Source organism: Dermacentor andersoni, chromosome 7 (assembly GCF_023375885.2).
Source record: "Dermacentor andersoni chromosome 7, qqDerAnde1_hic_scaffold, whole genome shotgun sequence".
Taxonomy (NCBI): domain Eukaryota; kingdom Metazoa; phylum Arthropoda; class Arachnida; order Ixodida; family Ixodidae; genus Dermacentor; species Dermacentor andersoni.
Genome location: NC_092820.1, coordinates 71,848,580 through 71,920,668, shown reverse-complemented (window position 1 = coordinate 71,920,668; position 72,089 = coordinate 71,848,580). Strand labels below are relative to the sequence as shown.

General features: G+C 47.6%; 1 long non-coding RNA gene across 1 annotated transcript; it reads right to left on the bottom strand.

Annotated features, from left to right (window-relative positions):
• Nucleotides 1–33,174: 33,174 nt before the first annotated feature.
• LOC126534321 (uncharacterized) lies at nucleotides 33,175–50,340 on the bottom strand. Its single transcript, XR_007600312.3, has 3 exons — nucleotides 50,208–50,340; nucleotides 47,583–47,694; nucleotides 33,175–33,444 (listed from the first exon to the last, which is right to left on the bottom strand). It is a non-coding gene; the product is annotated as an uncharacterized lncRNA (long non-coding RNA).
• Nucleotides 50,341–72,089: the final 21,749 nt, after the last annotated feature.

Here is a 72,089-nt window from a genome sequence, read left to right as displayed (position 1 = left end):
GCTTGACGTCGGCTGGTCGTCGGCCTAGCCGGACCCAGTTAGTACATGTTGCCCGTCTTAAGCGGTTTCACCCTACGCTTTCCGAGTGACTTGGACTTGCCCAGCGGGCTTCGTGTGGGAACCTGGGATTGCTAGGGCATGAGCCAGGCGAGGAGAAGAGGAAAAAAAACGTGAGCTGGTGCAGCCTCAGGACGCGATCTTGACTTTACCATCAATCTCGTCCCTTGAATAAAGCCGGTTTAACATTAACCGTAACAATATTAAAATAGGAACGTCTGTCCAGTCCCATGTGACATTATCTCCTTGATATATTTTCACGACGTGGCAGAAGACAACACAACTCCTGCGTGCTGCACAAAAAAGAAAATTTTATTTGGCCCAAAAATAATGCTGTTGCCTTCTTGTATATCTCAGAGAAGCGTCACCGTCGCTTTCCTAGCGTGGTCCACACACGTGGCGATATAAATGACAAAGTTATCGCAGTATGCTGATACAACCGAAAGCCTAGAAAAGTAAGCTTGATCAAAGTCTGTAGTAAATATCATCATCATCAGCTGCTGCCTATTTTATGTCCACTGCAGGACGAAGGCTTCTCCCAGCGATCTCCAATTACCCTTATCCTGCGCCAACCGATTCCAACTTGCGCCCGTGAATTTCCCATTTTCATTGCTCCACCTAGTCTTCTGCCGTCCTTCACTGCGTTTCCCTTCTCTTGGTACCCATTCTGTAGCCCTAATCCAACGGTTATCTAACCTGCGCGTTCCATGACCTTACATTACACGACTTTTTCTCTTATTGTCAATTCGAATATCCGCTATACCCGTTTGGTTTCCGTTTGATCCAAGCCACATTCTTCCGGAGTCAAGGTTATGCTTAGCATTCTTCGTTCCATGGCTCTTTACGCGGTCCCTAACTAGGTATCAAGCTTGTTTGTCAGTCTCCAAGTCTCTGCCCCATACGTCAGCATCGGTAAAATTTACTGATTGTACACCTGCCTTTTCAACGATAATGGTAAGCTTCCAGTGAGTAGCTGACAATGCCTTCCGTATGCGATCCAACTCGTTTTTATTCTTCTCTGAATGTCCTTCTCGTGATCAGGGTTCTGTCTGTTTAGTGGACCTAGGTAAACGTACTCCTTCGCAGACTCTAAAGGCTGACTGGCCATCCTGAACTGCTGTTCCCTTGCCAATCTATTCATCATTATTTTTGTCTTGGGCAAATTAATCTTCAACCCCACTCTTACACTCTCTCTGTTAAGGTCCTCAATCATTTGTTGTAATTTTTCTGCAGTCTTGTTGAATAGAACAACTTCACTGGCAATCCGAAGATTGCTGAGATATTCGCCATCGATCCTTACTCCTAACGCTTCCCAGTTTAGTACCTTGAATACTTCTTCCAAGCACGCAGTGAATAGCATCGGAGGGATTGTGTCTCCGCTTCTGACCCTTTTCTTTATAGGTATCTTTCTACTTTTATTGTGTTCAATTACGGTAACTGTGGAATCTCTGTAAATATTTTCCAAGGTATTTACGTAAGCGGTCTATGCTCCCTGATTATGTAACGCCTCCATGACTGCCGGTATCTGAACTGAATCAAATGCCTTTTCGTAATCTATGAAAGACATATAGAGAGGCTTGCTGTACTCTACGGATTTCTCGATTACCTGAACAATGGCGAGCATGTGGTGCATTGTAGAGTATCACTTCCTGAAGCCATCCTGTTCCCTCGGTTGTCTAAAGTCCAGTGTTGCCCTTATTCTATTGGAGGTTATTTTGGTGAATGCATTGGTGAATGTGCCTATAATTTTTCAAATCATTGCCGTCCGCCTTTTTTGTGGATTGGCATCATGTTTGGATTCTTTCAGTTTTCTTGGGCCTCGGCTGTCTATTGACTGCAGTCGATAGACACTTCATTTACAGAGCCGCCAGTTTTCCAATGTCTCCTCCATCTTTGATTAAATCGACTGTTATTCCATCTTCTCCTGCCACGCTTCCTCGTTTCATGTCTTGCAAGGCCCTTATGACATCATCGCTAGTTTTATTAGGAGTTTCTGAATCCTATTCATTACTGTTTGTAGTGGAGGTATCATGACTCCTCTGGGTACTATAGGGCACAATTGAATATAGGGGGCATTCGAAGAAAGTCCTTACGTTATATTTTTTATCAAAGCGCAAAGACCAAATCATGGTGATTGGCACATTATTGATGGCGGTTGTCGAAGAGCAACCTCTATTTACAAAGTAGGCGCTTGGTAGTTTTAGCCAAATACTTTAGGAACCATTTGTGTTCACGCAAACTGCTGGCCCTGAGTCAAGCGGCCTTGTGGAAAGAGCATAAAACTGAAGATGCCAAGATTGATTTATAAACGTATTTCTTCTGTTGTGTATCAAAGTCCTAAGCCATACACAATTTCTCTGGCATCGCGCAGTAGCATACATGTTGTATGATCGGGTAGAGCTACTATCAAACGCTTTGACCTTTCAATGTGACAAGACCACATCTCTGCTTCATCAAAACGGTCGTTTCATCTTAATTTGAATGTGTCTCGCGATTTTCACGTTGGCACGACCTCTGCTATTCACTCTTACTGTGTCACGCTATTGTCACTCTGTCATCTATGAATTAGCGATGTTAAACATCCAGCGATGTTCGAGAAGAAGTCGTGGTTCCTGTAGTAGTCCTGCTGAGTGCGCGTGTAATTAATGTGCCGATCGACGAACTGTTCTAGTCTTAGGCAGTATTCTGGCTGGTTGTCGCAGTAATCGGAAAACAGGTTCGTCCATTCATTCTGGATCCGCGGCCGAGTGATGAGGTGTGCCTCTAAAGCTCCCGCAACAGAAGCTTACATTTCGTCCAGAGCATTCTCAATGTGGAGGTTAGGCCACCTGAATGAGAACGAAAAAAAACTTTAGAATAGCAGTAAGGTCTGTTCGAACGCTTTTTGTTTTTCTGGGAGCAGATAGAGATAAGGTTTTTCTGTGTACGTTCCTCTCTGTTTATGACTGATCGAACAAGGTAGCAAGTCTTATTTGCTGCTTTCCCGATGAATGCGTCTGTATTTAAACTTGTAAAATAGGGTAAATTTCCACTGAAATGCTCGAACACTGTAATGTTCGTTATTGCTATACAAGGCAGTTTTGGGAAAATATAATCCCCTAATTATTCGTAAGGGTAATGCATTAAAGCACTAAGAATCGCTGGCCCTCATTACCATGACATACTGCACGACGTTGTGAATAACACGACAGCTATAGTCTCATATAGAATGCCAAGAGTATTGAGTGAAAAGGGCAAGCAGCTGCTACATTCAACATGAGCACGATAAAGGGTTTTGTGATCGATAAAGCCGTGTTGTCACTCAAGACAGCAATAGAAAGGGGCAATATTGACAAGTATTCCTGTTCAGAAAATTACACACGATTGCATTTTATATAACCTATGAACCGCCGCCCTGGGGCGCTATAACGTAAAGCTATTCCAAGCTTTTCTATTCCAATTCTGCAATCACTCTTCCATGATTGGTCAAACAATTTTCGTGCCACCCCCACCTCGCCTATCTTTCACGTGACGTCACGAAAACCATGAAAGCGCCTCACCTATTAGTATGTCGGCATACTCACTATGCATCGCTGGAAAAGAAAAAAGAAAACTCTTTGCCGTTGCAGACTTGTTGCACTAAGTCATTCATTGCGCCAGCTAACATCACGTCGCATATACAAAGCACACAATAGTACAGATGAGGAGTAAGACAGAATATTCTCCGCAACATCGCGTCATATTACAATCTGGATACACCCATCTGCATATAGAGACCTCATTCTATAACGGCTTGCATTGCAATGGTGAGCCTTGAGAGTTTTCGATGAATTCATACGAATGGGTTTATCGAGATTTGAACTGGGTACGTTATAGAAGAGTAAGTAGTACCAACACGAACAAGTTATTTTGGCGTTAAGATAAATTCAACATTAAATTGAAATAATTCGCAAAAACTACAATAAATCTTTCTGACATAGCACGCATGTCGCCTGTAGCTTTTCATATTACTGAAAATATACAAAAGCATAGTAGTCAGCAAAAAGCAGTTACAAAACAATGTTACTGATCAAATCTTATGAGGTTATATCATGGATATTGCCATTACGTTTTACGGCTACGCATAATAGAGTTTTGACGACATTACTGTGCTAAATATAGTACTGCGATCTCGGCATATGTGAGCACCCATCTGCCTGCACAATTTAGTACTCAGAATTATTTGTGTGTGGAAGAAAACAGCCTGTGACTTCAAATTTTTTATTGTAATTAACATTGTCAGTACATTTTTCAAACGTATCCGTCGGTGACTTATTGGATGCAGAAATTTCATCAACTAGTGGTTGGCCCCGCGAGATGTAGTCGTGCTTCAATCGCTCGACTGTAATTTATGTCGCTGCTCATTAGTTGGCAAGCGCACGTCAGCCTGGCCTTCGTGAAATAGCGGGATTTCGCAAGCAGCCTTGGGTCGCTCGCGCGGGCGGCGAGCAATTGCGCGATAGCCAAGAGAGACCTACTACCCACAGTCATGCAAACTTCGTATAGCTCAGTCAAGTTGGTTGCAAAGCAAACTTACCGTGTTTCAGGTGATTTTTGGTATTTTTAAAGGCAACGTGCTCCGGCAACGCAAGAAGACGCTAGCTGAGCTCAGGTCCCCCTTCTTTGCCCATCTTCCACCCCGCTCCCTTGGCTTAAAATGGCAGAAATAAGCCGTACAAAATAAACCATAGTCATTATTTTTATTAGAAATTATTCCAAGCCTTCCGGTAATGACAATGCAGTCCTTAATGTTTCACTTGCAAAAAGACTCTTCTTGTTCTTGTTTTTCCGCTTCTGCTCTTCTGCGTCTTCTGCTCGCACTGCCACCGGAACGGCTACTTTTCGAATCCAGGAGACAGGGGTGTAAAATAACGCACGGGAAATTATAGAGGCCCACCTGGTAACCGAAAAGCAAAAGCTACAACGAACTACAGCGGGACAGTGCGTCTAGAAGCGTCTTGTATATCTCGTTCTGAAGACCAGCGCACTGACAAAAATCCGAACACGAATACAACCCACAAACATGCACCCAGAAACATACACCCGACATTTCCATATCGGACGGCGACATGCCCGAGCAGAGACGCTCGCGAGGAAGTACGAGAACCACCCCAGTGTCCGATACGCAGACGCGGACAGCCCATCAAGAAGCACTATTGCGAGACAGCTGTTAAACCTCGACGGTTTATTTCGCTGGTCGCGTGCTGAAGACGATGACGCATGCCATGATAATGAATATATACAGATGAAGAACATGAACGGGTAATATAATGCTCACACAATTTCCCCCGCGCGTGGAAGCGGCCAACCAGGCCGCTGGTTATGGTGGAAAACACCGTATGAAAGGGTTTAAACGCGAAACACGCACAATCTATGTGGCACGGCAGCGGCCGTCCAAAGGCGGAACAACTGGAGTGACACGATAGAGAGAGAGATAATTTAATTGAAAGAAGGCAGAGAGGTTGGCCTGAGCTAAGGTGCTCTAGCCTGCTACTCTGCATAGTGGGAGGGGGAAAGGGGACATAAAGACGTGATGAGGGATGATGATGACATAGCAAGAGGGATGCGCAAAGGTAAAAGCAAGTTCAACACCCTGATGCCAAACATTCACAAATGTCATCCATGAAGCCCCAATCAGGTTTCGCATCAAGTCCATAGTCACCAATTTGAGTGAACTTAAAGATAGAGGGAGTAGAACGAAGCTGTTGTGGGCCTCCCCTGCGTAAACAGCCCAAGCGCCAAACGAAATCCTTATAGCATATAAAGAGCTGCGATAAGCGGCTCTAGCACGGCGAGCACTTGTAGGGCAATTTTAGCGGCCGGAGTCTCGAGACCACCGAGAATAACGCGCATTAATTCTACTAGGTGTTTCAGCATTTTTTGTACACTCTCCTTCTCATTGGGTTCATCTCCTTGCTTGCCCGTAGTGTCACCGGTTTCATTGGCCCTATAATTCTTGGCTTCATGGCGCAGAGGACCTCTAGTGCCCGCTGGCATGGCCGTGGGCCTAGAGGGCAGCAAAGGCCATTTTGTGTCTGTATCAGCCGGTGGAGGTGAATGTTTGCCGCGTGCTCTCGTCGACCTTGAATTATCAGTAGACGCCGTTACCGTCCTCGATGCACGCACAGGCAGAGGTTGTCGTGATACCTGTGCCACGCTAGGTAGTTCTCCTGAAATGGTTTTATGATGCTTCTGTCGCGAGCGTTGCACACTTTGGCGAACAGATTGAGCAGCCTCTTTACGTGAACATTGGTCTCTTGCCATTTTTCGAATACGAACCTCCTGTTTCATCTTCGGGCATTCCTTCGAAGTCGCTTCGTGAGAGACAGTACAGTTGGGACATTTAAATCAGGACGCCCCACAGTCGGTGGTATCATGCTCTCTGCCACAACGCGAGCAGGTAGCTTTGCTTCTACAAACAGCGCTCATGTGTCCTATCTTGTGACATTTCCGGCACTGAATAGGCCTCGGAATGAATGGTCGTACTCGGTGTATAACGTAGCCCACTTTGACGAACGCTGGTAATGTCGAAGAAGCAAACGTTAACTTGATACATAGGGAGTGCCCCAGGCGGTGAATCTCAAGAATGCGCACCAATGACCTCTTAATCCTCCGTCATCAACCATAAATAAGCTTAATTCCCCCTAATCCTCTTTATTACGCCTTAGTCATTCATGCACCTTAATCCTCCTTTATACAGCCTAATCCACCTTAATCCACCATAATTTGTCTTATTACCCCTTCGGTCATTGCGGTATCTCCGGCAACGACCTCGCTGACGAAGCTGCTAGAAAAGCTCACGAGGAGCAACCCTTGTTTCAATACCTTTATCGCGGACCGACGCAGCCCAACACTTAGGCAAACTAGCGCACTCTTTGACATTGGAGAAGTGGCGCACACCTGAATTCACTCACCATCGCTTGCATTCCCTCGATCCCTATATGCAACTGCGGCTGTTACCAGGTCTTCCGCGAAATGAAGAAACAGTGCTGTGCCGCTTACGTTTGGGCGTCGCATTCACAAATGCTTATGCATTTCAGATTGGAATGGCTGATAGCGCCGAGTGCAGTGCCTGCGGTGTCGAGGAAACCATAGAACACCTACTGTGCTACTGCCAATCTTATGAAAATGAAAGGCAAGACCTCTGCACAGCTCTCAATCAGCTAGATGGAAAGCCGTTCACCTTGAATAAGATCTTGGGATCATGGCCTCGCATATCACAGCTACAAAAGGCCACAAAAGCGCTGCTGCGATATTTGAAAGCGACCGGATTGAGTCAGCGTCTGTGATCCGGACTGAGTGACCGACTGATATCTCCAGTGGACTTTCTCTTTTCTTTTTTTTTAATCTTTCCGTCCCCCTTTCCCTTTCCCCAGTGTAGGGTAGCCAACCGGGCTCAGTCCTGGTTAACCTCCCTACCTTTCATTTATCATTTTCTCTCTCTCTCTCTCTCGTTAGCCCTAATTAACCTTAACCAATCTTACTTCACCTTATTCTTTCTTAATCGACCCTAATCCTCCTTGATACACCTTCATCCTTGTTCGTGTACCTTAATCCTCCTTATACACCCTAATCAACTTTAATCCTCCGTAATCCACCTTAATTCAATCACTAATGAAACATTAATAAAATTGGCTAATCATTTCTCTCTTATACACGGCTGGAAATACATTGGGTTGCTTCTCGCCTTGCTGGGTCGCGTGATATTTTGTGTTTACAACGCGACTTTGAAACAGACATCTAAAGACTTCCGCTTTGAAACTTAAAAAAAAAGAACAATGTGGATTAGCTAGCGCTCATCACCTGCAACACGACGGGTATAATTGCCACCAATTTTTTCAGGTCCTCCGACTGACGCACAAATCGACGTAAGCTGAAAATAATAGCTCCTCTACAAGCCAGGTATATCTATCTTCAGTAAAACAGGCAACGTATCCTACCAACAAGGAAAAGTGCGATCGAGAGGCTGTATCATCGCGCAGAATTCTTAACAGCGGAAAAAAAAGCTATAGTGCTGCATTTCTGACTGAATAACAACAGTTGGTGGCGTTCGAGGTGATGTAGTCTCAGCAGAATAATTATAATACTGAGGACAACGCCATTTTTATGAAGCGTAAAAATTGCCGCAGCGAAAGCGCTGGTGAGCTGCCCGGAATATTAAAAAAAAAATTAAGCATTCGGGGCTGCTTTGACACGATATAAGAAAGACTCCTCACCTGGCAAACACTGTTCTTTGTGGGAACAAAGTTCTCTCGGCCAATGTTATGCAGCGATTTCTTCCTGCGCAAGGCGTCACGCTTTCCTTGTACTATCATAAAAACTGTATAACTGTCTTCAGGCTTCTTGCTGCATTTATATGCGCAACACCACGGCATAGCGCTAGCACAGGGAGCAGGAAACGCGGCATACAACGTTCGCTACGCCGAGCTAAAGCGCCGAGCCAGCCGAGCTGAGGAGAAGAATGGCGCGGACGAAACAGAAAGGCACGAGCAAAACGCAAGATCCGCGCGTTTCCAAGGGTAACGTCAGGGAGAGGAATCGTCGTGCAGAAAAACTGGCGCAGGACCGTTTCCCGCGGGAGAGATGCACAAGGGATCAGGAGGAGGTGAGGAGGTCGCGCGGCGGCGGCAGATTTCAGTACTTTCAGAGTTGCGGTACTTTGAAATTATCAAGGGAATTTATATGCTGTATGTGCGAGTGAAAGCGTCCGTGGGTGAACCGGCGGCGATCGCGGCTTATATCGTGCACGAAAGGAAGGGAAGTGGGGAGGAAGCGCGCAGTCTTCCGTCACGTGCAAGGCTCCGCGGGGAGCGGAGGGAGGGGGGCGCGTTCTGCTCCGGGCGGCCGGGTAAGCCGTGGCAGCCGCGTGCATCATCCATCATATAGAAACATACCGTAGCCAGAGAGGGCATGACGGGCAGGGCCAAGCCGACAGCAATAAAGCTCCAACTGATATGCAAAATATGTTAATTCATGGTTATGATCAGAACAAAATTGCGGCAGAACTTATTTCACGATGATTGTCGACGGCAATGCGTTAGCATTGAATCGATATAGTGATTCAAGGTTCGCCACCGTCGAAACGAGTTACGTGTGAGGCATGTGCTTTCGCCCTTCTCTAAGACCACTCTCCGCCGCGTAGCTCCGCCACCGCGTAGCCTGTACGCGACTTCCGAAATGCAAGGAGCGCCGGTGTGTGCGAACGCTGTGAAACGCGTCATGCGACAGCTAGGCTCCTCTGTCGCGCGTCTTTCTGGACACGCTGCGCCATCTAATGGCGCTTCCGAGAAGTCCGCCCGTGGCTTCAGAGACAAGAAGCGTTGCAAGTCAGTGCTTGCGAGCGTTGAGCGTTGAGTAGCAAAGACTCCGTGACCCAAGTTGGCGAAACGTTCAGTGAAGAGCGACACAAATGTGTCGGATTGCTGTCCTTGAGTGACCCTTCTTACGTGGTTCACATTCTCTAGGGCGGCACATTGTAGGGCGGCGCATTCCCAGTAGCATATACCTATTTACTCAAGTTGGCGCCAAAGACGTTCATTGGAGAGCAGCACAGACCAGGTGACGCATACCCATTACTCCTACTCAGTGCAAGTGAATTTGTTCGAACAGCGATGCCTACCAAGTCCTACGTCTAGAGTGACCCATGTTGACGTGTAAGAGGTTTTTTAAAGAGCAGCAATTAAGTACACAGTGCTACATCGTGGCCCAAGCTGGTCCATTGGTTGATTTGAAACCCTGATAGTTCAACACAGCAGCCCGATATGTTACCCGTGCGACCACGAACTATCTAGTGCCGTAGGCTAGCGAGAAAACTGTGAGACAAACATAGATAGATAGAGGATAGATAGATAGATAGACAGACAGACAGACAGACAGACAGACAGACAGACAGACAGACAGACAGACAGACAGACAGACAGACAGACAGACAGACAGACAGACAGACAGACAGACAGACAGATAGATAGATAGATAGATAGATAGATAGATAGATAGATAGATAGATAGATAGATAGATAGATAGATAGATAGATAGATAGATAGATAGATAGACAGATAGATAGATAGATAGATAGACAGATAGATAGACAGATAGACAGACAGACAGACAGACAGACAGAGATCACCCTCAAATACACCCTCAAATATACTGTCAAACAATGCGAGCGCATTAAACGAATAAAGTGAAAAAAATACGAAACTGTTTCAACGTTCGCGGGAAAGCGCTGCGTAATGTAAAAATCCACATAACGCAGATGATGTTGAAATTTCAAAGCGGCGATCTCGGCGTGCTTGTTGAGAATGCATTAAGCTTCTCTAGCCATCGTGGGCAGCGGCTGAAGAAGATGAAGGAGGCCTGTAGACACTGGATTCCGCCTGCAGACTTACAAGCGATTGTCATCTATGACTTCCCTTCCTGAAATCGTCCACAGTATTATATATTTCATTGGTGGAATACGCCTCCGGAATGTGTAATTACCCAAGCAATTTAGAAGGCCTATAAATTGAACGACTGGAGAAAAAGTTAATATTTAATAGAAATATCGTTTTCTAGCTTCGCGCATACACGACTTTTCAGGTTCATATTTGACCCACGCTTCCGGCACTTAACTGCCGACATAAGACATGCTTACAGTCCGACGTTATCGGCCCGCGGGTTACCGTCGCTTGCTGCAAGTCACCTTAGTCGGCATGAGTTGCAAAGTATATGTAAACTGGTAGCCGAGCTTCCATAGAAGCCCACACGTCAAGAAAATGGGGCTCGTTGTAACCGTCGCCATCTACATATCTTTGGGGCAACTACTAGCAAGCAAAAAAAAAAGTAACGTCGCCCACAGAAACGGCAGTGACTTCAAGATTTACGCTGCTTAGCGCAAATGTTTGAATTTTTTAGTGTCCTGCATTACGGCCGCTAGGACAGCAGTTAATTTTCTTTCGAGGCTGAGGTGAACTTGCGACTCGTCTCAGCTGAAAGGCCAGCGTGTCTAACTAGTAGGAGTGGCGTATGTCTTATTGCGAACGTAATTCGGCTGTTATTGGCGGCATGTGGTCAGGTAGCCTCCTTAGGAAGGTAAGCGAATAGGATGGAAATAAATAACACTGCAAAACAGTTTTCAAAATCAACCTCACTTTTATTCGTCTTTAAATCATGATACGCACCATGACAAGCACACAGTCGTAATGCATAGCAACCTATGCGAATTCTTTTCACAGACTCATTCGTATTTACCTGCGACACCAAGTATTCATATCCAAGAATTTTCAGATAACATTGCCCTACATTATAATTTAGAACAGATTCCACCTGCTAATTTTGCTGCCCGTCTGACACTCAGAGTCTCTGTTATGGAGAGTAAACGAACATAGCGCGATGTTTCTTCGCGGAGCGTTCCGCATTTATCGTCACGACGAGACAAGCGCTGCGGATGCCACAGCGTGAACTTGCACGATTACAAAAAACCTGCACTCACACCTTTCGCCAACGAATGCAGTGCGCTCGGTCACGCAAACTTTGAAGTGAAGCGCACGGCACACTTTGAAGAAACACGCAAGAAAATAATAAAAAAAGAACACTAGGACCACGTTCAAGTGAGCAATGCCATTTCTCTCACGAAATAATCGATGCCTTGCACAGACTTGCCAAGTGTTGTGCCAGAATCACTCGCTGTTAGGAGTCGCCAAGAAAGAACTTATGAATTGTTGAATAGAACAGAAATTTGCATTTCTTCTTTTAGTGAAGGAAAAATATCTGAAACGGGAAAGTTACTCGTATGACAGTATTCTGATTAAACATTTTTGAGATTTTTTTTATTCCACATAGGTTTTGTAGTTTCAGTGTTTCGCAACCCCTCACCTAGTCGCGCTTCAATCGTGCACCGCTAACTGGTATTGATGGCGATAGGCTTTGGCAGGCTTTTCGTTTCAAGCTTGGCGACCTATTTAGATGGATTCTGTGCGTAGTGGCAGCCTAAATGCCATCACCTCTGTAATCCGACGTGCGCGCTGTCGGGTGTTCTCCTAGGAGCATGCGCGGAAGGATCTGAAACCCTAGCGCCGCATTCAGCTGTTCGAGACCGTCAGCGAAGCGGCCCGGGTCGCACGGGAGAATTTTTTCTCGGCGCAATGCATTGTGGCTCGCCGCAGTAGGCGGGACCAAAGCGCGGATGGAGCAAGAGTCCTCTCGACCATAGAGTTTCCTACAATCATTACTAGAGGGAACGCTGGCGCTGTAATCGTTGTACCACTATGGGAATGATGGGATGTGCATAGATTTGTCTGATCTTCGTGCTTGTGGATTCAGACGTTCTTCTGGCTTTGTATAATACGCTATATAAATCTTATTGTCGAAAATTTCAGCGCAATCTTACTCTTCGAAGTGCAGGAGATGCCGCGAACACGCACAATTGCATTCAATTGCAATGATTGAGCTTGTTAAATTATGGAGTTTTACGTGCCAAAACCACTTTATGATTATGAGCCACGCCGTAGTGGGGGACTCCGGAAATTTCGACCACCTGGGGTTCTTTAACGTGCACATAAATCTAAGTACACGGGTGTTTTCGCATTTCGCCCCCATCGAAATGCGGCCGCCGTGGCCCGGATTCGATCCCGCGACCTCGTGCTCAGCAGCCCAACACCATAGCCACTGAGCAACCACGGCGGGTGATTGAGCTTGTCCAGGCGGCCAAATCGAAACGCGCCATGCGTCTCAAGGCACTGGCATTCCCGCGATAAATTCATAAGGGTGTCTCATTCGCTTGTCGATACATGCGTCCGTGGCTGAATGGTCTGAGTATCAGGTTTCTGTGCTAGAGTTCTTGCGTTCGAATCCTGCCGTCGGACAATTTTAATGACGCTTATCTAATCATTGGGCGCGTTAAGTTACGGCGCTCGAGCGCGCTCTAGCCAGCCGAGTGCACTCTTTTAAACTTAACGACTAAAAAACGACTTCCGGTGCGTGATTACGGAGCGCGCTCTACGCGCCCCAACCTGGAAACGGCGCGCGAGAGCGCGCACCTGCTACGGCTGCCGGAAAAATGACGTGTCTCCTACTCTTTCCACTCATACAAGTCCGTTCTCCTTGCCTACTCGTTCTTCTCGCCGCCGCACTGCCGGGCGGCTGAAGCTGCTGTCACGCGAGATCGGAAACGTGTTGGCGAGCTTTAAACTTGCATCGCATCGTAAGCTGCTGCTGCTGCCTCCGTCGCAGCGTGTCAAGCTCCTCTAGCTCTTCATCTTCTAACAAGCACTGCAGGAGTACGGTCGGCGGGGCCATTTTCGAAAAGCGCGCGAAGTGCAATAGCGGATGCGGAAGCAACATAGCATTCGCCAGACGGCGCGTTCGTGCACCCGAAAACAGTCGGCGGAAATGGCCGTTAAGTATAAACCCCATGCAAGCGATCTTGCTCGCGACAGGTACAAGCGACGTGATGTAGATGGCTGTCGCGTTCACTCGTCGCCTACAAGTCGTGCCCCACGCGAGCGATGACTTCGAACGACGTCGCCCCAGTGTTGCCGGCATGAGGGTAGCAATATAGGCGCCGAAACTAGCGTGACGCGTGCTTTATTAACTTAAGTTTATGTGTTTTACTGTAAAAAGCAGCATAAAATATTTCTGAAAGTCTTGCAGTAGGTTCTTATCCTTGCGCGTATAAAAAATCAATCGTTTGCTCGTTCCGTGGAAGTATTTGAATTATGTACATCCAGTTCCGGCTTCGCGCTATTGGCTAGTCGCTCATAGCACTGCCGGGCGACGAGCGATGAATTCTAGATTTGCGCAACCGAGCGATCGCGCGACAAGACCGAGCGATCTGTCGACACGACGGCGCGATCCGTCGTTCGAAGCTGTCGCGCAAAAAATCGCGCTCATGGGGTTTAGCCTTTAAGCTCCGAAGGCGTCGCACTCTAGCGCACTCGAGCGTGCTCCTTTGGAATGCGGAGCGCGCTGATTTAACGCGCCCATTTATTACGCAGTGCATATTGAAAATGACGAGTTTACAAAGTCAAAAAGTCGTTTGAAGCCAAAAGGCCGAAGTTTAGGCAAATCTATGTACTCCCTATAATTTCCTTGCTGGCACAAACGCTCTCATCGGAGCTCCCGTAGACAATAGCGCCATACTTCCCTCTAGTAATTGTTGTATGAAACTCTGTGGTCTCGACGCCTGGCGCGTCAGGGCGCACTGGCCGCGCGCATAGCACATGCCTTCAACCCCTTGCATTTCGAAGACTCCATAAGGCAGTGGTGTTTATTGCAAATGTTTGGCTCCATAAATTTTAGTCTATCCTCATTCTTTCATAATGTATCTTTCACGTCCATAGTACACCTCATTAGCCATTGTCATAATTTTATTACGCATAGCTTTTACGCATTTTACAGAGACAGTTTTAGGCCCCTTTACAGCCTCGTCACACCTACCCCTTGGAATTCATCGATCCACAGCAAACTTCTGAACACTGGCCTGGCGCTCTTTGTCATAATTGGCCATTGTGCCTTAACACAACAAATTCAGCATCATCATCCACATACAGGCCGACTTGAAGGAAGGCCTTTCCGACATCTGCTGTCAAAAGCACCCTTGTATCACAGGAAACGCAAGATAAAAGTGGCTACGCCTGGGCTTAGGCTCGGAAGGGATTCTAAATTTTCGTTCTGTGACTTCGCTCAAGGTTCGCGCGAGGGTGCGGCGACAACGATGCAAATCTTTGTTGTAGTCCGGTCTTCCTTGATCACAGCTCAATGCGGCAGGTAGTAAAGTTAAAATTTTATCATAACACTTCAGCAAGAAAATCTTTCTGCTGATCCTTCTTCCAGATATACACAAATGGCTTTCTCATACCTTTCCAATAGGATGCGGTTCTTGGCGATCTTGAGCCATCAAAATGGCAAGTCCTTTATCGGCTACACAGAAATTGCCTGCTAGGCCCACCATTTTCTTCGAAGTATGTTGAACTTGGCAGCAACGGTTCTTTCAGCTATAGTTTTCTCGAACTCTTGTAGCGTCAGTTCGCTATATAGAGGCGCTATAACGTAACTCTATTCCAAGCTTTGCAGTCAGCCCTCCATGACGGGTCATCAAAGTTTCAGGCCACCCCCGCTTCGCCTGTCTGTCACGCGGCGTTACGAAAACCGTGATAGTTCTCCACCTCATACGACGTGTACACACTCATTATGCATGAATAGTCCGAACAAAAGAAATTATGTCTGATTCTGCGTCTTTTCGCCATTGTCTTTTGCTTTTGGCCAAAAGTTTTCGGGCTGCGCCCACTTCGCTTATCTGTCACGTGACGTCACAAAACCGCGGAAACTCACCGTGTCCTTAAATGTAGGCGTTAAAGATGAATTAGTAAGCCTAAAGGAAGCCTAATTTGTTTCTTAATAGCCGGGGACTGCCCAGTTCCGAAAGGAATAGAAGAGGACTATCCGCCGATAGCTCTAGCAGTGGCTGTTTGCACCTGCCGGACAGCTTGGATGTTTTTTGCGTATAATAAACTTTTTTCGTGGCACTACTACCTTATTGAACCCTTTCGGCACGTATGCGATATCACTTTTCCAACTTTTTTTCTTCGCTGAGGGTCCGTTTAAGTGGCCTTCTTAACCTTCCCGTACACTTTGCCGTGATTTTTGACCAGCCACAACAAGCTAAGTAAGGGGAAGCGGACCTATTGCAGGCTATTGGCACTATCCTCCTCATCCGGTTACCTATTTTCACTGCGCTGGCTCGCGCCATCAAAATCCTCTTCACTTGAGCGTGCACCTCAGCTCTTCTCAGACACTTAGATAAGAACAACTGCTCAATGTAGGCAATACCATTAGTTTTGAAAGCAAAAAAGAAGCGTCCGCCTCTAAAAGAGCAGAGTGTTTGATTGGGAATTTCACTTTTATGCTGCGGGTCAACGGCCGATGCTTGCGTGGGCAGTTACTTAAGTTTGACATCAGGGGCTGGAATGAAAACAAACTGGAGTAATTTTACGTTACAGGGCGCTAGCGTGCTTTTTTCATCAGCGCTAACGTCTAGACTTTCCAGGTCCTAAAACCCGATGACGATTTCCGAAACAGTGTCCTCTTCTACGCAGATTCGGAGCACAATGGTGCTGGAACAGTGAACAGTGTTGCCTAAGAAAGGAAGTGGCACTTGCATAGTTGATCCCACTTTAGAGTGTACAGCTTTTAGTCCCTTCCAGTTCTTCCACACGCCTTTCACATCGCCAATCACTTGTTGCCAGTAATGGCCATTGCCTATAAGTATCGCTACAAGATCTCCGTTGCCTCAATCTAAATGAAGGGTTCGAGTATACAGCCCACTTTGTTCAATTTTCTTCATAACTTCTTTATCTGGAATTACAATGGGCCCGCTACAGACGGCCTCAATCTAAATGAAGGGTTCGAGTATACAGCCCACTTTGTTCAATTTTCTTCATAACTTCTTTATCTGGAATTGGAATGGGCCCGCTACAGACGGCCTCAACTTCTAAATGTTCGATCACGCGGACTCTTCTGATTGTTTTCTGAGTCTTCTGTCCTTCGAAACATCCTAGTCACCGCCTCGTGTTGCAGAAACTGACAACCGAGTGTGGCTGATGCATCTATGGTAATAAATCTGCGCTGACTTCTGCCGTCGAAAAGTATCCTCCAGTACATTGAAGACGTCGCACCTGTCACTATCGCCGTCAAGGACTACAATAATATAATCGGGCTCGCTTGTTGAGAAAGAAGGTTAACTGCATGCTGTCACAATACTGCTGTCATTCTCTTTCTTCTTCAAGTCAGGGTTACAAATAGAATGACATGACGTCGAGAACATCTATCGCATCTTCGACTTCCTCTACAGCCCCTTGTCATGTGGCTTGCTTGAGACAAGGAAGCAATTCTCCGGCAGCAAAAGGAAGCACTTCTCCAAACTTTCACGCAAGATGTACACAACCTAGCTAGCCTACTCGACTTGAATATGCGCCAGTGGTCTGGAATGAAGCGCCTCAATCCAACAATGATATCCATAGAACGGGCCCAGAAACATTGTTAACTTATAACGTCCTTAGTTCGTTAGCACTCGTGCTGAAACTTGTAGCATAGTTGAATTATCAGCACTGCCATCCCTTCACTGCACATGTAACACTGCTGATCAACATTTTCGCTTCATACTCATTCATGATATATTCGCATTCCATGAACTATCTCGCTGTAGTGTGCTTATATTTCGGCTGAAGATCGCCAGGGAGCTTGCACGTTTTGACGCTTCCACGTACCATAGCCAAAACCTTACTGCGGATGGAAACTAGCCTTTATAACTCTTGTTTTGGTAATCTTGATGTTTTTCATGGGTCGTTGGCTTTATTTTGACCCAAGCTTCGTATAGCATCTTAGTAACATTGCGACATTGTACGAGAGCTTTTTTCTTTCTTTGTTTGAGAACCTAATTTGCTTTGTTCGAATCTGGAGTGTTGTTTTTATTACTATCATTTTGTATTGATCACCCGCCGTGGTTGCTCAATGGCTATGGTGTTGGGCTGCTGAGCACGAGGTTGCGGGATCGAATTCCGGCCACGGCGGCCGCATTTCGATGGCGGCAAGATGCGAAAACACCCGTGTACTTAGATTTAAGTGCACGGTAAAGAAACCCAAGTAGTCAAAATTTGCGGAGTCTTCTACTACGGCGTGCCTCATAATCAGAAACTGGTTTTGGTCCGTAAAACTCCATAATTAAATAAGAAATTATTTATTCGGCTTGTTTTCCTGTTCGATGTCGAATTATTTTCTTTTTGTTTATCTTTATCGCTTGTCATTTTTACTGGCCCTCCTATGCAGTGTTTTTTCTTGCAGCTATCTGCATACCAGTACTGTGTCCTTAGGTCTGTCCTACGAACGTTAAATATGCGGGCGAATGATTGAAGAATTGAATTTTAGTAAACATACTAAGCTTTCCAAATATAGTTAGGGTACGTGCACAGTAGTTTTTCCAGAGATTAGTTGAATAAAAATAGAATGTGATCAAATTTGAAATTCTTATCGTAGCAGAGTGGCTTACTAATAAAAACCACATATTTATGTCATATTGACGTATATATTAAAGCTGGGCTGTGCTTCGAGAAATGCGATATTTCGTTGCGTACATTCAATGTCGGTACTGAAACGCCGCTGTTTATAGATATTGCCTCTACACAGATTTTAGTAATCACATTGTCAAAGCTTCCAAGGTTGGAAGAAGCACATGGATGGTGACCTTGCTGTCGACGAAGATTTCGGCTATCGCTTCTCTACGCATGTTGGCTGAACTATTAAAAGCCATCTGTAAATACTCGTACGATTCTTCCTTCTCGTAACATATCTCGTGGAGGTGCTGGTAGTAATTTGCGCAAGACGGGGCTCCGAAGCGAACGTAACCTGGTTGCCATGTCATACGAAGGAGTCTTGAACCACTAGCCCGTCGAGGCCACCAAAATTCATCCTGTCTCATCCACGCGACCTTGGATGTTTTCTGGGATTGAAAACGATGACGTCGATGACGGGTTTCTGAATTATAAACGGGTCACTGCACACAAAGAGTGCGCTGACACGTTTATGCTGGGTAACATGATATCCTAGCTAAAGAAAACTGCACAGCTCCGGTTTGAGACAGATGAATAGATTACGAGTTGCGACTAGTGCAAGCAGAAGCTTCGAGATTGTTTCAGCAAGCCCGATGGCAGTCAACGTGCTGATAACGTCCTTGGAACCCATGCGCAGACGTCCACTCAATCTTATGTAGCGTACCTGCAGGACCTGCTGGCTCTTTTCTGCAAGGTGGATAATAACACGGCAGATGCCTACAAGGTAAGCCACGTTTTAAAAGACATCACAGACGACGCGTTTAACCTTCTTGTTTGCAAGACCATAGCGACGGTCAATGAGATAATTAACTAATGTAGCTGCTTTGAAAACAGGAATAGCCGGTGCATAGTTCAGAAGTTCATGTGTCCACCCAACATCTCTGCCTCATCGATATGCGAAGACCTTTGTCTTCCACGTGAGCCCACCTCCTCTGAGAACGTGGTACTTATAATCTTGTCTGAAATTTCATCAGCGTCTCCTGCCCTACCAGTGACGCAGTGCTTTCACAATTCCCGGCCGCTTGACTCCTCATTCAATCGGTCATGCGCCAAGAACTTGCCAATGTTAGTCTGCCGTCCACCTGCTCCCCATCTATCCTGACTTTGCTTCGTCTACTGCCTCTGCCCCTGCTCACCGGAGCCACTACAGCCCTTGCCCGAGCTATTGCAACCCGGCCGACTGCCGCACACATGATGATAGACACATCTGCTTCTTTTGTGGAGGTGTGGGCCGTGCCTCTCGCCACTGCCGAAGTACTTGGCCGGCCCACTCTCGACCAAGCTTTCCCACCTACCGCTGCTACCCGCTGAATTTTCGCCCACCTGCACCCTCCACCAAGTTCGAAGACGCACCTGACAATGCTCGTGCTACTGCGACTAGCCGCTCACCATCGCCACAGAGTCGCTGTTCCCATTCCTCCCAGCTGTGTCGCTCCCCGTACCCAGCTTAACCTCGCCGCTCTCCAACGGGAAACTAACTTGGGCAGCTCGTGGAAGTGGCGTTGCTCCAGCACTCGATCCTGAAATTCCTATGTTAACGCTGCCTACTGATTGGAACCTCCTAGACGTGGACGTTTGCCCGTTACAGCGCTCAGTGACACAAGAACGCAAATTCTCTTTTAGTGCAGAGCTTAGAGCGGGCCTGAGGAAAGTACTTACTCCTGCTCCGACTCAGCTGCTCTGGGTCACTGATGGTGAAACTCTGGCTGTGCTTGGAATGTATGCTGCACATGTCAGTGTCGCCGGCCGCCACACGTCAATTTTGTTTAGTGTGCTCGAACGCTGCCTTGACAATGGGATCATCGAATTCGAATTTTTCGCCTCCCATTCGGCCCTGATTGACGGTTCAACATGTGTTCTGCAATTTGTCCTACAATTTTCTATTTATCTTCCTGCTCAACACCCAACTCAGCTTTGTTAAGAGGATTTTATTCGTCTCCCACCTCAAGGAGCAATCCGCATCACTTTTACCTAACCGAGCCTATGTCCGTACTCCCGTGACTTCAGCCCTGTTTTCCCATAATGACGCCTTTGGACACGCCGTAGTTTCTGCAGCGGGTCGACAGACATGTCTTTCGACCCTAAATTTCGGACAGTGCCCTCAAGAACTTTCTCTAGGCATGTCTCTTGCCCCCTTGTCGCTATCGCGCGAGTGCGATATTTCCGTTCTGTCAGTTGCGCCGTCTTCGACCAGTGATCGTGCGGCGCCTTCCGCATCTTCAGCACCCAACGACTTCGCAAAGATAATTGCGCCTGACCACTCCCCCAAGAAGCTGCGTGGCTCTGTGACATCCTCGAGTCCTACTCTGACATTTTCCACCTGAGCGATCAACGTTTAGGTCAAGCTACGGTTCTGAAACTGTAGCCATATTTTCTGATCTGCCGCTCTTCCTGTGTGGTGTTTCGCACGTCTCTACAAAAACGGCGCCGCGAAGCCCGGGAGCTGTATCGTTCGACGACCGAGCAGCCACCAGGACTCACTAATTGTGAGCCCACGGATGGAGCGAAGAGTCGAGTCAACGCTATCGGCGGACCTCATCCACCAACCAACAGTTCCCTGCTACAAGCAGGCCGAGCTGGCCATGAATCGGGCACTCATCAGAACAAAAGCAAGCCTCATTTTTTATTATATCGACGTGGCGCTATGGGAGGTCACAACAGCTCAACTTTTCTTCGTGGCAGCCGTCTCGAAATGCTTGACCAGAGCATTCGTTTTCTTGACGAAAAGATCGTACTACTTATTTCTGACGATGACATATACGAACAATATACAATTCAGGTAGATAAAAGAGATAAACTGGCTACACTAAAGCCTAAAGCCAGCATGCTATTGGGATGAGACAGAGTGTAAACAGTGAAGACATGTCTCAGATCTCGGGAAGCAGAATGACCATCCCATTACTCTTGTGCCTTGAAGTGTTGCAAAAAATACAACCAATAAAAGATTGGGAGACCGAAGCTACAAACCATGACCGTATTGAAGAAGGTAAAAGAAAGAACGGTATAAAGACAGACGCCTTCACTGACACGGAAGTTACTACTGAAGACAATATTGTCGTTTATAAGAACAGTAGCAACATGAACAGGGACGTGGACGACGAAACCGAAGACAGCTATCAACCGATTTCCTGATCTTGGACTTTAGAGACGCGTCGAAAGCCCAAGTATGACCAAGAAGTAACTCTCGTAGCCACAGGGATACTGAAAGAGCCTTCGTGCCGTGCGCAGGATATGCGAACGGTTCAAATACCAAAATGCATTCGACAGCGTCTCTTATCAACTGTCCAGGAGTCCACGAATACCTTCTTTTCACGAAATAGTCATGTTGCCGTCCAGGAAAGGGAACGCATGCTCATTGTATTGATAACCACGAAAGCGCAAGCATGAACAGAAACAAAACGAATTCCAGCCAGTACAGGCGCCAAAACAGGAGGCCCATCGTCACTGCACAATCAACGTAGAAGAGCGCCTGGTCACTAGCCTGCCTCCCATGGTCAAAACTAACTGCTTAATTCCCAGACCTCTAATACGACCATACTGAGTAAAGTAAGGAAAATGATGCAACAGAGACGGGATATTATCTGCTCAGCATCAAAGCAGTGCAAAGACAGAAAGAGGTGTCCATTTCGCCGAGTCCTTTGCCGACGCTGCACATCTCTGGACGACATTCACACTTGTTCAAGAGAGGTTAAAAAACGATCACCAGCTTCTGGTGTTCCACGTTGAGCAACGTCGTCCAACACCACTACATGTGCACACCAGAATTTACACTATGAAGCAAAATATAACGGTGCATGCGGTAAGACAACAGCGACAGGCAACAGATCCTGGTGGATAACGACCACAAGTCGAATTTGCACGAACCAGTGAACAACACCATCCACTCGAGGTTTCGTTCACATTTTCTGGCCTACGGGAGCTTAACAAAGCGCAACAAAGTATAGTGTAACCATACTGTCCTTTTTTTTTCCAAGGACAAGACAACAACCCTTCATGCGCGGGTGGCGACTGTGGTAATTTCTTCCTTGCTCACCTGCTGTCAGCAAATCGTCATGTTTCATCATCGACCGCTTTACATTTGTGGTCCTTTGCGGGTTTTTACCAAAAAAGCATCGTATAAATAGCGCCGATGTGGCACCTGTTCGCCGATGCCCATATCGGATGTCGCCGACTGAGCGACAAGTTATCCAGAGCGAAGTTGACAAACTACTTGCCAAAGGGATTATTCAACAGTTTTCCAGCTTCTGCTTCCCCAGTTGTTCTCGCCGAAAAAAAAAAAAGAATAATAGCTGGCGGTTCTGCGTTGACTATCGTTATCTAAACAAGATCACCAAGAAAGATGTCTACCAATATCCACGCATTGACGACGCTCTGGATAGTCTGCACGGTGCCACTGACTTTTTTTTTATATATAAATAGAACTTCGCCCCTGATACTGACAAATTTCCATGGATGAAATGGCCCGTGAGGAGACCACATTCTTCACACCTGACGGCCTATATCAGTTCCGCGTAATGCCTTTCCGCATGTGCAACTGCCAGGCGTCCTTTGAATGGATGACGAAGGGGGTGAATTTTTATGCAATGATTCTAGCACAGAGCTACAAAGAAACCCATAAGCTCTCTTCCTGAGAAAATTGCTATGTTGCTTCGTGCTGCAGTTGGCATGGATGGCAATTTCTTCCTTCCAGTGGCTTTAAGTGCGGTAAATTTGGCTCACATGTGCTTTTCTATGTCGAAATGCTACAGTCAGTAAAACCGGTAATCATACTCAACCAGAGCTGAGAAATAATCAGCAACCATACGGGAACGTATTTTTGTGTGAAAGTGGCACTTGCCATAAGGTTCCTCGGGCGTTTTGCTGTTCAGTCGACATCTTTTAGGGAAGTCTGATATGTCCCATCCGAACATTTGCGGGGCATTTTCGGCAGATACTGGTTTATAAAGTTCATTGTAGTGCTAGTGGACCTTTCCATCAGGTATCTTCGTCTTACGAGCAGTCCTGGCTACCACAGGAGTGACCGAACATTACTGGGCATAGGGCAGTCATAACTATGCCAAGTGGCCTCTGTGCAGGTTTGGGCATATACGAATGACTTTATTTCATTTTGCTACTCGCAAAGCGGACGATTAGGGCCACATTTGTACTTAATAACGTAAGTTTAAGGGAAAACGAACATATTAGAGCTCACCAAAGAGGTTATCCCTTTCTAAATTACAAAAAAAAAAAATGAATTTCCAGTTTTCCTCAGACATATTTCTCGCGATGTCGGAAATTTACTCAAGGCTTAATAACACTAGGTGTACACGCCGTTAGCGCAAATACTTTCAGATGACTCCACTTTTATAGGTGAAGATGTCACGCCACTTGGCTCACAATATCCAACAAATTGCAGCTTGATTTGCGCGTACATACGTAGCTTTCACAAGGGCGAATTCTGACGCGACTGTTCATCTGTTGGACCAGACTCCCTGCTCTCTCTCTCTCTCTCTTGCCGTTACCCATTCGGGAAGCTGTCATGATGTAAAGCTTTTCAGGGTTTAAGCTTAATTTGCTTCAAACATATCAAAATTTAATAAAGCAATGTTTTTTGTACATGCTGGTGTGAAGCGTTAAAGACAAAGTTTACAATATGAAGGCTTAGCTGATGCTTCGATTACCGCTGCCAGCGGTTCTCTGTCGTCGTTTCGATGGAGGCGCCACCCCAAGGCTTGGGTGCCAAACATGCCACATGTCATGGGCTTTGTACCTGCGCCTAGTCACCACGCTACCCTCCGGCATCACCGATGCCTAGACGACTTGCTAGCGGGTACGCCTTCGGCCACAGCATAAGACAACCTGAAACGGGCGGTCCTGCTGCGCCTCGAGCCATCGCAACAGAGTAGGCTCCAAAAGCTGTTCTCCGAGGAACTCGACGACCAACGTCCGTCACAACTCGTGGACCACTTGCGTGAGTTACTGGGTGAGCACTCCGCAAACGAGAGCCTGATTCCAATTTCGAGCCAGCTATTCTTGCAACGCCTCCCATAGTCCGCGCGCATGGGACTGGCGGGTTCCGGAGAGGCGAGTCTCAATCGGCTAGCTGCACTCGCTGACTGCATATGCGACTGCTCGTCTGTCGGACAGTTACCTGCCGCCGCTGCGAGTGTCAGAGCCAGCAAGGAGACCGACTCACGCGCCCGGAGGAAACAGTCGACAGTGTTACCAGTGCACGGGAGAAGCTGAACCACGGGTGGCAATACTGGCGACCAACTTCGGCACAACCATTCACCTTAACAATTTCGCAGCGCACCTAGAGACTTACCACGACAGTTGTGCTTATGCCACCGCCGCTTTTGCGAACAACCAAGTCGCTGCACCCAGTCCTGTTCATGGATGGAACATGCACCGGCCAGTCGGCAATGGCGGCATGCGAAATCAGCCCTCCCGCAAGTCGCCTATTCTTCGTAGTCGGCCGTGTCAACGGCGCCAGCCTCATAGGCGACACCATAGCCAAGCTGTCTATCATTCCCGCCACTGCCCCAGATCGCCAACGCGACCAGTTCGCACCCACGCTCCACGCAGGGAACACCGCCAGATGCGCACAGATGCTTGTACAGATGTGGTATAAGATCGCCGACCTAAGCTTTGCCATAATGGGAGCGGACTTCCTCAGCCATTTCCACCAAGATATGCGTGTTGACGATCAGCGCCTAAAGGATAACGTCACACCCCACGATGTGCTTGGCCTGCAGTCGAAGCTCACCTCATCTGGCCTGAGTACCTTTCGGTCAGTCTCAACTTACGACAATATAAGCGCTGAGTACTTGCAACTCACGAAGCCCCGAAACGATGCGCTTCCCATGAAACACAAGCTGACTCATCATATCAGCACCACCGGCCCACCTGCAGCCGCGCTGCCACGGAGGCTCGCTGGACGGAGGTTGGAAGTCTCCCGCCCTGCGTTCGAACACATGCATCAGCTCGGAGTCCCCCCCCATTCGTCCTTCCTCCAGCAATTAGTCTTCACCTCTCCATCTGTTGCCAAAGTAGAACAGCGCCTACTGGCGGCTTTGTGATGAATACCGAGCTTTGAATGCCGTCACTACTACATTTCAATATCCCCTTCCCCACATGCATGAATTCTACGCTGGTCTCGCAGGAACGAAAACAGAGAAAAAGAACGATTTGGTGAGCGCATACCACCCAATCCCTGCCGAACCCAGCGACACTCCGAAAACAGCAATCGATACTTTATTTGGCTTATTAGAGTTTGTCCGTATGTCCTGCGGCTTCAAGAATGCGGCGCAAACTTCTCAACAGTTGATGGACGAGGTTACGCGCGGGCCCCTTTTCATTTACGTCTACCTTGTCGACATTATTGATGCAAGTCCCACAGACTAACAGCACAAAGAAAAGAACACTTTTGCCTTCTATTTTAGCGAATGAATGAACACGGCCAGATCCTAAAGCCCCAGACAGGCATTTTCAGCGTTGAAGACCGGGATGTTCTCGGCGATCGCATTTCACCCCAAGGCATAAAGCACAGGAATCACAGGTGCGAGCAATTGAGGACTTCCTATCTCCGACATCCTTCCTAAATTTGGGCGAGTTTCTGAGGCTAATAAATTTTCACAGGCGCTTTATACCGTCCTGTGCGCAAGTTAGGTTCCTCAGCCACTTGTCGACCAGCTTAGTCGCACCTCCAAAAAAAAAAAAAAAAAAACGGAAACCTTTCATTGGCTCTCAGAGCACAACACCCCTTCCTGGAAGCCAACACGTGGTTGGCGACAGTAGTGCTAGTGATTGATCGGGTGCCCCAGGCGGCGACTCGCCTTAAGGTAGACGTGCCGATCACGGCAGTGGATACAGTACTGCAGCAATATGATGGCACAGACTGGAGGCTGGTGGGCTTCTTCTCAAAGCGCCTCAAACATATAGAATATCAGCACAGCACCTTCGTGAGGGAGAGGTTAGCATTGTCAAGCATTATCGTTTTTTTAAGGCTGTAGCTGGTAAATTGTACCTACCACAAGCCATTAGCCTTCGTCTTCAACAACAAAAGTTCCTTGTACGGAGCTCGTGAGCTTCGGCAACATTTCTTTATCTCCAAAATTTCTACGGACATCCGCCGTATCTCTGGGAAGGAAAATCAGTGAGCTGACGCACTGTCGCGGATCGGCGTTTTGCCTTCTGGCTCTGTGGATTTCCAGGATTTCCAAAGGAGCCCGAGCTGCTCCGATTGTGGGAAAAAGAGTCGTCGCTCCATCTTGCGCAGGTGCCGTTTCCCTACACAACGACATTGGTCACGCGTGACACACCGCAGGTAGCTCCTCGCCTGTTGATGTCCCATCAATATCGGCGGCCAGTATTCGAGCCACTGCACGGGCTAAGCCATCCCTGCATCAGGGTGAGACAGAGGCTTATCACAGACCACTTCGTCTGACCAAGGATAAACAAAGATGTTCGAAGCTGGGCAAGAATTTGTGAAGTCTGTGAAGCCTCGAAAGTGCCCTGGCATATGCATTCATCGAGGCAGCCGTTTTAACCGCCAGAAAACCATTTGGTTTACGTGCATTTATACTTGGTGAGCTCCTTTTCGCCCTGCCAAGGTTTCAAGTAGCTCCTCACGTCTGTCGACCGGTACTGAAGGTGGCCTGAGGTGGTGCCTCTACAAGACATCACAGCTGGAACAGTGGCAGAAGCATTTGTTGCTACATCGGAGTCGCGGTACAATTGCCTTTTGCGCATAACTAGCGACCGAGGCTGACAATTCCAAAGCTCTATTTTTCTCCCATGGTGAGACTGCTCGGCACGCGTCTGCATTACACCACGGATTACCGCCCGCAGAGAAACGACAAGGTCGAGCGTCGCCACCGAGAACTGCAGGCGTCATTGACCGCCGTCCTCGATAAACAGCACTGGGTGGAAATATTACCCTTAGTACTACCAGGACTGTGAACAACTGTGAACGATCACCTCGGAGGGTGCGCAGCCCCGATGCTCTTCTGGTCAGCAATCCGCGTTGTAGGCCAGTTTTAGAGCACCCATCAAGTCACTCCGCCGGCTGCCACGCAGCACTTAGCAAGGCGACATCTCTGGCTCAGTGAGCTTCGACCTACACCCCCACGTATTGTTCGCAGATAGACTGTGTTTTGTTTCCCGACAATGGATGCAACCACGCACGTCTTTCTGCGGCGTGACTCTATCAAGCCATCAATCAGTCCTTCCTATGAAGACCCCTTTCGTGTGGGTTCGCGTTCAGAGAAAACCTTGACGATTGACGTTCGCGGCAAAGAAAAGACAATGTCGCGCGACCACGGGAATCCAGCCTATATTGAACACTACCTCTTCATTCATTCCGCCATTAGCCCTTAAGCCTCCATCATTCTAAGGGAGGGGGCTGTTGTAGCGAGAACCCATCATTTTGCCATGCGTGGCCGTGGGTTCATTGCCCTCTACGTTTTCTTGGAACCGAGGTGGCTGCACGACTGGCGCGACACCAGAGCCACTCGCTGTGGTGCGCCACACAGCCACAGCCAATGCTGTTATTTAGTGGTTTTGGATTGACATCTTTCGGGGAAAGCGAAGAAGCTGCGATTAGGCGCCTAGCTGGCAGTGTTCTGTCTGTTACAATGGGTAATTGTTTAGTAAAGCAGTGTGCCAAATGCCGGGTTTTCTGTATTATTATTAAATTCACGACAGCTTGTGCTTATTTTGACCGTTTTATCAAACGTGAGTATTGCAGGTGACTGCGAAAGTTGGAAGAAAAACTGGAAGAATCACTCTGCCGGAGATAGAATAATCAATTTCTCTTTCGTTCATTTACTTATTGCAATAAAACTGTGTAAAGGATGACCAAAGATGCATTAGTGACGAGCAAATACTTTGTATGAGGATTCTATTCTGACAAAACGTGACTCGCGCAAAAATTATTCCGCTTTAAGGGGATTTATGTTGAGAAAAGTCCGCACACACATATACTGACATTTCGAGGCTGGCCCAGCTACCGTTAGGAATCGCTTGGATGGTACGCTAGATTTTCTTTTGAATAATATAGGAAAAACTACGACAGCACCGAAGCGATCGTGAGACCAGCCTGTCGAAACGCGCTGCTTCTTGATACTCGTGATATGTTGCTATTAAAAATTCATAAGACAGTTTTAAGAGAACCGTTAAAAAAGAAAAAGAAAAGAAACCATAGGAGAAGGTAGGCACGGCAGCTTGTGAACACTTTCCTAATACCTCTACCCGGTTCTGTTTGTAAATGTGTCTGAGTATGTTTTCTTGCGTTTGGGCAAACTTTTTATTTCCCCCATTTCGTTATATTTCAGATTTTCTTAGTTTCCGCATTTGTGTGTGAATATGTGCCTGCTTGCACGCGTGTTTGTGCTTACTCTTATTTCTGTCCTTTTATATTCGCATTTGTTTTTGCTAGCTTTCGTTCAGCAAAATCTGTTCACACATTTTAATTAACCCTTTCAAAAAATGAAGCGCCGACGGTAACGGCACACAAAGAAGGAACAAATTGCAAGTAGCGCCTTGTCCTGTCTTTTGTTACTTCTTTGTGTGCCGTTACCGTTGGCGCTTCATTTTTTGAAAGCTATGCACCAACTAGCCCCACAACGTGTTTTACTGCAATCAATTCACCCATCTCGTTCAAACCACCAACTCCTGTAAACAGCAGGGCGGGCCTCTTCCATCACATCAAAGCCATTCTCACTGGTTTATCTCGTCTTCTCAATCTGCCTACTCGCTGCGTTTTCTGTCCTTGCTTCTTGTGTTGTTGCCGCAATGTGATTAAATAACTTGCACAGAATAAAATTTGATCACATATTAAAACAGAAATGTTTAGAGATATATTTTCTTAAAAGCGTCACGTGGGTTTCAGAGTAACTTTGCTTCGTACTTTTGTCCATGTTAATGCATCATTGCATGCGGCAGCTCGCTAGAAGTGCACATAAAAGGTGCCATATTGTGGAAGAGCACCTCCTTGTTATGTTGTTGCATTTTTCACGCTTCCAGTTTTGGTAAACAGACGGTGTCGCGGCCCATCACATATGCTGGTACAAATTTTCAAAACGAATAACATTGTGCAGTGGGTGTTGTTTCCTCTCTGACGCTTTCATCGTTACAAAAATATTTATCAGTGAATGGAGCCCAGCAAAGCAGTGCACTGAGAGATTTTGCAACTTTCATCATTTATTACTTCACCAATGTCATTGCACGAATCTGGCCGTCGCTATGCGGACGGCTTGTAAATTAAAAAAAGAACTCCCTTAATAAAACACATTCAACTTTACTCAGCATTTTTAGTACAGAGAATGCTAGCAGAGTTATTCAGGGTGAATAATTGTGGTTGCATTCATGTTACTTGCTCAATCAGACAAACAAATTAAAAAATGGCTACGGAATAACTGCGACTGCCTTTCAAGTGTACCCTCGACTACTGCTATTAATAGCTGGCTACCCGAATAAGCATTTTGGACATCACTAAGGTAATGATGTTTGAGAATGGTTATCTTATTCGCATTACTTGCCTGAGCCAGAAAACCAAAATAAAGAATGCGACCACATGAATAGGCTTTTTGCATGCAAGCCATTAAATTTGCATGCAAGCTGCGGTCAAGTTCGCGTTGACTACTGCTGTTTCACCGACAATGGCTAGGCGTGACTGCGCTTTGAAATACAGACTGCTAAAGGTGTCTTTCAAGAGTGCCCCGACAATTGTTATTTCATCACAGGGCCTGTCATGCTCGATGGTGGCTGCCCAACAGAGTATTTTGAGAATGCTCACATTGGCATTATTCATCTCAACAGGCTCTAAAGAACAGTAAGGGCAGCACAACTACCTGAAAGCAGGCTGCCTATCAGGGGCATGTCCCTCTGTTTACATTATTCTAATTTGTTCAAGTGGCCTAATGAATTAATGAAACATTAACTGTTCGGTGCAGTAAATCGAGCCGACGGTGTGTTTTTGTTATTGCTTGGCTGCATGTGTTGGCCTTTAGGGGCATGTACGGCTTGACGATGGTTCCAACATGACTGTTATTGTTTTCCTTTCGACGAGCAGGCTGCCAACATTGGCGGTCAATTTTATGTCGGATGCTGTGACGTCGCCATAGGGCCCATCAACTCAAGAATGGCTGCCCTAGTGAGCATTTCGGGCCTCACTAAGCTAATGATGTTTTATAACTGTTCTCTTGTTCGCCTTATTTGCCTGAGACAGATAACCAAAATAAACAATGCAACCACATCAATGCGGTTTGGGGCGCAGGCTCCTTGACTACTGCTTTTTCGTGTCAAGCTGGATAGTGGCTGCCCGAATGAGCACTTTGGGCCCCCGTAGTTATTCAGGTTTAATAACTATAGCTACATTCGTATTTTCCAGCATTTAAGCGTGTTTCCATACGAGTACCTAAATTGAGTACGATCTGTGCAAGGTGTTGCTTTTTTTCAGAATTGAGGTTCCATTAAAAGGAATATGCCACCAAATGAAATGCTTATTTATCTGAGTGGTCACGGGAGGATGGTTGACTGCTGCGAACCCACCGGCAAGATTTTGGTGGCCCTAATGAGGGCTGTTCTTTCGTTAATAAGAAGCTGATAAGCTTCGTTGAGTGGCTGAATGCCGGGCAGCTCGTTGTCGGAGTCGCTTTCTTCAATGTCTTTTTCACCCGGTTGGGTGATAATGGGTTGGATAGGGTCACTCCCAGATGTGTCAAACCTGAACTTTGCCTCCAGGTCCAGCACGAGGTGAACGTTCTTCCTCATGTCTTCCGCCATTTTGTGCTTGATTTTTTCTCTCAAGACGTCTTCGATCGTGGACAGCTCGAAGTCTGTGTAGTCCGCGGCGATGCGATTTTTAACATTTGCCCACGCGAGCTCGATAGGATTAAATCCGCAGGGGTACATTGGGAGCCTGATTACAATGCAATCGGCCCTTTCAGGTGCATTGTCTACGATCTAGCTCAGAAAGCGTGACTTTGCACATGCTACCAACTCAAACAGCGACTTTTTCACCATCATTCCGCTGTAGGCGATGTTATTGCTTTTTAGCAATTCCTGTCTTTCTCCTTCTTCCAAGCTGTCGTCGGTAATTTCACTTCTCGCCGGGTATGGTAAGGTCAATTGTCCAAATCAATGACGCTACCAGCTAGCAACTTCTGCAGAACGTCAGTAAGCCATCCCTCGAAGCGATTGCCAGCCGTTCCTTCATCGTAGTCGCCTTCTTTTTTTTTTTTTTTGGGGGGGGGGGGAGCTAAAACACATCCAAGCAGGCGTGGACGAAGCCATCGTTGCTGCCGGTGTGCGTCACAATCAGGCGTTGCCCTTTTCCAGAAGGTTCGTTCAGACCCGTTCACATGCCATTTTCTCGGGCGTACAGGCGTCCGCGCTTCTGCACCCCGGTGTTTGTCCACACGATCGACCGAGTGTGTCACGCCGTCACCGATGTCTCGTCCAGGAAAAAAATCTTTCGGCCTTCCGCCCGTAGCGCTCCACGTCACGAAGGTAACGATTCCACCATTCAGTGATGCCATCCCGGTCGAAAAGCAGTGAATTGCGGCTCTTCTCGTGCTTGAATCTGACCTCACGCAAAATACACCGCTTCATTGATGGGAAATCCATACAATTCGAGAAATTGTTGTCTTCTCGACCATCGGTATTCTGTTGCGGCGAAAGAAATCGTAGAGCCATAACCTCTGCGCTCACAGCATGAAGCTGTTATACTTTGTGCTGCGTCTTGTTTCCCCCGCATTTCATGGGCGCTTTCGTGAGGGCGTCGACAATTCGCCAACCGAAATATGCGACGGTTTAACCTCCCTCCTCACCTTGAACACTGCTTTCGCTGACACCGAGCATCTCGGCGAAAAACTTGGTGATGTTCTCCATGCTGCGTTGTGGCTCCTTGCTCCGCCAATACTTGTAGCAGGGGAGGTTCATGTTGCGCGAATCGCTATTCAAGATGTGCCCACTCTTGTTCTTCTTGTCGAGGCTCCCTGGTGGTGTGGACACAGAGGCGTCACAAGGCTCGTTTGGCAACAAAGGATCGCATTCCGATGTCACCCTGCTGGGCTTCATGGCGGAAGCCTCGCATTGAATGCCTTGCGTAAACAGGCGAAATTGCATGCTTGCAAAAAAAAAAACGTGAAAGGAAAACAAAAGTCTATCAGATTCTTGAAAATAAACTTGCGAAAAAACAAAACCAAGAAAATGTAACTTTTGTGCCATTTGAAACCAAGAGCTTTTAATTAAAACGATGAATGAAGCATTTTTCTGCCTCTCCGGCGTCGACCGTATCTCGCCTCAGTTTTATAATGGTTCCGGTAAACGCATTGTTTTGAATAAGTACTTGTTCAATAGCAACTACTTCATTTTAAGCTCGGAAAACGAATAGTAAATGTGCCGTGTACATGTACACAAGGCCAAAAGTCATGCAGAGTTGCTCTTTCTACGTTTGTCAATGAAGCTAAACAGCAGACGACGGGCAGCGTTGTAGAAGGCACGGGGTTATTTTTCTCTCACGATCCGGCATGTTCGGTAGCAGAGGAGAGCTCTTCTAAATCAGTCATCAAAATACAAAAATGTTTATTTATACTGAGAATTACGAGTTTCAGAAGCACGAATTTTTTAGTGAGACTGTCTTAGTCGCGGAGGCCTGTCGCACTCGGCCTGTCGAGCTTCGGTCATCTGGGCGGGGCCTCCCCTTTTTTCTAAATTTGTAACTGACTGTAGAAAATGAGAGTGTTTCATGCCATGCTGGTTAAAAAAGTTATGCAGTTGAGGTAAAAATGCGCTAAAAACAAAATAAGATGTAATGCACGAAGCACGGAATCGGCTCAGCTGTTTCATGCTACGTTATATGGCAGCAAAAAGACCGAAGAGCTATATATTTTTTAACGCACGAACAAAAGAAGAGTGGAAAAAATACATGCAACTTTACTGGAAATGCTCGTCCACTCTAACACAATCTAAAAAAGATGTCGTCCGCACATCCACACATACACAGCACCATGGTTTCATAGAGGATCTGCGCCATATGACTTACGGTGTGTAAATAAAGTACCTTACAAAATGTATACAGCCTGTTGGACAGCATTCCACAAGGCTGCATTCTACTCTCATTAGACGTGTGATACTAACTTCACACCAACATTTTAATTTTGGCTGTTTGCCCACCGTTGCTTGTAATCAATAATAATGCTCGCTGTCTCTCTTCAACAAATGGGATCGGGGCAGCATGCAGGATATCCATCCTTCGGAACTGCCGGCATACTACAAGGAGAGTTTGACTTTGCATCACACCTGCAAATGAAAGTAGAATTTAATGTTAGCAAACCAAGGCATTTCTCTTCCCGGAGAATACCGAGTACGCTAGCGATATCCGGGAGTAATCTACATTTCCTCTGATAAACGTGTTTGCGTAAGCACACTCACAACGCGTGTATGCTATATTCAGTGCGCGTTGATGAAACATTCCAATGTGTTGAGCAAAGATGTACTTAACAATTGTTGTTGCAGATTTCCTAAATGAAAATCGGCATGCAAAGCTGAAGCAGCACACGTTAGTATCACAAAAGTTCTCGAAAGAAACTGGACCGCAGAAAGCGAGCTAACCCCCTAGCTGCCTTTATCACACGCGTCTCCGTTCCTATTTTGAATCAATTTCCACTCCTCCCCTCCCACACCCCCGTGCAAGATAGCATACGAGACTCTTTGTGGTTAAGCTCCCTGCCTTTCGTTTGTTTCAGTCTCTCTAAGAAAAGTTTTGGTATTGGTGTTCGTCACATGAGGGACCTCGCTATACAAGAAAATTTTCCTTTTTTTCCGTCGTGCACATTTATTTGGTGTTCTCTTCTATAGTAACCTATGGACAGCGTTTATGTGTCTCATTGAATATGCTTTCTGTTCCGCAGTAACTTCCTGAGGACGTTCACGAGCGTTGTCCTTAAAGAAAGCGCCGAAGTTCTGCTAGAAACCCGAGGCCAACTACCCAATGGGACCATCGCCCTCTTCACGGAAGAGATGACCTGTCTTTTCCGGCACGCTGACCCGGAAATGCCCGAAGAGAAAAAAGTGCGTTTCTTGATGCGAGGCGTAAAGCAAGAACTTTTCGCCGGACTGACCCGAAACCCACCGAAGACCGTAGCCGAGTTCTTGACAGAGGAAACGGCGATTGAGAAAACTTTAGAAATACGCACTAGGCAATATAACCACCAAGTGGTCACATCTCAGCGCGCCATCCAAACACTGGAGTCCGGTGATCTCCAAGAGACCATCAGGGCCATTGTGCGTGAAGAACTGTGCAAGGTCTTCCCTTCCTCGCAGCCTCAAGTGGCCTCGATCGGTGACATCGTGAAAGATGAGGTTCAGCGATCGCTTGGAGTTCCTGAGGTGCAACCTTAATTACCGCAGCCCCAGGCAGAAGCGATGACCTACGCCGCCGTCAGCGCGCCATCAAGGTCCCCGTCCGCGACCGCGCAGTGCCCTGTAACGCCCCAATTCCGTCGTGCACCGCCGCCGCTGCCAGCACGCCCACTTGTCGGCCAGCGCACCTACGCGAGGAAGACGGACATTTGGTGCGCCCCCGACAACCACCCGCTCTGCTACCACTGTGGCGAAGCCGGGCATGTCTACCGCCGATGCCCATACCGCGACCTGGGATTGCGAGGCTTCGCCCTCAATGCAGCACGCCCAAGGGAAGGTGAACGCCCTCGTGACATCGCCGACTACATCGCCGCTACTCAGTGGAGCCCTCGACAACCGTCCCGTTCGCCGTCACCAGGCCGCTACCTGTCGCCGCAGCGCCGTTCATACACTGGTCCAGCACGGGTCCAGTCAGTGAGCCCATATCCGGAAAACTAAAAGCAGCAACCTATGGAGGTGTGGTTGCTGTTCGTCGAACTGACGAAGATCCTCCGCCGCCTACGAAGACTACGAAGAGACTACCTCGACGACATAAGGACACGCCACCGTCCCGCCGAAGTCTGGAAGCAAAGAGTACGCAGACGAAAGACCACCTGACGACGCCACGTACCAGGGACAGCTCAACGCGACGCAGCCGTGATCCGACGCAAAGGCCTAACTGTAACGAAAGAGAAAGAACCACCGACCTCGACGTGCTTCTCAATGGCCATGCAGTCACCGCCTTAGTAGTCACAGGAGCTGAATACTCCGTCATGAGTGGACCCATCGCCACCCAGTTTAAGAAAGTTAATACTGCATGGGAAGGCCGATCAATGCGGACAGCTGGAGGACACCTCATAACGCCGACTGGAATCAGCACGACAAGAATAACCATTCATGACCGGACTTACCCTGGCACCTTCGTTACCCTCCAAGAGTGTTCACGAGATGTCATTCTCGGCATGGACTTCCTGCACCAACATGGCGCAATCATCGACCTGAAGTCGAAGTCAATAAAGCTGTCGGAAGATAAAGCAATGCCGTCGGAGAGCCCTCGTAGTCACCACGCCTTGAGTGTGCTCGAAGATCAAGTGAGCATCCCGCCTCGCTCCAGCATTGTTATTTCGGTCAGCACCGAAACACCCGCTGACGTAGAAGGCGTCATCGAAGGCAACCAAGGTCTACTGCTAGACCGTGAAATTTGTGTCGCAAGAGGGATCGCTCGGCTGCATGGAGGGAAAACTGAAGTGTTGCTGACAAACTTCAGCAAGGAGTTCAAGCACGTCAACAAGGGCACGACGATTACATACATCGAGGAAATTCCGGAGACCAGCAATGCGTTTGTCCTCTCGGATTCTACCCCGAAGACCGTAGTTCCCGAGCCAGGCTTCGACATAAATCCAAGTCTCCCCGTTATTAAGCAGCAACAGCTCAGAAGTCTGCTTCGACGATAGAAAGACTGCTTTTCGACTTCATCATGAATTCGACAAACACCAGTCGCAAAGCATCGCATAATAACCGAAGAGTGCCCTCGACCACTCCGCGAGAGCCCTTACCGAGTTTCGCGGCGAAAACGTAAAGCTATAAGAACAAGTCGACGAAATGCTGCGCGACGACATCATCCAGCCGTCGAAAAGCCCGTGGGCATCCCCTGTTGTCCTGGTGAAGAAAAAGGACGGAAGCCTACGTTTCTGCGTCGATTATCGTCGTCTGAACAAGATCACGAAGAAAGACCTATTCCCCCTCCCATGGATAGACGACGCATTGTATCGTCTCTGCAACCCTAAATACTTCTCGTCGATGGACCTCAAGTCTCGCTACTGGCAAATAGAAGTCGATGACAGGGATTGCGAAAAGACCGCCTTCATCACGCCAGACGGCCTCTATGAGTTGAAGGTTATGCCAATTGGACTGTGCTCGGCGCCTGCAACTTTCCAGCGCGTGATGGACACAGTTTTAGCGGGATTGAATTGGCAGACCTATCTTATTTACTTGGATGACGTCGTCGTCTTCGCCAAAAATTTCGACGATCACCTTAAGCGGCTTGCGACAGTACTAGATGCCATCAAGTCATCAGGGCTTACCCTGAAGCCGGCAAAGTGCCGCTTTACTTACGATGAGCTTCTGTTTCTAGCCCACGTCATCACCAAATCTGGAGTCGGCCCCGACCCGCAGAAGACACCTGCCATCGAAAAGTTCCCGCAGCCCATCGACAAGAAGGCAGTGCGTAGATTCCTTGGCATCTGTGCCTACTTAGGCGCTTTGTCAAGGACTTCTCACGTATCGCGGAGCCGCTCACACATCTAACCAAATGTAACGTCGAGTTACGTTTGGTTAGAGGTAACGCCGCAGGTCGCCGCATTTCAAGAACTCAAACGACGCATGCAGTCGCCGCCGGTGCTAGCACACTTCAACGAGGACGCCGATACCGAAATCCACAGTGATGCCAGTAGCCTAGGCATCGGTGCCGTCCTAGTCCAGAGGAAAGACGGACTTAAACGGGCAATATATTATGCTAGCCGGTCGTTGTCAAAAGCGGAAGACAGTTATTCTAAGACTGAAAAGGAATGCCTCGCCATCGTTTGGGCTACAGCGAAATTCCGCCCTTACCTATACGGCAGGCCATTCAACGTGGTCAACGACCATCAGGCGTTGTGTGGCCTTAGGACGGCTGGTGCGGTGGAGCCTCAGACTGCTAGAATATGACGTCACGGTAATCTACAAGTCCGGACGAAAACACTCTCACGCCGACTGCCTATCAGGCGGCCCTAACAATCCCCCACCGCAAGACGACGAGGACTACGACGCTTTCCTTGGAATAATGAGCGCGGAAGATATCACTAAATAGCAACGAGCAGACCCAGAGCTCAAAGGCCTCGTCACGGCACGTCAAGACATGCCGAGACTGTCAGCGACGCAAGACACCACGGACGAGGCCATCAGGATTACTACAGATGATCGAATATACTTGCCGACCATTTCAGTATATCGGGATGGATTTGTTGGGAGCGTTTTCGACGTCAACTTCCGGAAATAAGTGAATCATCGTGACGAGGGACTATCTCACGCGCTTCGCTGAAACTAAAGCTGTACTGAAAGGAAGCGCAGCCGAAGTGGCGATATTTTTCGTCGAGAACATCCTGCTGCGACATGGTGCCCAAGAAGTCATCATCACCGACAGAGGAACGGCCTTTACAGCAGAGCTCGCCCAAGCCATTCTGCGATACAGCCAGACAAGCCACAGGAGGACAACTGCCTACCACCCGCAGACGAATGGCCTCACGGAGCGCCTGAACAAAACCCTCGCCGACATGCTAGCAATGTACGTTGACGTCGAACGCAAGACCTTGGATGCCGTTCTGCCGAACGTAACCTTCGCTTACAACACGGCGGTGCAAGAAACAACAAAGATCACGCCGTTTAAGCTGGTTTACGGACGAAACCTGACGACGACGCTCGGCGCCATGCTGCCGCACGTTACCGTCGAAGAGAATCTTGACGTCCCTACCTATCTCCCGCGCACCGAAGAAGCACGACAGCTCGCCCGCCTACGGATCAAGCCGACACTACAACCTCCGACGACGCTTCGCCGAGTACCAGATCGGCGACCGTGTTTGGGTTTGGAGCCCGATAATCCGACGAGGACTCAGTGAGAATCTATTGCGACGCTATATCGGACCGTACAAGGTCATCCGACGTATTGGCGCACTGGAATATGAGGTCGTGCCAGACGGGATTTCGCAATCATAGCGGCGCCGCGCACGATCCCAAGTGGTCCACGTAGTGTGTCTTAAACCCTTTTACGCATGCTGGCGAACTTCCTTATTTTGTTGTTTCTTTGCTACGGGTGTTTTTCTTTATTACTTTAGTTTACAGCATCGGGTCGATGCTTTTTAGAGGGGGGTATTGATACGTGTACTTGTTTGCCTTTATCAGGCGACATGTTTCACCGCCTAACAAATGTCATCGCACAACGCAGGACGCGCCTGCATGTATCGGAAATTTCTGAAATGTTATCGATGGTTCCATCCACTGTGTGTGATCGAACGTTGTGTAATCTGATTGCATGTGTGCGCGACGCGAATAATGTAGAACTTTGTGGAAGGCACGGGGGTCCCAGCGATTACTCTGGAACATTCAACGACTGATGTGTAAAAGCCGACGCACTTGGCCCGCTGATTTGATTTTGACGATCGCCGACTTTGTTAGCCGTCGTCGCCGTTCTTTAAGTGTAGCCTGTTTCTGAGGGCACAGGTTCGCCCAGTACAAGTTAGTTTCGCTTTTCACAGTATTGGTACTGCGGTCTTCAAGCGTCACTCCGCGTGCTAACATATATATATATATATATATATATATATATATATATATATATATAGAGAGAGAGAGAGAGAGAGAGAGAGAGAGAGAGTGACCAGATAGTAATTACCTTGTCGAACAGCACCACTGGGACGGCAGCTGCAGCATGGAGAATTGGGGGAAGTAACTTCTGACAAGCCACGCTTTTCTACATGAACATTGCAATGTCGCCCGGTGAGGTAAATGAGTCGCCACGGTTATTTCCGAAAATGGTGTATTGCCTGACAAAGTTTCTTTGTTTTGATTCTAGATGCGTCTCCCGAACACACAGCACGTTTGGATGGTGTTTGAGTTGGAAGTTCTTTATTGGCGTCGACGTTGTAGATAAGGCCTCTCACGTTCTATTATAATGTCTATGTATCAACATTGTTAGTGTATTTGTGATGTATGATAAGAGGATTAAAGTTGGCTTGCGGAGCCTTTCCAGGCCCCACAATCCGTGATTTTTCTTTCTTGGAGCAGTCGCGATTATGGCGCCGCTCTCGATTTGATGGCTGCACAGTCTACCTTGGAGCTACTTCCATCGGCTCCTGAGAGCCGCTGGCCTTCCACTCATTCGAGCGGGGTGGTTTCGGGGTAGGCTTTTTTTTTAAGAAAAGGGCCTTGCAGGCCACCAACCCAGAAGTGAATAGACGTTCCTTCAGAAACGGCGCAGCAGCACTGGCTGCTCTCGCTTTGTCAGCTGGTGGCGCTGCCGCGGCCACATTCTTTTTGGACCGGGTGGATGCTGGAGCTTTGCTGCTGGAGCGGCTTTGCCCCCCTTACGCGGCACCGCACAATGCCGTGCGGTATGAAGGAAGAAAATGCGCTTTCGCGCTTTCTGGAACGAAATGTTTCTTTTTTTTTTACTTTGAGGGTGATAATGTCCCGTTGTTATTTCCCCGTAGGGCAAGCTCCTGAGTATGCTACGCATCCACCGTCACAGTTCGGGCAGTGGAGTGTGCTATTGCAGCCATCTCAGGAGTGATCATGGTCAACGTATTTCGCAGTTTTCTGGGCCGCAGCAGTTTTGTGAGTTGTGGCCATACCTCTCACATTTGAAACATGACCTATGGTTTAAAATGTATTGTAGCACTCGGGCTTTCGTGTGTCCTTTTTCTAAGGTTCCTGGTAGCACACTGGACACAAAGACTAAGCTCAAGTGGTTCGTTCGAGCCTCCTTGTTTTCCAGTGTAATTAATACTATTTGCACATTGGTAACATTCGGTTCCTTCCAGCCTTCTAGCAGTTTTTCCTCGCTCCATTTCAGCAGATGATCCTCAAAAATCTGGCAACACAAAGGAAGCAAAGTTGAGGGTCAAGTGCTTATTTCTATTTTCTTGGTTTTCCCGTTTAATTACCTTTCTTTGTACTTTAGTAACATTCGGTTCTTTCCAGCCCCCTAGGACTCCTTCCTCGCTAATGTTCAGCAGACCATCGTCAGAATCACTCATCTACTTGCATTCATAATCCAAGCGGGGTCACTGTGATTAGAACAAGACCGAATGAGACTAGATTTAGGAGCTTTCGGTGTTGATGTTTATCGCGGACTTCATGCAGGTGGTCGCCGCTAGCCACCTTTGTAACTTTGTAACCGGTACCCAGGGTTTCGGAGGGACATTTCTGAACAGTAAAAAGAAAGAGTGTTGAAATTGTTATTTCAGAGTTTGACTATGTCTGTCATCGTAGCAGGGGAACGTTTCCTCGCGTTATATGAAAATTGAGTTGTTTCTTCAGTGCGTTTCCTTTTTCAGAGATGACGATGAAAACGTTTTACTGACAGGAAAAGGGGAGAGGAGTTAGAAGGGTGGTCGCATTCTTATTCTGCCATTCCGTTTGCTAAGGCCGCGGCCCTGGCTTTTTCCACGAGCGCTCGCTGGTCCTCGAGGGAGCTGGACAGGGCTTTCTGCCATCCTTCTCATGTTGGCTGTTGTATATCTCTCAGGCAATATTAGCCTGGCAGGCCCATACCATAGAGTACAAATTTTCTTTCTGCCCGCAGAACTTACACTCGGCCGAAAGGGATTGCGGCTCAATAGCATGTAGCTTGACTGGGTTATTAAATGGCATGGTTTCTAATCTTCGTAAATGACATTCTTCTGACATAATCCCTTGGTCGGGCACGGGTATTTTCGTCACGATAAGCGCAAGGCTATAATACATCTGCATAAGTTACTAATGGAACTGGGAAGTCCGAGTCTTCGGGGAGGGAGGAGGAAGGACTCCGGGGGAGAAAAGCTCGGGTGGCAGCTTGTGCTCACTCATTTCCCTCTACACCCTCGTGGCCTTGCACCCAAATCAGCTCTTTGCATGAAGCGAAGACCCCAGATTGTTTCAGGATCCTGCACGCTAGTAGTGCAATTCGGCCCCGCGTGTAATTTCTATATGCAGTATGCGAGTCCGTAATGATGTATTCGGAACTAGGATGCGAAGCTGCCATGGCGATCGCCACCACTTACAATTCTGCAATTTCCCCGTGCCAACCAGAACGTCCATTGACAGTCTGCCCTTGATGCACCAACGATAATGTGGCGACTCCTCGCACCGGACCCGCAGCATCCACGAAGTAGGCTCCGTCCAATTGAGAATAAATCTAGTCCACCTTGTTGGCTCTTGCGCTCCTCCTTGCTTGATGATGTTCTGTGTGCATGTTTTTAGGGAGGGGCAGTGTCGCAAATTTGCCCTTGCATTCTTTCGGAATGTCTTGTCTTGTTGCCGTATAGTAACGACAGCTGTTATTCAAGTCCTACAGTACCTTGCGTCCCGTTTTCGTTCCTGCCAATCTGGCATATTGACTTAATAGGTGGGCCTCAATTACCACATTTGTTGTATTGTGCACCCCCAACTGTATCAAGCGCGCTGTAGATGTTTTAGCGGAAGTCCTATTGCCTTTTTATATGCTGTTCTGAGCATGACTTCGAAATGGTTTAAATTGGACCTCCTCATCCGAAGGTACGGAGCCACGTACAAAATTCGGCTGACTATAAACGCTTTGACCAAGCGAAGAGTGTCGTTCTCCATCATCCCTCTCGTCTTATTGGTGATACGTGTGGTCATACGCATTACTTGTTCGCATGATGTACGGAGTTGAGTAATCGTTGCTGCGTTGACACCCTTGTTGTTAATCAGTAGTCCCAGGATACGCGCTGTCTCCACTTCAGAGATCGCAAGATCGTGCGCCCTAATTTTGACCAGGGCTTTATCTTCTCGTCTGCGCATGATTAGAAGTGCCGATTTTTCCGGACAGCAGCGCATTCCGCACTCCTCAGCACATTCTTATACTGTCGAAGCAGCCTCTTGGAGCGCCTCTTCCATCTTCCTCATACATACCTTCGTCACACAGACCGTGATGCCATCGGCATAGAGGGCGTGCCGAATTCCTTCTATGCAATCGAGGTAGGGCAAATTTATAAGGGCAATATGGAAAAGCAGAGGGGAGAGGACCGCTCCTTGTGGCGTACGCCTAGTGCCCATAGGGATTGGCTGATACCTAACATCTTCATTTTTTTCATGAGCCTGTCTGTCAAGTAGGAAATCTCTGATGTCTTCAAAAGTCCTTCTTCCACATTGTGTCTTCCGCAGCTTCTCCGGGATCTTTGCGTGCTTCACATTATCGAAAGCGCACTTGAGATCCAAGGCTAAGATGGCTCTGCTACTGCGTTTGTTGGGTGGGTCAATAACTTTCATCTTGAACTGCAGCAGCACGTCTTGCGTGGATAGGCGGTCCCTGAAGCCAAACATGGTGTGGGGCATGTAATCGTTTTCCTCCAAATACGCTGAAAGTCTGGCGTGCACTGCTTTCTTCATCAGCTTGCAGGCACATGAAGTGAGCGAAATCGGACGGATGTTTCTAATATTTACCTCTTTGCACGGCTTAGGGACAAATCTGACGTCTGCCGATTTCCACGTCAGGGGCAGCTTGCCAGCTCTCCAGCACTCAATAATATAATCCTTCAGCTGGCCTAGCATTTTCTTGTTCACGTTGGCGAGAAAGACGGCGGTAATTTTGTCATGCGTTGGCGTCGTACCTCTTCTCATGGTTAGTAGCGCCGCCTGTATTTCTTCTACTTCAAAGTTTCTGTCGAGTTCTCGATTACCTTTGCCGTGATACAGTAACACAGTCTCGTCATCTTTAGTCGTGCAGAGGTATTTGCTGGCAAGGCTGCCACCAGCTGCTCATCCGTACCGCCATAACCTTGGAGTGCTCTCTTGAGGTTCCGCTGCTACTCTCCGCTCGTCTTGCTGGGCTCGATGACGCATCGCAGGAGGCTACACGGGGACTTGACGTCAAGCCTGCCTTTTAATGAGTCGCACTTGATTAGCCAGTTGTTCTTGGCCAAGGTCCACGCGTATTCCTCTGCTTGGCGTGGGATTCAAACTATCTTCATTTTAAGCTTGCGAATGTGTTTTTGTTTCTTCCACCTTCTGGTGAGGCCTCTCCTGGCCTCCGAGAGGTGCATCAGGGCTGCCGGGACATCCTCTGAGATATGCAGCGTTCTCGTGACTCTCTCTCTCTGGCAGCTAGCAGCGACTCATAGCCCATTTCTCATATTCTTCAATAGGCGAGTTGAGTTGTATCAGGAAGTTTAGGGAGTGATGTTGGTGCTATAGATGTTGGTTGATTTCGGCAGCGAGGTAGCCGCCCACCATGGAGCCCAACTAGGGTACGCTACAAGGCGTGATTACCTTACCACGCCTAATATGCACCACCGCTGTACCCTACTATATATGTTCAAGGTTCGATATTGTGCACAAGGTTAACCCTTACCACGTGAAAATTGGGGATAGAGAATAGACGGCAGCAGAGATATAAAAGTAAGAGGCAAAGAAAAAGGTAGTTGAGGGAGGCAAGAAAAAGGCGACTGCTCAAGGTCTGCTGATTTACAGTTGGTGGTTAAGTCCGGGGATGTCGACTACGTGAAGCAGACGCCAAAAAGGTTTGTTGCCTCCTCCTACAGGTCATAAAGGTCCAATCGTCTAGCTTCGGCTCAAGGAGGAGGAGGAGGAGAAACATTTATTTAAAAAAAAAGAAAGGACAAGCAGGTGTCTTTCTGCTTGTTCGGGAGGCGCCCTTAGTCCAGGGCTCCTGCGGCTTTTGCTGTCTCCCGGGCCCGCCGCACCAGTTGCTGCTGGTTACGAGGGTCCGAACTAGTCAGCACGCCCTCCCACTGCTGGGGTGTGGGGTTGGGTATTTGCGGGGCCGCCTACACGTTGGGGCACGCCCATGTGGTGTGATATAGGGAGGCGTAATCATTACAAAAGGGACATTTGTATGAATATAGTGTAGGGTGGATTGCGTGTAGTCTGCTTAAATGTCGCTATGTATTGGTTTGTAGTTGTCTCCATGTTACGGCGTCTTCACGTGAGAGGGTCTTGTGTGGAGGTGGGTATTGTCGTCTGTTGAATCTGTGGTGTTGTAGTATGGCGTTGTATTGTAAAGGTACGGGCTCCATGGATGCGTCCGTATCCCTCTCTTGTGGCGCCCGGGAGGCATGAGCTCGGGCTACAGCGTGCGCACGCTGATTTCCACGGAGGGACTGGTGTCCTGGAGTCCACACTATTTCAACGTCCCGGAATGCGGAGGCCTGTTTAAGGAGTCGGTAGGCGATTGAAGATATTCGACCTCTCGCGTAGCTACGGCAAGCTGCCTGGGAGTCGGTAATAATTGTGATGTACTCGTTGGTCAGACTAGAGGTGATGGCCAAGGTGATGGCTGTCTCCTCCGCTACGAGGGCGCTGCCAGTGCGGACAGTCATCGAGACCACCTCTTGTAGGTTATAGTCGACAACGCTGGCCGTCATGGCGGCTTTTTGGGGGTACTGCGCGGCATCTGTGTATAGTGTGGTGAGGAGACCGCCATATCTAGTCTGTAGAGTTTTTGCGCGAGCTTGGCGACGATCGGCATGATGTTCCGGGTGAATGCTTCTGGGGATAGGGGGCTATTTTGATGTGCTCTCGGAAGTTGGGGGGCAGATGGATTGCTTGTTCGTGGCCTTTGCTGTGTGTGGGGTAGCCTAGGCGCGCTAGGACTGTTCTTCCTGTTGGTGTGAGGGCTAGTCGTTCTCGTTGGCTTGTGAGGTGGGCGACTATAATTTCTCTTATAGTATTATGGACTCCTAGGGCTTCAAGCTTGAGTGTCGCTGTTCCCGGGGGTAGGCCGAGCGCTTGCTTGTAGGCTTTCCGAAGAAGTACATCTAATTGATCTATCTCCTTGGTAGTGAGGGGTAAGTACGGGGCAGCGTAGGCGATGCGGCTGATTATCAGGGCCTGGACGAGCTGTATTATGTCGTCTTCTTTCAGACCGTATTATTTGGTGGTGATACGGCTGACCATTCGCAAGATCTGGAAGGTGGTCTGCTTGAGACGTTGAATGGTGTATGCGCCTCCGCCGTCCTGTTGTATGTGGAGTCCGAGAATGCGGACGCGGTTTACTGTGGGTACTTTTTTATCGTCGAGGGTGAGTGCGATGTTTGGTAGTTCATTGAGTTTTCTTCGGGATTTCTGTCGAACGACTACTAGTTCTGACTTCTCGGAGGAGCACCGGAGACCACTTGTTTTTGCATATTGCTGGACGACGTCAGTCGCTTGTTGAAGGGCGTCTTGTTTCTCTCCTTCGGAACACGCGGTTGACCAGATAGTGATGTCATCGGCGTATATTGCATGCCTGATTCCTTGTATTGCGTTGAGTTTCTCAGGTAATTTCATCATAGCAATATTGAAAAGGGTGGGTGATAGAACAGCACCTTGTGGGGTTCCTGTGTTGCGGGTAGGTAACGTTGGGGTTCTGAGTGAGCCAATGCCTCTTGTGGCCGTGCGGTTGCTTAGAAAGGCGCGTATATAATTGTAAGTATTACGACCACAGTTCGTGAGGCTTAGGTTCGTAAGGATGGTATGGTGAGCCACACTGTCGAAAGCGCCTTTGAGATCGAGTGCTAAAATCGCTCCGGTGTTGTGCGGTGAGATGTGTTCAAGGACTTGTTCCTTCAGTTGAAGAAGGATGTCGTGGGTAGAAAGGTGGGGCCGGAATCCGAACATTGTTTCAGGAAAGAGGTCGCTGGATTCTAGGTAAGGTTGAAGCCGGTTCAGAATGACATGTTCCAGAAGCTTGCCTAGGCATGAAGTCAGTGAAATCGGTCTCATATTTTCTAAGCTGGAGAGTTTGCCTGGCTTCGGAATGAGTATGATGTCCGCGTGCTTCCAGTCTGCTGGTAGTGTACCCGCTTCCCAGTGATGATTAAAGAGGTCAGTAAGAGATTGAATGGTGCCATCATCCAGATTGCGCAGGAGCTTGTTATTTATTTTGTCCTTGCCTGGGGTGGTGTTTCGTGGGAGTGCATGGAGTGCTTGTTGCGCCTTAGTGATAGTGATCGGCTTGTCGAGGTCGTAATTGTCGCTCCCACTGTAGGTTGGAGGTTGTCCTTGTGCGGGTTCGAAATCGCCTATGTACCGCGCCCGCAACTCCTCCAGGATTTCGTCATCAGAACCTGGATGGTTGTGGAGGATACGTTGGATTGTTTGCTGGCTAATTGCCTTGCTTTGTGTGGGGTCAAGAAGATGGTGTAGCAGCGACCATGTTTTGGCCATGCTAAGATTACCCTGCAACATGTTGCATAGTTGTCGCCAGTTGTGACGGGTGAGCTCCCCAGCATAAAATTCCGCGGTTGCCGTGAGTCGAGATCCGTAATACCCGTTGAGGAGTCATGCGCTCGGTCTTTGCGTAAAGCTGTCCAATCTGTGAGTGTTGTCTTTTTTATCGGCTGGCGTGCATGCGTAACGTTAAATGTCTGGCAAGTATGCAGTGGTCACTGCCCAGAGTTTCCTCCGTGTTGTGCCAGGCAGCTTGCTGTATCCCTTTAGTGAGGGTGAGGTCAGGGCATGTATCTCGGGAGACGCCGTTTCCTAGACGTGTGGGGTATGCGCGATCTGTGAGAATCGTGAGACGGTGCTGCTGTATCGTGCACTGTAGTGCAGTGCCTTTTGATGTGGCTGTCGTGCAGCCCCATGCCTGGTAAGCAGCGTTGAAGTCGCCTACAATTAGCAGACTATTATTTTTGGCTATACCAATCGCTTTAGTGATCAAGTAGTCGAACTTGGCCTAAGGGGTAGCTGCCAACGTTTACGAACTGTAGCTGTCCTGCTTTTGGAATGCCGGTATGTGGATGCGCAAGGCTGTGTCTCAAGCGAGGCGTTGCCTAGCAAAGCGATGGTTACCTAAATAAAGCCTTCCTAAATTTTTGTAAAAGGTGCTTCTTCATCCGTACTATGTATGTCTCAATAAACGCAAAAAAAAATATCATATACAGTGCGTAAGCAAGTGAGATAAAAGTCACAAGCTTTGGTACTGCGAGCACGGATACTCTAGCATATCCTCCGGCTTACTCTGCTCGCTGGTGCTTTTTTTTGCTTCAAGTTAGTGCATGTCTTAAAGTAAGACGTCATTACTTATTAAGAACTGTTTTTTTTATAATAAACGATCATCAGTCCTTTGGGTGCTGTTTTCTTAGTGACTTACTATTGCAACAAATGAAATGGGGCTAGCCAGTCACGCCTTGAAGATATCCTGGCTCTCCGAGAAGCATGCCAATCCAACAATATGTACATGCAATAAAGGTGCAGCGGCTGTTTTCTCTCAACGTAGCTTTCTAAGAAACGTTTTTTTTTTGCGTAAATACGAAAGATTGTGTTATCGAATGTTCACTTACACGACAAGCGTTAGCTCTGTAGCTGTTGTATTACACAAGGCCATATAGCAGGTGGGAAACCACGTACTGAAATTGCCGTTAGGATAGTACGTTCCATTGAAATGGCATTGATCTGAAAAGGATCAGCTGTAGGTTAGGAATCATCAGTGAGTGTGAGTAAAAACTTATTCAAGTGAGCAATCGAAGTCAGCAGTGGAATCACTCAGTTGACATGTCATTTGACCTCGAGATCAACGCACTCAAATGCTCCTGGAAGAAGAACAAATGACGCGTGAACTAGGTAGCTGTGTCACCATGCCATCAATTGCTCTGGCCGATAAAGAGCTCACGTCAAGAGTGCCGCATGTGTGTATTGTGACAGTGATGATTTTTTCAGCAATGTATCGATGTATTTTTTTCTAATGGTTAGCTCTTTTGTCCCTTCGTTTAATCTGGTTTGTTCATGATAACCAGAGCGTCGCTTACCCTCTTTATATACTTCAATGTTTTGCATAACAATCATAACTAGAGCTTTGTTCCTGTTCAACCAAAAGTGCGTATTTCGTTGTTGGCTTAAGTTATTATTTACAGTATAAGATATTGTTAATTTTCATGAATAATGCGTGTTCCTAATCAAAGGGCACTTACAAAGCGCAAGCTTCCAACCAATATTACGAACGAAAGTGCTCTTGTGCTCAGCGTGTGAATACTCCTTAGCTTTCTCAAGTACTGTTTACTACCAAACAGCGATCAATGCGCCCACGCTACCACTGACACTGTATTCATTCAAAGAATTATTCGATGGAAGAAGCGTAAATGACATTCAGTGTATTGACAAAGCCTTACAGATGAATACATGAAACGAAGACACTGCTACTCCTATGATTTAGTTCAAGCTGCTCCGTAAAAAGAAAGCTGCACTTGACATGTGAGAAGAAAGATGTACTACAGAAAGGTTGGTATATTCACGCAAGATGATGTTTTAGGGTCACGTGAAACTCGCAGCATACAAGACTGTTCTCACTTATACTACACAAGGATGTAGCTGTGATAGCAAGGACGGAAGGTAACCGCTGGATATACGACAGCACCAAAGTGGAGTGCTTAACTACAACCCACGCCATGCGAGGCCCTGCTCTCGGCTCTCCCATTGATCCAGCATAGAATAAGATTATTAAAAGCTGGGAACTTCTACCCGCTAATATGTGCGTCGCGAGGTTTTTGCATAAAGGTGTTTTCCTTTATTAGTAAGCATGCCAGTTGTGCTTTAGCGCGCATCCACTTTTTAGAGGGTCACACTCTGTCACCGATACCGGCGGCACGCTTATGGGTACATCTGATCTGTTTCTGCTGTTTTCTGTGGCAAATATTTTCCCAGAAGATTCTACAATAACGATGGGCGCGTTATTCAATATCCTCCTCATTCCTGAAAGCGTTTCAAGTGAAGTGCACGAGTCCACACAGAAACATTTTAACTATGGCGGTACCTTTTCCGTATGCTGCCTCTGCTAGCATAGCAAGTTTAGATGCATAATTTTCCCTGGTCTTTATCCTTCGGTAAGCAAGGTATACTTTACAGCTTATGCCCAATGCCTTAATTTGTAAATCTTGTGATAGCTGTTTTTCCTCTTCGAATGAAATGGCGAAAAAGCAGGCGAAGACGTTTTGCAGTACATTTTACGCATAATGCTATATTCTAACAGCAACGCTTCCTGCCTGCAATATCGGTTGTCCTTGCTGTTCCATGTGTTCTTGACAGCGGGAGAACAAATGATGTCATGCAGTTCTTGTGAAACACACCTAGTTTCCAGTGCACACGTCTTCATCGACTGCACCACTTCAAGTTCTTGCTTCAAGACCGTCTTCAAGTTCGTGCCTTCTCTCGAATATCCCGACTGGAGACAATGGTTCCTTACCGACTATGGCCTTGCATCACTATAACAAATTCCCTTGCTTTCCATTTCTAAAGGGAAGCTAGTGCTGCGTTTGACTACTACGGCATTGAGGAAATTATCGAACGCGTTCTCTGCCATTGTCCCCCATGCAGCGCACACGGGCTGTCACTCAAAACCGCACTGGCGCGTCTTGACGACCGGTCACTTTGGGAGCAGACAGTCCTGGAACACCGACCAATGCACTCGTCACACCGTAAGACAGTCAAGGCACTGTTGAAATTTTTGCGTTCGAGTGGCCTATGAGATACTCTTGTTCTCACGGATGTTTTCTACCTCATCTAGTTATTCTTCCTGCCTTTGCTTTTGCTCTCCGCTATTCTCTTGGTCTTTCATTTCCCCTAAACCTTCCTTCAGTGCAGGGTAGCAAACGAGAATCTACCGTGGTTAGCCTCCCTGTCTCTTCCACCCAGTTTATCTCTCTCTTGTCCCCGATTGTCGAAGCTTCCTTACAACTACGTTTTGAACATAAGACTTTAGTGAGCCACAATAGTTGCATTCGCGTGGGACAGCTCCCTAGGCCTCATTTATATAGCCACCCATTCGATCGAAAATACGTTATGGTTCATTGTACATCAGCTCTCTAGCAATTTTAGCTGCCTCTCATACGGTAATCGGCGCGTTTTAACATAACGTACGATAGGTCACTCCTGTTGGCATACTCATGTGTTAATTGGTATTACGCTGAACGTACCTTCCGATGTGACGTTTACGTTGTCTATAACATAAACCAGCTGCGCGTATACTAGCCAAGGGCGAAAAATAAGCAAGTTAGCTGTCACACACAGAACAAGCGCTTGTATTATAGCAGCCATAGCGACACTCAACTGCCGACAATGGGCAAACGACGTTCTGAATGCACACGTACGTTATTTATTATAAGCGAAACAGTGACTACATGCTTGACATGTGCGACCGTGTCGCACCCCCCCCCCCCTCACGTCAAGCCCTTATCGGCAAAAGGCAACGAACTACATGCGCAGTCTTTTTGTAGTTAAAGGTGGACAATACAGTGCAGTGCGCAGGCCGCAGTTCGCTACACTCTATGGACACGGCATGATGGCCCTCAGCTCATGCCGACCAAGTGTGTCCTCCGCAGCTGACTGATATGCCGTTAAGAGAAATGAAAAAGAATGAGAATATCAGCGAATGACCAAAAACTGCCACGCTTAAATAAACAATATTTGACCTTTGTTGTCATGCTTCAACTTTTGGAATGACTAAGTGCTGCGGCCTGAACAATTAAAACTTCATGCTTCCCTACCTGACTTCAGTAGCAGCCGTTTATTATACATTCATATATGTATGCATTATATATGTATTTTATTTATAAATAAGCCGTTTAAATGGCGTTCTCCACCGCTACCGTAGTACTTTCCACAAAAATTGTGAATTTCATTTATTGTGGACGACTGCTAAATCGTGTGCTACTAATACGGTTTGCTAGAAATCTACGCTTAAATAGCACCGTTGAACGTACATATGATCACTTTTCGTTACACTATATATGATATGTTAGTGCTTTCAAACTTAAAGACATTGGTAAACATGTAATAAAGCTCAGATAAAGGGTATGACAAGCTAAGCATGCTTGTTTATTGTAACTTCTTCCTTTTCTTCTCTCTCAATCTTTCCTCTTATTCTACCTTGCACTCCCCCTCTTTGAAGTCTCATCCCACCTGGAGTGATAAAGAAGAATGTTGCTGATATCTTCAACCTCTGATTGTCATCTGCTCTCGTACTGAACACTCGTGAGTAGGTCTTGCTGCACACATGTTTTCATGACTTAACAGTTAAGAGTGTTATGTTATGTTTAACTTAATATCCGTTAAATGTCTAAGACGTCTCCTGACGAATTGGCGCGTCATTGCTCCACGATATGTTCTGCGCTCCTCGATGCTTCCATTACCAGAACTTTGCAATTCTAAGCTCCTGCTCGACCGACAGCTTCGGCACTTCACCATACGCGGTGAAATACGGGCTACATCCAAGCCTTGTGGCATGTCTCCTATTGTGGCGTGCAACGGCTGCTTCTAGGCAGCAGTTCCACCTTCCTCGGAAGTTTCGGTACAATAACATAAGCTGCTTTATGTCACAGATAACTCTTAGCGCCGATCCATTGGCTTGGGGGGTAATATGGAGAGTGGCACCGCGCCATAGCCCTGCGACTGTCTGCCCACTGTTGAAAAGCCTTTTTTATGAAAACACGTCCATTGTCAGAGACTAGGACCTAGAACTCCGGCAGCAACACTCAGTCAAGAAGGGCAATAACACTGTTTGTATCTTCTTTTCCAGGGCGTGCAGCTACCATTCTTGTGAATTGGCCGATTGCCACTAGAAACGGTTGTGTGGCGCAGACCTTCGCTCTTCTGTATCAACTCTTCAAAGTCCACATGCACTGCTTTGAAAGCCAATACAAGCTTGTCCGGTCGTGGGCGGTACTTGGCCTTATTGACTTGTCACAAGTTGCACGACCGAACAAAGTTGTCTACATCTCTCCATAATCTTCCATGTGAACGTCTGTAGAAGCTTATTACAGGTTCGCCAGAAACCAACATGACTACCAGAGTCTGGAATGCCATGGCACATGTAGAGCACTTCTGGAACGTAGGTCTCCCACACAACGAACCTTTCCTTGCTAAACTGTAGAACTTCTGAATAATCTGAAAATTGTGCTGCTGTAGTTTGTTTATCCAGCGCTCCAACTTTCCTCTTGACTCCGACGGACTGAGGAAATAGGTCAGAGCCTGATAGTCGGTGTACAGTTTGATTTTTGTCCAGTATATGTATGATCTAAAGTATCGCACTGCCATTAGGACAGCAACGCCTTCTATCTCTGTCGTAGGGTGTTTCAGCTGAGAACAGGTAAAAGCAAAAGATTTGTGACGTACCACTGGAAGCCGTCAATTTATGGGAGAACTGCAGTCTCTCTGATTCAGCACTACTCCTGTACCACAATGTGATGGGTCTGTGTTCATCTCGAACGGCAGGCTGAAGTCAAGTGAAGTTAGTCTAACCCAGTACTAACACGTACTGGGTTAGAAGAGGTGCGGCGCACTAGTTCTTGATATACCACTTCACAATCATCGGACTAAATGAAAGGAACATTGTTTTTGTCTGCTCGGTGAGGCACTTTTTCATCTATCCAAAACCCTTAATGAAATCCCTTAAGTGGCCTGCTAGCCCAAGGAAAACTCGCAGAAAATGAAGGCCATGCGGCTCCTTAAGTGTGGAAATCCGGTGTACAGATTCTTGTTTGGTACTTCTGCTAGCACCGTCGAACACTCTATCGAGAAAAACGACCTTCGGCTGAAAGAAATCGATCTTTTTTTCGTTTATCTTCAGACCGGCATTGCTGAGTGCTTGTAAGGCCTTCACCAGGTGTTCGGTGTGCTCCTGGTATGATCTCAAATACACAATGATGTCATCAATGTAAACATTGCAAGAAATATCGATATATAGCTTTAGTACATGGTTCATCTTCGTGGGAAACCATGCGGCTGAGTTCTTCCAGTCAAAGTGTAGTCTGGTAAAATTGTATATGTCGAATGGTGTCAACAAGGCCGAAGCGTTTTTAGTCTCGTTTGGCAGCGGCACTTGGGAGAAGCCTTTGCAGCGATCCAAACGAGAAAAGATCTTACGGCCCACGGTTTCATTGATGATTTGATCGATAAGTGACCCTGCAAAATGTAAATGAGTCAGTCTGTTGACCTGCCTGGAATCAGTGCCGAAAGCAAATGTGCCATCTTCTTGAGAAGAGATAGTGATAGAGAAGCGGAGGCTTATGGGCGGATTACAACGGCGTCGAACATCTCCTGTATTTCTTCCTTCAGCCACTATTTCTTCTCTCGCGACATGTTGTAGGCTTTGGGTATCCCTACAGTTTTGTCGTGAAGTTCAAACGGTACTTAAAACTTTGATGTGGCCTTTGGATAGCCCACGACGTATATTAGCTCTTGATACAACTTGATAATGTCTGCCAATGTGGTGGGCTTCCATATAACTCCACCAAGTGAAACCAACAACATTTCGTGATCATCCTTAATGGTGACTTCCCCATCCCAGTAGAGGTTAAGCTGTGGCAGTTGCATGACTGGACGAGCGAAGAGAATCTGATATTTTACTCTGTCGAGTAGGAAAGCATTGTTTAAGGTGAAATTCTTTTGCACGTAATTAGCGCGTCTGCCGATGAACTACTCATATGTTTCCTGTCGTCGCAAGCATAAAACATCATAGAACAATCTCCCGCAATTCAGAATTTAGCTCCCGTTTAGAACTATTATCGAAGTTCTACTATCTACTAATGCCTTGACGCCTTTCATTTGCTTCCATAAAATGTATAAGCTTGGAACGATTGGTAAGGAACATGGTTTATTTGAATAACGGAGTGTGACCTCACGATGTTAACTTGATCACTTTTTACACGGCATTGTGTGGTCTTCGTTACATGAAAAACTGTGGCCCTTAAAAGGAATCTATTCATGGAGCAGAGTGCATAAATGTTTCATATTTTTAAGGAAGTCATGAATAGTATGCGGCGTTCGCAGCTGGGTATCGTGCTGCATGCTCCTAGGCAGTCCTAATATAATAAGAAGTACGGGCGCCGAGTCCAATAACGGGCAGTCAGCAACATGTAGCAGCCTTCTCTTCTCAAAAAAGTATTCAACCAGAGGGTTGAAATTATATTTCAACGCTGTAGCGCTGTCCGATTTCTTCAGCTTGCTCTCGGAGAAAGACGTCAAAAAATCGCCTCCCCACTTAGCCCACCGTAGGTGCCCTCTTTTTGCGATTCTCAACTCATTCCAGGTTTTCGCTATGGCTAGTAGGTACAAGCGCATATTCATCACCTTGTCAAGATCTTGTCAACTGTTTTGGTCCCACCCGTACTCATAGAAGCTCAGCCAGGCTTGAGCGTTTGCAGATGGCGAACATCCATCAACATCCCCTTTTGCCATTTCCCAAGACGGCCTCCGAGAATGCTGGAGGACGTTTTTCATCAACAGCCCTAAGATTCGTTGCTGGTGTTCACTGTATCGCTACCCGAGTTCCATTATATGATGGAAAATGTCTTTCGCACTTGTATATTCGGCCTGAACAAGCGATCAGCGCTCATCACAAACAGTGAACTGTCCACCATGGAAAAAGCTTGCCATGCTCGCGTGCCTGCTGCCGTCGGCACAAATTTCGGCGCCGTCCAAACACGTATTTCTCACTAAAACGAAGCGGATGAGGTGTACAACACAGGTGTTGTCGGTTACGCGAAATTTCTATCAAAACTGAGATAATCAGTTCGACAAAGTATCAATGCTTATTTATTGTAACTACTTCCTCTTTCTCTTCAACCATACATAACATCTTAAAGCTTGCTTTGAGTAAAGCATTTTAAAAGCATTACTAAGAATTTTCTGGTACCATATTCTATTTTAGTGTGTTCGTGCAATACAACATCAGTACAGCGTGAACAGGGAGGCTATTGAACTACAAGATACAGCAGCATAACACCTTCAATATTTGAAATTATAAATGATAAATGTGAAGCAGCTATGTTTTCCTCTTTTGATAAGTGGTAGATTGTAGATACCATGGGAAATATTAAAAGAAATCTAGCTTCTACAGAATTAGCATCATCTAATTGCTCGAAGCGGCTTTCTTTTTCATGCACTTCCCTGAAACAACTCAACTGTAGTAAATGAAACCCTGCCCATCTCTATAAAAGCAAAAACAAAGCTTTAACGCAGCAGCGAAGAGTATGCCGGTAGTTCCTGAAGAACATGAACCGGAAACCTGAAAAGGCTAGCCGCACCCAGCAGTTGGGTCTCCGCGACCATTCAGGGATGTGTAAGTTATTCTACCTTGGTATCGTGTTTCGCATGACGTATCTATATGATCTAAGTTCACAGACTAAGATGTTTTGTGGAAGCAGAAAAAAGAGAAAAAAAGAGCCTTCCAACATACCCGAAGGTCAAACCCACCGTGTCGATGAGAAGTGTAATATGTTGGTGCCCCTTCATATAAGAATCGTACAAAATTTATTGAAATTCCTAATACATTTTCTTCTGAGTACCTCAATACCTACGAGACCGCTTCCACCCCATGTGCAAGGGCGTGATCCGGGACATCTTGCTCTTAGATGACCCGGGCATTATTGGCAACGAGATCGTCAACGAGAGGAACTCACTTGCCCTGACAGTCAAGCGTATCCGCAGACCCGGCACGGTGATCATTGTCTTCGATGATCTCGGGGTGCCAAACTTTTTGCGTTAAAGCCCCACGCTTGTGTGTTGTTCGCTTTATCGCAAGAAAGTGTACGTTTGCTACCTCTCTTGTTGGCTCGGTCACCATGCTGATGTGTGTTCCTCCAAGTACAGGCTGTTAGGTGGCCAACACCTCACGGCCGACAAGGACAGTAAACAGATTCCAGATCCCGTATTTCGTGCGACGAAGGTGGTCGGTGAGGTCCGACACCACTGACCAAGTACAAGCCCCGCGCTGGGCCCTTCCGGGGGCCGTTCCAAGGGCCACTCCCAGTACCGAGGAGGTTCGCTAAGATGGGGGGCTGCTCGAAATCCAATAGTCGCTCTAGATCCTCCTCCAGGTCTACCGGGGGCCAGCAGCAGCCTACTAACCTGTCATCGAGTAGCAAGAAGACGGGCTCTGTCACCTGGGCCAACACGTTACGAGGAGGGCCAGCAGAGGTAGTATGGGGGTCACTCCCAGAGCACGACGATAGCGAGCGTGAGATTGCTCAGCTGAAACGCAAAAACACGATGATGACGGAAACCATGAACGGACTAACACCAGAAATTATGAGATTAAGAGTGCTACGAACCCACCACTGCAACCCGCCGCCGCCTGCACTCTTAACGCAGCGCCCCCACCCTTCAAGGAGCCCAGCAGCGAAGCCGACAACAAGAGCAGCAGTTGTCAAAGTGCTGCCAAGAAGAGGACCATCGCCTACCGATAGGATGGAGTAGCCGTTTGAGTCAACTGCGAGCGCCGAGGCACGCTCTCCGCGCTCAGGGCATGTGTCAAGCAGCTCGTGGAGAACATTGCCCAGTTGCAGGTCACCCCAGTCACGCAAAACGCCGGCATGTCCAAGGTAGTAGGGTCGGTCATTGAAAACGTGGTAGCACCTGCTGTGACAGCCAACGCAGCCATTCACTCGCAAGCCAGTGCAACGGCCCCATTCCACGCACGATCTTAAGCCAATCCGCGGGCAGTTGCAACCCACAAGAGAACGAAGATAACCAAGCCAAGTGAGACGTTTCGCATTTGGCAGTGGTACTACAGGGGCTTCCTCGGCAAAAAGACGTCTTTGCAGCAGTATTTCCGAAACCATAGCGAGAAAACCCACGTCATCCTGCTTCAGGATACCCCGACCCCCAATTTCCCGCTTTCCGGCTACCAGTTCGTGTCGTACCGCTCCGATGGTCGGCGCATCTGTGCTCTGGTCAGTAAGAAGCTCACGGACCTCTTCGATGAGCTTGAGATGGCCACTAGCAACGCTGAGTATCGCATGACCAAGATTCTACCCGGCAATTCGGACCGACGCAGCACCTTTGTAGTCAACGTGTACAGCAGACCTAAGAACCTACGAGCGAGGTTCAAGGCCCTGCTGAAGAACGCCATCAACCTGGCGGGCGCCAACTCCTTCGTGGTGGCGGGGGACTTTATTGCTCCGTACCACCCACTTGGAGCTACCCCTACTACAACAACCAGGGTGGCGAACTGTGGCAGAACGCGACCGACATGGACATGATGCTAATCACCGACAAGGCCTTTCCCACCAGGTTGGGCACATCGACATGCAGACTCAACTCCCGACCTGACCTTCGTCAAGAACCTGGCCGAGGCCCAGCGAACCAACTCGCCCATGGACTTGGGTAGCGACCACTTTGTCCTGGTCATGCAGTTCCCGGTCCCCATCAAGATGGCACGGGAGTTTTCCTGGACGGACTGGGACCAGTTTCGCAAAGTCCGCAACTACAGGCTCTTCCCTGCAACCAGGCTGAGCCTCCAACAGTGGATGAGCCAGATCAGGGTGGACGTGAGTACTACCAAGAAGATTACCACCGACCTTCCTGTGGAGAAGACGGACAGCCGCCTGGTCCACCTGGTTGCTTCTCGCCCGCTAGCAGAGCCAACGCCTCAACCGAAGGCTGCGTAAGATCTCCGAGCTAAAGAAGACCATAGAGGAGCACTGCGGCGACCTCACCAAGCAGCAGTAGGACGAAGTGTGCCACTCGGTGGACGGCCAGATGCGCAACGGCAAAACGTGTAGCCTGCTCAAGCACTTGGTCGACGATACCAACACCAGGAGCAATAGCGGGGCCGACTAGTTCGGACCATGCACGAAGCCAAGCAGTCCTCTTCCGAAAGAGGGGGCCATGAAACGGCTGGTGAAAAAGTACCTCCACCTCGACTCGAGCCCCGCACGAACGTACCCCGAGTACTCGGGAGCTGCCAACGCCGAATTGGACGCCGAGACCAGCATCGAAAAGATCCGCGGGGCACTACACGAGCTCAACAGCAGCTTATGTAACAACGCAAAATATAATTAAGCGACGGCGATAGAGACCAAGTGAGAAGTGCTCTGAGTAGGTTAACCTTCCTCTGGGACAGGCCAGTTGCGGATGATATTGCAGAATGTTTAGTGACATGCACTGTCTATGCGGGGGACTGCCTTTGCCACATTGATCAGGTCAGTTTTCACAATCCTCAACCAGAAACTACAATTGCTGGTACTACCTAAAGCAGACAGAATAGCTGTCGATTCCCGCCGATTCTTGAGCATTGACCAGTCGCTGTAGGAAGGGAACACTTTAATTGAAAACACCTTAACTGACACTGAACTGCAGAATTCTTTACTTTATGCTTGCCCAGGTATGCCGATCAGGATCTCAGTCGGTTTGCTAGGTCTAACCTCCCGTCGAATAAAACGATATCGGTTGTCATTCTACACTGGTGGCTGGCGATGTCACTGCACGCGAAGTTTCGCTCTGATCCTTTTAATGTTGAGTACACATTGAAAACGTAGCAGCGCAGAAACTACTCCAGCCGCGTTCAGGGTGGGATAGTGTACACCGTGGAGCGGGCATTAAAATGTCGTCGCTTCCACATAAAATTGTTCAGAAGCCTATATTTTATTTGCCTAAAAACATGCTAAGCTAGGTATGTTTTGAGCCATAGCTGCTGATCTAATGAAAAACAAAATCTAGTAATCTTACCATATGACACTAGTAAGGAAATATTTGCAACTAGGGCCTACTGTGACCAAGATTTGTGTGTATACTTTAGGAAAAGGCATATAAGGGTAATTCTGAGGCACCTCGTAACATTACCAATTAGGCAGCACGCGTAAATCACCCACAGCTGTGTACCAAAAAAGGTATATGTATTCCAAAGTGAAAATATGGCTTCACGCTAACGACAAATTTATTACTTTACTGTTAAGCCCCACGCATGAAATTTGCTTGCTTTAGCATTAAAATAAACCTTGCGTGTATTTTCAAGTTATTGCCTAATGTAAACCTAGCGCTGAAACATGCCACTTTTTTGATAAGGCACAAGGAAAATTGCATGATTTCTCAAAAGAAAATTCGTGTGTATCTCAAACAAGCGTCTGTTGCTAAAATAATATTACCACATGATATATAGTCTTATTTTTAGTATTTTGGATCAATCAGAAGGTACTTAGGAACTCAGTGGAAATTCGAAAGAAAAACAGATTTATAGGAAATGCGTGTCAGAAATTTGCGCATCGGTCCTTGTCTTCTGCTATTTCTGACATTCAAAACCGTTTACAAACACTTGAACTACTGGCCGTTCCGTTTCAGCATTGGCAATCCTTGGTAACTGAAGTGTTCCAAGTCACTCGTCTTGAAGACGCAGAATACCGAGGCAATCGCGATGATTTTATTGTCTATAGAATTTTTGACATCGAATAAAGCCGAGAAAATTGGAATGCGATAGAACCTCGAGTTGACATCGATCAAAGAAAATGTCAACCTGAGCCAGTTGTGGGTGAGAATGGAGGGGTGTTTCTGCGCATGCCACTTTGTAGCGTCAAATCTCTAGCGAAGAAAATAGCAGCGTAGGACTGCTGAAATCTTTTAATGCGATTCGAGTTCTTTGCCTCCTTTGCGCACTTTCATCCCATCTATCTACCTACCCTCGGACCTGTGTCATAAGTTGTCTAGTAGTTCGCGTCACTAGGTGTGCTATCGTGGTCGTGATAACGATATCGTCACTGCAATCTCTACAGTCGAGTTCTTCCTCCGGCTACCGTCATGACCTTGTCGTCAATCTTCTAGGCTGAAGCCCAGTCACCTTATTAGTCGTACCTATAGCTTCCAATATTATCGGTATGCGTTCGTAAACGCGACGCTGGTGTGGTCGTTGCGTGATCATTTAAGCTTCGTCATCCGACTCTCATTATGTCGTCGTCGTGGCACCATTGTCATGTTACTCTCTCCATATCAATCGATCATCGTGATATCATCATAGTCAATAATTAATGAATTTATTTATTTATTTATGGTCTTATGGTACCGTCACAGCCAGTGTCATTACAGAGGGGAGTGGATAAAAAAATTAATCAATATTAAAATAATAAAGCGTAAATATATTCGTAAGCACGTGATCATATTCGCTAAATGTAGCATATTACAAGGTACAGAAAATAAACATAATCTATCTCAGGAAGCTCATCAGTGCGTAGTAAAATACAAGACGCTCATGGCAGAAACACAAAACTGCACAAATGTAGTCAAATTTTTATACGTAAACAATGTTAGCTAGGGCTGTGCGAAATTGTGAAATATTGTCAATTGATGCAGCTGAGACGACAAGGCGGTTCCAGTCCTCTGAGGTAAGCGGGATGAAGGACAGCTGAGAGGTTCTTCTTCGGCAACAATATGGTTCCAACTTTGTGAGGATTGTCGACAAGAGGCGTTGTGTACGAATTGCGGGAATTATGTTATTGTGTAGGGCTGGGCGGTATTAGATTTTATGTAATATGCATAACCGTGGGAAGTTGAGATTGGTTGCAAGATGGGGTAGTTGCAGCGAGATATTCGCATACGTAATTCTTGTGCAATTATAGTTATTGAAAACGAAATGAGTAGAGGTATTGAAGTATTTTTTGCAGTAGTGATATTTGAATGTTCTCAGCGTTAGGATCCCATATAGCTGCGGCATATTCTACTTTAGTTCGGATTATTGCTTTATAAAGGACGAGTTTGAGAGACATAGGGGCCGAGTGGAAGTTGCGACGAAAGTTTTCCCATATACTGCTACTGCTGCTAGTTAATCTGTTAATGAGAACCGTGCAGTGAAGATCTGAAGTACTGTGAGCAACAATATATTGTTAACACGTTGCATACTATTGGTGATTATTGGTGATAGTATGAGAAATATGTAAGGCTTTGCACTTAGTTACGTTTACGTCCTTTAACCACAGGTCCCACTAAGCGTCAACGTCGTGTTTCAATACGGTCGCGTTGTTAAGACCATTAATTTCTCGGTAAATAACACAGTCATACGCGAATAAGTGAACATTAGAAGAAACGCCCAGAGGAAAATCAATATCTTAAGAATAAGAGAAGCCCTGGAATCCATGCTTTTAGTACTTTCAGTGAACAGTAGTTAACGCGGAATTAACAGTATTTGCTGTTTCAAACTCTGAGACATAGCAGAGAAAACGTTTGTTTCAGGATAGAAGTGTTTCGTAAAGGGGGAACGTATTGAGCTTGAAGGTGAGCAGCATAAGAAGATATTGCAAATGCTATGAATGCGCACAGGCAGTGTGTGAAGGATGAAAATTGGGTTTCACAAAACAAAAGTTACGATAACAATGCTGGCCATCACTAAAATGTAGTAGAAAACATAAATACCCAAGAAACTGTATGGGGAAACGGCGCCGCGGTAGCTCAATCGGTAGAGCATCGCACGCTAAATGCTAAGGTTGTGGGATCGCTCCCAACCTGCGGCAAGTTCTTTTTTCATCCACTTCCATTTCCATTAATTTATCGTTCCTTTATTTCATTAATTAAGGAAAAGCAATTTCCCCTATGTTGTCGTTGGTGTCAGTGTTTGTTGGCTTCTGATGAGATTCCGATGTTGTGTTAAGAATGGCCATACGGGGTGGCAACGTGCCAGCTTTCAGCCCGCTGCACGTGTTCCAAGCCCACCAGTCGGGGCGCCCTTCCGAGAACTGCGGACGGCCGGCAGCCACATGGCGCGCGATCAACTCCGGAAATTGGTACTTGGCCGAGCCACCCGGGACAAAGCAGTTCTACGAAGCCCTCTGACGTCGGCACTGAAAGCTGGGCGGTACCGAGAACTGCGGATGACCGGCGGCCACGTGGCGCGCGATCAACTCCGGAAATTGGTACTTGGCCGCGCCACCCGAGACGGAGCACAGTTCTACGAAGCCCTCGGTCGTCGACTCCGGAGCCTTTGTGTGTATGGGCTCGAACGTGTGTGCCTTTGTGTGTGTGAGCCATAGTGCGGGGCGGCAGCGAGTTTACAATGCTTGGACGAACCTTCCCGACCATTCCTGCTCCGACACTACTCATCCTCCAAAAAGGCGGGTCATCTTGAATGACGTCGAACTATGACGTCGAGCAAGGGCTTATAAGCAGCGTTTGCCGGCTGCTAGTGGGTGCTCGTGTCGTGCTCGTTGTCGGGAGCTGAGTGCTCTGTCATACTAGAAATGTACTAGTGAGCTGTGTGCTCGTAAACTGTTTGCTGTATGTTAGTTTTGCGGGCTCCATATGGGAGTCGCGCTAGGCTGCCAATGTACCTCGTGTTATAAAATGTAAAGACTGCCATTAAATCCTGCTCGCCCAGTGCTGTCGTCCCAAGTTCATCTCTACAGCTACGTCTGCCAAATCCTAATAACTGAATGGCAGCGGAGGGATCGGCCTGCGGCTCGTAAATCGGCCTACGACTCGGGAGACAGCAACGGCAGCTGACGGACGTTGGCACATGGTGACCGACCGGCATCCTGATCAAGTTGGAGGCGACTTGAGATTGACCACCTCTTGCAACTGACTGGATACGGCGGGGAAGGACTGGTGATATGGTGCTGCTTCAGTGGGTAAGCGTTTGGTTTTGGCTGTAAGATTTACCAGGCTTCAATTTCACTGTGTTTTTGGATTTGATTCGCTGGGATCTTTTACTTGTATTTTGATTTGCGTGGGTATCGCAACAAGTATTGTGTGACAGCAGAGCCAAAGCTTAAAGTAGCGACCATGGTCCTAATGTGTTTGACGAGAGCTGACCTGTTGTGGTTGTGTGAGGAGATCGAGGTAAACGTAGATGAAGACTTGAAGGAATCAGAGATTCGTAAAACCATTCTAGAAAGTAACAATGATTTGAAATTCATAGAACAAATGGGCAAACGAATTCTAAGTAAAAGACAGGAACCACGTGTGCGTGAGCGTCGTGAACGTAAGAGTGAGCGTAAGCGTGAAGAACGCGAGAATGAACGGAAGCGTGAGCTTCAAGAACTTACTCTTAAGTGTGAGTATCAGGAACGTAAGCGTGAGCGTGACCAAAAGTATGAGAGAGAGAAGGCAGCACTGATCAAAGAGATACAGTATTGTGATCCGTTATTGGCACAGAGACAACAGCGGCTTGAGAAATCTGTAGGCTGGACGCAGCAAAAGTGTGAAGAAGTAAATAGCAGATTTTGTTCAAAAGCCGAGGAAAGTAGTAGTACCTGTGAGAGTAGCAGCACGTTCACAAGTGAACTCGAAGTGCTAGCAGCTAACGAAGCCCTAGTGGCAACAGAGGCCGTTAAAGGCCAGAGTGAGAGCGACGAGGTGCTGTGCCAACAGAGGACTGTAGAGACAGCTAGGCCAGCTGCGAACAAATTGGCACAGTTACCGCGCGTGTGCGTCGCATCTCATGGTAGCGAGGTCGTTAGCGAGGTACAGAATACTACGGACTTGACAGACGCGAGCACCCATGTCGAGTCAGATCTGCGTGCAGAAGTAATGTGCCAGCTGGACGATGCAGTTGAGAGTAGTTCTCGGGGTGGCGAGCTCCGTAGCTCACGAGAGAACAACTGCATTGTTCAGGGATCGGTGCGGCTCTCCGCCAGTCTAGATAGCCTAGATAGGGATGATTCAGTTGTTAATCATTCAGACTGTGCGCGTGAGACAGCGATCTATACCGACGGGCTGTGTGCAGATGCACAGCGTGAGCTGGGCAATGCAGTAGAGGGCAGTTCGCAAGAGTGCGAGTTGCATAACTCGAGTAAAGCCTGCTGCATTGTTCCAGAGTCGGTTGAGCTGTCCGCCAGTCGAGGCAAAGTGAGAGTAGATTTAAATGTAAATCACTCAGACTGTGCGGGTAAGAGACCGATCCGGGCCGACGAGATGTGTAACGGCCAGCACGAGGCGCGAGATGACGGCATGAAAGAGAGTTCGAGGAGAAAGCGCCGCAGAAAGAAGCGCCGAAAAAATCGGAATGCGGTGACTAATGTAGCGCCGCCAAAGACGGCGAGAGACCCAGAAGGGCAGGGCGCGGAGAAAAGACAGGTGCGGTCGTCAGGGACGATGTTGACGCATCAAACACGTTCGAGCCACCGGTCAAAGGGGGACCGAGAAGCTTGTTCTGCACGGACGCGGACAAAGGGCACGGGGCAGTCAAATTCCTCGTCGTTCCGTCGTTCTCTTCGAAGCTCAGCGTGCAGTACAAAGAAGCGCAAGGTGGCAAGACGAGACCAGGTGGGGAGTAGCGACGCGGTCAGTCGAGGTCATGTTGAAAGCGGGGCGCGAGGACGCAAATTGGCAGGAGACCGTAACGTCTTGGGGGAGCTGATAGTGTGTCAGCCCTTTTGTTGTTCCTCCGTAGCCAGAGTAGCTTTTAAACCGCGACCACCTCGGGTTCGGCTGAAAGTATGAGTCAGTCGTAAGCAATCGGGAACGGGAGGCCAGGAGAGCTTCCGTAGTAGGAAAACGTGTTGTTTTGTTTTATTTTTGAACATTTGCAAATTTTCGCGATTTGAGACTAGGATTTCTTTCAATATGTACAAGTTAATCTGGATTCCGGCCCACGCAGGCATAGAGGGTAACGAAAGGGCAGACAGCCTAGCTCGAGAGACCACGTTCCGAGCAGAGCAGTCGCACGCCCCGGAGTATCACCCACACGCTTGTGAAGGAGGATACACAGAAATCTTAAACTTATACAGAGGGACGAGAGCCAAATATCCCCCACCGCACAAAGCTCTAACGAAGGAGGAAGCAACGAGTTGGCGCAGATTGCAAACTCCTTCCCAAATTTATACATCCTAAACAAAATGTACCCAACCCAATACAGAGACACGTGCCCATGGTGCGGCGCCACACCCACACTATATCATGTCACATGGGAATGTAAACACAATCATTCATTCCACCAACACAATAACCCGAGTGCGGAGCAATGGGAGAGTCGGCTTACCAGCTTCGAGCTCACGGCCCAAAGGGCCCTAGTGCAGCACGCTAGTGAGGTGGCTAGGCTCAGTGGAGCCCTGGAATAGGGGCCTACCCTTGCCGGAAGGGGCTCCAAGTCGCCGGCGCCCAAGAAGACGACGGAGACCTCGAGACGCTAAATCCTTGAAGGAACCAAATAAAGTTTTTCTCTCTCTCTCTCTCTCAATATGTAAGGTATGAGCTCTGTTTATGATCTGTTTGAGAAGCTCGAGATTTGAAAGACGCGTTTTAAGTAAACCTGTAGTCTCGCGAGGTGTTCATTAGTAAGTATATCGGCTTTCTTTTTTTGTGTACGTGAGTAACCTGAACGTCAAGGTTATCGTTGAGAGGCCTATCGTAACGCGCGTGTGTGTTATTTAACCTTCTTTCTTTTTAAGTGTTTTTTGAATTTTAAGGTTAAGCGCGTAGATTTTCAGTAAGTGCGTGATTTGTACTGAGAAGAGCTCTTAGGTCCATTAGCGCGTGTCCTGTGTGGACGGAAGGAAGCAGAACGTTGATGACTGGGTTGCTCGTGTGTGTCGAGGGCAGCCGTATTCTGACTTCTCTATTACGTGTGCGAAGAGCTAGTTAGTAAAAGACACATTTGTTCAAAGGTTCCTCTGTGTTGCGTAAGTTACGCAAGTGTGGTTGTTGGTTTAAGGAATGTGTCCTGTGTGGATTAAAGGAACAAATGTGAGTTAGCGTGATGAAAACCTTGTATGATGCAAGCACGTGTTCGGAATAGGGACCTCAAATTTAGCGCGTCTGTGATGACGTACCTGTGGAGTTGGCCAGACGGTTCAGTGGCAGCAGTACATGAGATAAGTACGCCACTGTGATAGGGTAGGAACAGGCTGTTCGCGAAGTTATGCTGCTGAAGTTATGTTTGAGTATTGGTGTTTGAAAGCCTTCGGTTTAATTCTGCGTAAACCTTTACTCTTGTGCAGCGCGACGGTCGGGTTTCGTCGAACTCAGGAGGAACGTGAACGCTCGCTTTGGCGGCACGAAATTTTGGGGCAAAATTTGGGATTCCCAGTTGAGTGACTTGCATGGAAATTGTGATAGGAGGCCTGGTGGGTTAGCAGCTAATTCCGGGCGTTTGAACGCTGAGCGGTATTGTGTTGCCGGGTCGACTCTTCTGTGCCAGTTGCTGTAAGATGGTTGAAGGCATTCCAAGTACGCAGGGGTTGCAGAGAGCAAAGCCATCGTCTTGCTCGCCAGCCATTCTCTTCCTGCCCAGCGGTTGCCAGCACTGGCCAGGCGAGATTTTCCGGGCCATGGAGGAGCTGTTAAGAATGGCCATACGGGGTGGCAACGTGCCAGCTTTCAGCCCGCTGGACGTGTTCCAAGCCCACCAGTCGGGGCGCCCTTCCGAGAACTGCGGACGGCCGGCAGCCACGTGGCGCGCGATCAACTCCGGAAATTGGTACTTGGCCGAGCCACCCGGGACAAAGCAGTTCTACGAAGCCCTCTGACGTCGGCACTGAAAGCTGGGCGGTACCGAGAACTGCGGATGACCGGCGGCCACGTGGCGCGCGATCAACTCCGGAAATTGGTACTTGGCCGCGCCACCCGAGACGGAGCACAGTTCTACGAAGCCCTCGGTCGTCGACTCCGGAGCCTTTGTGTGTATGGGCTCGAACGTGTGTGCCTTTGTGTGTGTGAGCCATAGTGCGGGGCGGCAGCGAGTTTACAATGCTTGGACGAACCTTCCCGACCATTCCTGCTCCGACACTACTCATCCTCCAAAAAGGCGGGTCATCTTGAATGACGTCGAACTATGACGTCGAGCAAGGGCTTATAAGCAGCGTTTGCCGGCTGCTAGTGGGTGCTCGTGTCGTGCTCGTTGTCGGGAGCTGAGTGCTCTGTCATACTAGAAATGTACTAGTGAGCTGTGTGCTCGTAAACTGTTTGCTGTATGTTAGTTTTGCGGGCTCCATATGGGAGTCGCGCTAGTCTGCCAATGTATCCTGCTTAAACTGTTAATATGTAAATAAATCCTGTTCACCGAGTTCCTGTCTACGACCTTCATCCCCTTCAAATGGTGGCACCGGCGAGATAGTCCGACGACTCCTACATCTGGTCGACAGCGGTAGGACCGTCCGACGAATCTAATAGTTGGTAAGAGACGGACAACCTTTGCGAGAACCATCGCAGCGTTTTTTTTTGTTTTTTTTTGTTGCTAAGAGGGTTGAATGCGGTTTTGTACCAAATTGCTGTTGAATGAGAAGAAATTGGACCGAAATGGAAGTGTTTGTAATTGAGTTCTTCTACCTTTGCGACAAATAAAGAACAGCTCCATTTCGGAGATCACAAATTATAATGCTAGGCATAACTTAAAGAGAGAGAAAGAGAGCGGTTTGGATCAGAGAGCAAACAGGTATAGACGATATTCTAATTGACGATAAGAGAAAAAAATGGCGTTGGGTATGTCATGAAATGCGCATATTAGATAACCATTGTACCATTAGGGTGACAGAATGGGTACCAAGAGAAGGGAAGCGCAGTAGAGGACGGCAGAAGACAATGTGGTGCGACGAAATTAGAAAATTTGCGGGTGCTAGTTGGAATCGGTTGGCGCAGGACGGGAATATTGCAGATCGCAGGGAGAGGCTTTCGTCCTGCAGTGGACGAAAAATAGGCTGATGACGATGATTATGAAATTAGAAGTTCCTATATATGGACCGAGAAACAGGAAAGGCTCGTCGTTAATGACCTCGTAGTAGGCTCTGTTATAATTCTGAATGCGTCTTCGCATTGCCTGATCTTTAATAAAAAGCGTATGTACTACAAAAACAAGAGACGTATGGTCACTCAAACAAAGTAAATGTGTCAAGTTGGAGACTAGGTTAGGGCATGAAGTGATAATTAAAGCCGAAATATTTGATGTGTCATTCGTTCTTCTGATTGGCTTTATAACGAGCTGAGAAAGTCCAATAAATAAACATGGTGGAATAAAAGACGGGCTTGACAAGGCAAACGACCTAGCGACTGGTGGATGCAAAGATCAGATAATCATACGAAGGTTGAAGTCACCTAAGAAAAATATTGAAGATGCGTAATGAAGTGTTTTACGAAAATAATTACGTCAAACAATTCAGCAGCAAAACAGGGCGAATAATTGGGAGTACGATAGCATATACCAAAAATAATTATTGATTGCCCAGCGTGGCACGTGCCCTAAGAGTTTCGAGGTCAGTCTGAAAGGGCATTTGATAAAATGGCATGCTATGTGATAGAGCAAACAGAACACCAATGCCTTGCCGAGATTCGCGGTCTCATATGTAAACAGTGAAACAGATGAATCGTGAAATACTACATCATTGTTTATTTTGATATGAAACCAAGTTTCTGTGATTGCTCGTACGTCTGATTAGCGTGTATCGATAGCAGAGTTCAATGTCACGCTTATTCAGCACACTTCTGACATTGCCATAAAAGGCAAATATGACGTGGACCGGTGAAGGTACACAACTTCTCGCGGCGTCTTCTTAGGGCACGTCCAATTTCTTAGCCTGAGAAGCGAAAGATGTCCTAAAAATTGGGCCTACCCGAGAGAGTTCCTCTGGGAGGCGGCATTTCAGCTCTTTGACAGTATTAATGTCTGACTGAACCATGCAAGTTTTATTGGTAACAACGAGCTTCTTTTAATATAATTGGAAATATGGCAACATGGGTAGGGATTCTGCGAATTCAATTATTTTTTCTTTTGATGTCATCCGTATTGGAGAAGCAGTTTTCTGAGACGAAAATATCGCTATCTTTTAGTTGTCTTCGTGCGAAGCGTATTTTCTCTCCCGTTTTCGAAGGACATACATTATAACGAGAGGGCGACATTTTATACCCAAAAAGGGGCCGATGCGGTGTGCGCCCTCAATGACGTTTTCTCGTAGGTCACTGGAGAGGGCGACAGACGGCGCGTAGAGAGCCTTTTAATAGGGGTGCGCATGCATCGCACGCGTCGAGAACTCCGCGGAGAAGGTTGTCGCTCTCGACCTATCCAATAGGTCATCGAGGCGAGACTGCCAAACCACTTGCTGTGTAGCAAGGCAATCAGAAAAACACCTAAGACTAGAAATGTCATCTACAACTGCGCTCAGGGCATTGGTTATAGGCTACGTGGAACCAAGATGCGCTACAGCGTCAGGAACTGTGCATTGACTAATGTGCTGGCCGGTGTTTATCGCGTTAATGTCGGAACATAAGCCTGTATGTCCTTTGGCGAGGGCCTTAACCTCTGAGTGAAGGTTGGTTTGCACTTTGGTGAGATCTTTATAGTGGTCCTGTATTTCATTAAGCGTCTTCAGCCCGTAGGCAGCCTGCGACGTGTCATAAACAAACTCTGAGTATTGTGAGGTCAGCGCGCGGGGCCACGATTAGTCTGTATGTGATCAGAACAGAATAACCGACGCGCACGACATCGAAACACTGACGCAGAGCTCCGCAAGCTACACGTGGGCATTGGAGCAGGGAGGAGGAACAGGAAATAAATAGAGACGACAGGGATGTTATCCAGAAATGCGTCTGGTTGGCTATCCTACTCTCGCGGCGAGGAAAGAGCAGAAATTAAAAATCTCAGTGCCCTTCCACTCTGTGAAGAAGGCTAACCAGTGAATCTGCGTATGTGGCCACCTTAATGGGGAACTGCACCTCCTCGCGGGTCGCCCGGCATCGCACTATCTTCGGGATCGGCCCACGTATGGGGAGTGCTTAACGCCTGCTCCACCTCTGCCGAGGGTAGGGCTGGTATCGGGCTATTTCCGGGATCGGCCCGCGTATGGGGTGTGCTTAACGCCTGTTTCACCTCATACGCGGGTCGGCCTGGCATTCCACTATCTTCGGCATCTACCCACCAGGGTCGTAGCCAAGGGGGAGGCTCATGGGGCTACAGCCTCCCCCCCCCCCCCCCAGTAATTTTTTCGTGTTGTCTATGCACCGCCCACCAAAGCAATCCCCGGTGCCGGAAATCATTCTGAATTTTGTCTAGAATGTCTTTTTCACGCTCGAAAAGACATTTCACCGCGAATGTGAACTCAGGCTGGATTTCGCGACAAGGCCCATGCACCGGGAGTCACATAACGCAAGCAGCCCCATTATAGTCCCATCCAAGCACAAAGTTTCAAGGGCGTTATGATGGCGTACGGGCTCGCCGCGGCATCTCGCGGAGGCCGCGAAATCGACAGAGCGCATGGATGTCAGTGCCGAAATTTACGGGTTTAAAGTTTTCATAAACTTTTGATCTAAAGGTGTATTGACATTTCCAAAGTTGTTCTCTAGATTTTAAATTGCGGAACTTTGTCGGTTTATTCTTCCTATAAATATTGGACGCCAAAGGTGCAGTGACATTTCTAAAGTCTTACAACGGACCATACAACGAGACAAGCCAAGTCAACACACTATCAGACAAGTTCACAAAGCCAGGAGCGAAGTCCGATGAGATGAAACGTTGTGGTGGTTCATTTGTGCCGTCATGACCCCAAAAAATATCAACATTTTTATTTCACCTACGCCAAAGCATCCATGTCAAGACGGTAGAGCTTTCCAAGGTAACTACGTTCTTATTTATTTTTCTACTTGGACATTTATTCGTGAGGACACATTGAGCCTCTTCATTTTTTTTTTTTTTTTGTACTCGCTACTTTACCCGCGGGCTGCCAGAGGCAGCCAGAGCGCACGCTTCTTTCTCGTGTTGTTCCGACCACCGCGCGGCGCACTTTAGTACACGTTCGCTTTTCTCTGGCCGAGTGGATTTTCGCCTGGCAGAGTTTTGGGCGCTTTCTGGCTAGCAGACGAGAAAACGAGACTATCGTCGCTCGCCGCCATCACTGTGGGAACTCGACGAATGGCACCGCGTTCGCTCGAGCGCAACCTCTCGGGAAAGTCTTGTCTCACCAGTGTAGGATACCGAGCAGTATGCGTATGGTCCTCGGTGGACCAGGCGTCTCCCGTTTTCTTTGACATTATTCGGTAGCCACATTAGGTGGCCAAAGTAGGCATTCGATGGTGGCCAACATACTTTGCGCTTTCTATTTTGGTGTCCCGGCCCCACAAAAAAAAAATGAAGACATTGTTGTGGCGCAGCGAATTGTCGCATGGTGAAAGTTCGATTTTGCTACTTCTTCTTTTGCGGACAATAATGGGCCACGGGACGCTTCATTTGCTGGACACTCTTATTATATAGTATTGCGATAGCAATTATATGGACACTCCAGGCCCATTCCTGCCGCCGCCGTCGCCCTCATGTTTCGTATAAAGTCCAAGGGCAATACCACAATGACCGCGCGCCGAATACAGTATGTGCGAGCGAAAGCGTAGGGAAAGGAGGGGGGCTGGAATGGGTGAGCCAACGGTGGTGGATCAGTCTTGGGCGCGCAAAAGAGAAAAGCGGGGAGCAAGCGCGCCGCCTTCTGTCGCGCGTGATACATCAGGGGGAGGTGATGGAATGGGGGCGGGATCTAGGATTCTGTGGATCTCTGATTGCGCAACATATTCATTTGCTTTGTTTGACGCATTATATATAGTGACTTTTTTAGATACGTAGATTTATTGGAGACTTATAGACATTTAAATACCTTGTCGCAAGGTTTTGCGTATACGTGCAGTTAACTTTGTTTCCAGTGACACTTTTTTACCTTTTATCAAGCTGTATTTTCGCATTTGTATTGCATTGCATTTTCGCATTTCTAACGCACCAGGGCAGTCAGATGAAAGGGATCTAGCCAGCCCCGCGCAATAATGGTTCGGTTCATTATCTGCGAGGCATGCGCATAACACACGGGTATCTCTCATTTACATGAGTGACACGAAGGCGTGAGGATAAATTTTTAATGCTCTCATACACTGAGTTGAACATGGTTGCATGACGTAATGGACGCTCCAGAAGGTGAGCAGCCTGGTGCCCTGAGCTCTTTGACAGCTGAAGGTATTTCCCAAAACGAAATTAGTCGCCGTATGGCTTTCGTGTACGTTGAACATTGCATTTCATTGGCCACTGTGAAGCATTCGAGCAAACGGTTCAAAGAAGGACGTGAAAGTTGCAAAGACGATCCAAGGCCGGGCCAAAGCCATCGTGCAATCACCCCTAAGAAAAGCGCAAAGGTTGATGAGCTGAT